Below are 71,511 nucleotides of genomic sequence, written 5' to 3'. Positions count from 1 at the left end.
GGAGTTTGTCGTCCTCAAGAACTTTTTTCATTCATTGAATTGTTAGAGTTTTAAGCGATTCACTAAATCATTGCTGCACCAACAACAATACAGAGAACAACAGAAAAATAAATCCTTTATATACGTATATTCCTGAGCTGGGACAGAGTGACTATATTCCATGACATAGTTACACAAATACAACTAAATGAACAGAAATAGAGTGAGCCATGCAAGACTTCCTGTCCAATATTGGTTAAATGCAAAGCAATAAAAAATAAAAGGATGTTGAAACAAATATCAGAATAAATAATAAGCACTTTATGTCTCCTCACGTCTTCATATGTAATACAATGTTTCTGTTTTTCTACTTACAATCACGGCTCTAACTTTCTTTCAATTCATAAGTTACTGAGACCATTTTAAAATGGTGACAATGTCAAGCCATTCTTTTTTGTGGACACATTGTGTTGCTCTTAATTGTACTTGGCAGTACTCATAACCTCTGATTGTCAGACATGAGTCCTCCACCCACTGATGTCTTTATTGTCTCTAAAGCGCTCTGCATTTAGTCGAATGTGGAAACAGAATGAAACATGTCTCCTCGTCTTTCATGTACTTTGAATAAAGTTGCCTGCAGGTGAGTGTGAACATTCTGTCTGTTTGCATTCGGCCTGTCAGAGCTTCAGATAACATGAACTTTCTCTCCTCCTTCAGGGCAAAACCACATGACACATTTTTGGCTTCAAGCCCGCTGGTTTGAGTCAGGTGAAGTTTCGCTGCCTCGAGTCTTTTTTGAAGCTGGAACAGAACATTTCTTCCAACTGAGAAGAGAAAACATGTGTGAGATGTCACTATATCTGGTTTATTTTTCAATAACATGACACATCCTGAAGCGAAACAAGCTGCAGAACAAACCGGCCGGGTGACTTCAAACTAAAAAGATGACGAAGGAAGTACATGAAATATAGTGAACAGCAGCTGGTTATGGACTCTGTTCTAGTGAGATTACACAAACATGATGAGGACACGCAAATCTAATGGGATTAATAAAACAGAAACGCGTTGCTTGTTTCAAATAATTTGTTGAACAATACTTTTAAGAATATTATTTTAATGGCTCCTAATTGTCAAAGATGATTAAAAAAAAACAGTAACAGAAAATAACCACATTTCCTCTGGATTTTACAATCCTTTCCAAAAATATGTGTAAATGCAACAAAGAATATTGTACTTATTTAAAGCACTTTGACGCCTTTCAACTGCCACCTTGACCTTGTGTCTCCCTCTTGATGGCGAGACAGCCGCCTACCGCCTCCACATGCTGCTGGAGGGACGCGTCCATTCACCGTTTACTGCCCTGCGCGAGTGAGTGGGGGTCTGCTGGCCCACCCAGGAGACACGGAGAGGAGGTTGGTGGTGTCTGGAGAGCGTCGGTTCACTTCTCTGATATATTGAGATGTTGTTTCTCAAGGTGTATACCTTTGTTTTAAACCCTGTGAGTGTTGTAGTCTGAGATACACATTAGATAAAGAAGACAGAGCATCAATGTTATTCATATGGAGTTGTGTTAGTCCAACTTGTAATAATATTCACTCTCTTTTAGCTCTGTTTTTGGTCTCCACCAGCTCTTCAGGGAAATATCTGGCTCTAAACGCTCTGCTGTGTTCATCAGCTACTTCTACCAATGACAGACAGTTATAGTCAAGAGATTTTTAATAAAAGCTATAATCGCAGAGTTGACATTGAAGTGTACATTAATCAAGTGCTGAAACTTAATATAAAGCTGTGTTAAGCTAAAGGGGGGCGGCCTCTGAAGAGCTATGCATCAATGAAGAGTTACTTTCAGGAGTTAATAAAGTTTCTCATAAGTCGTCTGAAGAGGGATTTCATCAAGTAATCACACGTGAATATTTACTCTTAACATGTGTTTTACAACCCTAATTATGAATCAGTAAAATCTCTAACAACAAGCCAAATAACAAGCGTGTAAGATTTAATATATTGATGTTATAACAGTCACCTAATGAGACCGTGATAACAGTCTCTTCGCCACTTGAAGTGTTGGCATCAGTATTTCTCTGAAGACCACATTTCCTAGACAAGCGTTCATTTCTGTCAAGAACACTTTGCTGTTTGATGAAACAAATCCATCAAAAACATGTATGTTGCCCCTCCGGTAATCTTTGTTTTTCTTCACCTGAACAGTGCATGGTGCCTGATAAAAACAACATATTATGAGTCATAGACATTGCTTTAAGTGGGTCAAAATGTTCAACATGTTGGTAACAAATTGTATTTATTACGGTAATAGGCCTGAACTAATATGTAAAGTATTTAGCCTCTCTTTAGAAAGTGAAATAGTGACATGTAAGTTTTAAAAGGGCTTGATTATAACAGTTTTTTACCATAATAACACAAACAACCCATGATATTACAAGGTTTTCTTCCGCTGTGAGTAGGTGAACCCAATTCTGACTCAGATGTTGACCCACTCACGACAGCTGTCCTTTTGCTGCCCAGGACACTGATGTGAGAAGGCGGCGAGCCACTTGTGAAAGAGAGAAAGAATTAAAAGAGAGAAGAGAAGAAGCAAGCAGAAACTGGAGAGAAGAGACAGTAAGCGAGAAAGAGTGTGAGAGGACAAGAGATAAAAAAAAGAAGAAGAAGAAAAAGCTACGAACAGAGGAATAAAAGGAAAGCGAGGAGCTTACGCGGTGAAAAGAGCACATTAGGGGCAACCTGCTGTGACAGTAGTGAGGAGAACGGTGAATAACTGCTTCCACTTAGACCAGTGTCCTGGTGGTGTGGAGCCGGGGGCCTCAGATGGACTCCCACACTCAAAACAAGCCACGCCAGAAATACATAAATAAAGAAAATGCAGTCAAAGGCATGCGCTGCTGCACAAACTGATACCTGACTCACACACACACACACACACACACACACACACACACATGCTCACATACCTCCTGTGTGAGCTCTCCTCTGTCCCCTCTCTCTCTCTCATTCACACATTTCTCCACATTGGCCGGATTAGGAACACTTTCTCTTGGGTGTGCGAGGCTGCCCCGCGCACAAAGAAACACTTGGGGACGGGATTAGTAGGCTTACAGCGGATTCACATATGTCCAGTTCAAGCAATTGGTATTCAAAGCTTTACACGTTCAAATGCCACCAAGAGAGAGCAAAGCCGACCAAGCGCTTTTCTTTGCATTGGCAGCACCTTTATGAGAAGGGCTCTTTTGCCGGGCCAACAATGAGGCCGTGAATACACATTTTTACTGTTCTACCAGGGGGATCTTATTGGCGAAGGATAGAGCAGCGAGCAGAGTTTCAGACAGACTTTATTATCCAAGTTTGAAGTGCTGTGTGTGTGTGTTGGAGGGGGGGCGGGGGGTGAGAGTGTGTGTGTGTGCAGGCGGATGGATGGAAGGACAGACAGATGGATGGATGGAGGGATGCTAAGGTGCTGGTCAGACGAAGAGTACTTCAGTTACTTCCACATGTGATTGTTTAGCGGCACTCCACCTCCACAAAACGGATCTGGAGGAGACTCTTCAGAGTGAGAGCGCTCTCTCCCAGCAGCTCAATACACACAATACTGACTCAATTTAATGAATTCTCACAATCTGTTGACACAAAAACACACCTTCTGAGATCTGCCTGTTCACGTGATGAATCAATCAGATATGATGTATGATAGATGTATGTTTCTAATTGGTTTAGTGCATTGTGAATACGCAGTATGGCTCATTTCAATATATTCTGTGACAGTTTATCATGTTTAAATACTTAAAATGTGTTTTTTTGTATTTTGTATTTTTAGACTGTTTTTTTTTAATGTTTTTACGGTTTTTATTTGTGGTAAACCCTGAATAATCAAATCCCCCCTTGAGGGACAAGTAATAGCTTTAAATTCTTTAAATTCTATACTGCCTGCATTTCTTTTTGGATTTAATATTTTCACTGTCATCTGTTTATCTGCGTGCCATCAATCAGAATATTGTTTAAGCCAGCTGATATTTCATCTTAAAGGATCGTATCTAAGCTGACATATCAAAAATGAATAATAATGAAGAAATGAAATGAAGGATGGCCCTTTCTGTAGGACAGGGACGCGATGAGAAGTTGCATGAAGGAGCAGACGAGAGGCCGCATGCCGCCATATGGACAGCAGAGCGCGGCGTGTCGGAGCGGGCGCGTCACCTCCGTCCCAGCGGAGGCCGCGCACCCCTGTGGCCGCAGGAGCCGCTGAATGGGAAAACAATTTCCCTTCCCATTCCTCCCCATTCCCTCAGGCAACCAGCGGCCGGACCGAGACGTTTGGTTTAGGAGTCACATTTATGTTTAAAACATGTGAAATACATTTTTAAAAATAAACTCACTGCGCGAGGTTATAACAATGATTTTGTGCGTAAAAGTCACAGCAAAGCAGGACACAACCAATATAGTGTGTCACTTTTTAAATATGAAATGTACAGGAGGCTCTCCAAACAACTTGACATATAGGTTTAACTAAAAAAAAAAAAAAAAGTATAAAATAATCAATTTTTCAAACTGACCAGTTTGTTCCAGGAACTTTCTGATCCGCGAGAGGAGAGGAGAAAAGAAAGAGAAGAAGAGGAGAAAAATAAGAAGAGAAGAAGAAGAGGCTCACTGTGCCCCCCAACGGTGTCCTGACAATGGCAGTGAATGGTTGCGCACCGCGGTCACTGGGACAGTCAAACACACACCGCCCCCTTTCCAACCGGCACGTCATCCTCCTAACTAGCGTTATGAATAGGAAAGCCGCTTTTGTTTCCCCGCATGTATAAATAGCTTCTATCAGTGTCCTCCTCACCGCAGAGACACGGAGACACGGCGGAGAAACGACAGAGAGAAAGAAAGGAGAGAGAAAGAAAGAGAAAAGAGAGAGAAAGTCGAAGTGATAAAAAAAAAAGAGACAGACGCGTGGGACAGGAGGGATACGGAGACCATCAGGAGACCAGAGCGAACTGAAGGCTCCAGGAAGAGAGAGAGAGTAAAAAGAGAGAGAGTGTGTATGTGTGTGTGTGTGTGTGTGTGAGAGAGAGAGAGAGAGAGAGAGAGAGAGAGAGAGAGAGAGAGAGAGAGAGAGAGAGAGAGAGAGAGAGAGAGAGAGAGAGAGAGACAGCAGCGACCTCCTACATCAACCTCGGAAGCGAACCCATAAAATGAATTCAGACTCCAGCGCGAGCAGCAGAGCCTCTTCCCCGGACATGGACGTCATGTCTCTCCGAGAGCACCACCCACATCATCATCACCGCCTCGTAGGCTCTTCCGTCTCCTCATCCACGCAGAGCGCAGAGCTGCGCCAGAAGCTGAGCGCCAGTGATCTCCTGAGGTCTGGAGACCCCAAGTCAGTCGGAAGCAGCAGCAGCAGCAGTAGCAGCAGCAGCAGCAGCAGCAGCAGCAACAACTTCAAACTGAAGAAGCCGGTCACCGAGGAGGACATGTACCATCTCCGTCTCAAGATCAACGGCCGGGAGCGCAAGCGCATGCACGACCTCAACCTGGCCATGGACGGCCTGCGCGAGGTGATGCCCTACGCGCACGGGCCCTCGGTGCGGAAGTTGTCCAAGATCGCCACGCTGCTTCTCGCCAGGAACTACATCCTGATGCTCAACAGCTCCTTGGACGAGATGAAGCGGCTGGTGGGGGACATTTACGGGGGGCACAACTCGGCCTTCCACTGCGGCACCGTCGGCGCAAGCGGACACCCCGGAGGCCCCGTCGCCGCGGCCGCGGCCGCCGCCGCCGCCGCGGCCGCGGCCGCCGCGCACCAGGTGCACCCTCTCCTCGGGAGCGCGCTGACCACCTCCACGTCGTCCACGCTGTCGAGCTCGCTGCCGGGGATCACGTCCATCCGGGCACCCCACCCGCTGATGAAGAGCTCCCCGGCCGTGCCCCTGCAGCTGGGCCCCGGCTTCCAGCATTGGGCCGGACTGCCGTGTCCCTGCACCATCTGCCAGGTGCCCCCTCCACCGCACATCCCCATCACCTCTGCCGGCCTCACGAGACTCGCAGTGGAGGGCAAGGACCTGATGAAATGATGTCTGCCAGGCACGCGGAGGCTTGAGAGACGAGGCGGTGTTTGTAAATAGAGGATTCAGGGCATGAGGGTGGAGTTGGCATCACTTGTGCATGTTGTTGTTTAGTCTGTTTTCTTGTTGGGCGTATGAGAAGAAAAAAAACACGTTATTTTCCTCCTTGTAACAAGGACTTATAAAGACTGATGCATTTGCCAATTGAAGGTAAAAAAATAAATAAAAAAAAGAACAAGATGTGTGTCGTGCAACACGACGCCACGATGCTCTCGTGTTTGACTGAGTTGTAGTTCCACGTCACGGTGGGAGAGGTGGAGGAGGCTGCATGGACATGTTGCTTTCATTTGACCTTTTTGTTTTCGTTTTGTGTCAGGCGTCATTTTGTGAAAACGAAGAATGCTCTCTGTGCCTTGTACCAAGGACTTTAAACTCGAGTTGTAAATGAATATAATGACATTCATGTGTTTGGCTAAAATGACTCCGCGGAAATTTGTTTTAAAATTCTTTAGATTTATTTTTCATTTCGTGGCTCACTGTGTGTCCAATTGTTTTGTTTTTATTTCTTCTCTCTCTCTCTTTGTTTTGCATGATGATATAATTATCACAGCATGATTGTTTTTTGCTGAACTGACTTTGTTATGCCCAGAGACCCCGTGTCTTTATTTTTGTACATTGTTGATTGATGAAATATTTATTATCGCCCAGCGTCCCTGGATGACATTTCAATAAAACTGAAATTATGGATCATATCTCTCTGTCTTCTCCTCTTTTCTTTTCTTTTTATGTCACTCTTAAACACTCACTATTAACATGTGTCAATAATTTATATTTCTTGACGTGTAGCATAGAAACATTTTAACTATGAATTGACTTTTATTTTAAAATGTGCACATTGACAGCATTGACATACAAACGTGGGTTTATTTTCAGATCAAAGTAAATGTTTAAACTCCAAAAATAGATTCCTTTATTTCAGCTAAAACATATCAAATTCTCTCAGATTTCCAGGAACAAAAACAATTAGAAATAAGTTTGTGTGACATCTCGAACTAAATAAAGCCATCAGATTATAATAACGTAACGACGTGCCAACTTTCACATTTCCACTGAACGCTAACTAAAATAATAAGAGAATTACATTCCGCAGAGATCGTCACTTTACAAAAAATCGAACAAATGTGTATTAATTCTGGACAAAATATGTAAAAATGGATCAACAAGCGGACGAATTAAACTTTTTTTCCCCCTTTAAATTATTCGAACCCCAATAAAACGTTTTCTATGAATGAGAATAGCAGAACTTTAATGCTATTTGTCCGTATATTAGAATAAATATGTTGGACACAGCCAATTAAGTGGGGGAAGCCCAACAACACATATCCAGGTGATCCCCCTGCAACCCACAAACCACTTCAAAACAATCGGCCGATATGTCAACTCGTCGTTTTGTTTCTCCTCTGCGCACTTACACGTCGCGCCACAACACCAGCAGACACGGCCCGGCTGCGTTTATTTAAACGCAACAACGTTAAAGAGGGCGGACATGAGGGTGAAACGAGGGACTCGGCTGCAGCCTGATGGAGCCTGCAGTTGAATGGCTCCATGTCGCAGTGGAAAGTGATCCGCCTCGGGGAGCGCGGAGCAGTTTGTCCGCCGGGTCCCATGGGTGTTTCTGCGTCTCATCTCTGCAGCGACAGAATGTATGTTTGTGGAGATTACAAGTTAATTGTTCATGGGGGACCACGAGGAGAGAAGAAGAAGAAAAAAAAAAATCACATCACAGAACGGCGTCGGGATTACAGGCTACTAAATGCAGGAAGATTATACATCCAGACCCCCCTCCTCGGCCTCGGCGCATGCAAATGAGTGTGGATTAAAAAAAAATATATAAAGAATGAGCGAGAAAAGAGAGAAAAAGGGGGGAGACGAAGAAGCCCTTTTGTAACTTATTTTGGAGGGAAGAAAACACAAGTTGTGCAGCTAAATTGAGAACGAGTGAAAGAGTTCATTTTACACTTCTTGGTTTTTGTCTTTAGGAATGAGTCGGCCTGTCTGTCCCGCGCAGGCCGCCAGATGGGATGTAAATAGCTGGTAGCTGCAATGGCCTTTTAACCACACAACACTGAGGAGGATGTTGTCAAGGGAAGCTGGCAGTTTGTGAGTTAATAGTCATGAGTTGGGGTAATTACTTAAGGTTTATTATGCTCCGGTTTCAAAGGAAATGGACTCTTCAATGGGCCGAGAAATACTTCTTAATTCTGGCTAATTAGGAGCCGAGCAAAGCAGAGACAACTGCTGCTGCTGCTGCTGCTGCTGCTGCTGCTGCTGCTGCTGCTGCTGCTGCTGCTGCTGCTGCTGCTGCTGCTGCTGCTGCTGCTGCTGCCACACAGCACCGTTACATTCATGGAGGGATCATTTGTTAGTGAAGCACAACATCATGTACAAAACACTCATGCACATGCAAATAACATGCACAAGGCAAATGCAGGCCATGGCAGGAGAATGTTAAAGAGACGTGTAAATCACTGCTGTTTCTGTTTTGATTCTCTGGGTGTACATCTTGCAGTTTGGTCCATGACCATATGGCAACAGGGGGATTTATTGCTAGTGGCGAGCACTCTGAAATTTCGGATTTTTCTACTGTAATTAAGTTTACAGCCAATATTAACAAGTCATCAAACTCTTGCAAACACTGATTGAATGATGGCTTTATTTTCTTCTTCTGCCACTGTGTTTAGTATAATGATGGGGATTATCTTGCAGGCAGGGTTCACAAAATGATACTCATTAGTCTCTTGTTTACCGCTACCTAATCCCTCTGAGAATCAGATTATTCTTTTTCAAAAGGGACAGAAAGTTGATCGTAAAAACGCAACATAACAAATGAAGCCGAATGCAAACCAGCCTCTATTTCTTTTTTTAATATATTCCGTGAAAAATAGCTAATAAATGCAGGGATATGTTGTTGTTTCACAGGTATTTGAGAAACCCTTTATTACCTGTGGCAGTTAAACAGAAGAAGCATTTTAGCACGTATTTGGCACTTCAAGATTTTTCTCTGTCTTTTTCTTTCCGCTTATTCTGTTTCGTAAAAGTCTGCAGCGAGCATCAAAACCCCAAAGATGGATCACGAGCGAATACATGAATAAATAAGGCCAAATAAATGAGTTGAGTTAACTTTTTTTTGCTATTAAAACATCTGCCTGAGTGAGTTCACAACATCACAGACAGACACACTCAAATACATGCAGTAGCATATTGAACACAACATACATACACAAGAGGGTGAAGGAGTTGCAATACAGAAGTAAAACACGCAAAACACCAACAATTATTGAAAAAGAGAGAACCTTAAACAAAAAATGTAATACTTTAAAGTGTCAGTTGTTTGACAGTCAAGAGTTAATAACCTCAGGAAACTGTTCAGATTTAAAACAAAGCTATCTATAATCCATTTACAAATAATACTGACAGACAGATTTCATTTCTCTGGAGATTCAGTGTGTTTTGGTTTTCATGCTCGTCAGTGGTGACTGAACGCATCACTCATGGACATCAGCTCCTCTTTTCATGAGGCGAAGACAGAGCACACACCTGTTACTAGGAGCCACTCAGGTGCATCACTTAGACACACACACACACACACACACACAGGCCTTTGCACACAGATGCTGTCCCCTTCGCGATAAGTGTCCTTGTGTCCTTGTGGTCGAGCTGCCCTTTTCCCCACAAAATCCCACTTCAAAACCCAAAATCTGAGAAGTTGTTTTAATTCAAACACACTGACGTGTCTGCCAGCTCCATCGCACATCACAAAGCGGCAAACACGAGACTCGTCGTCAGACATGTCCAAACAGTAGGGGCACGTAATGCTTTTATAACGACGACTTTGTGCAAACATCTCATTTGGCAATCGCCGACTGTTGCTGCTTTCAATGTGAAGAGTCCTGCCTGAAGTGCGTATAGCGGTGAACTGCTGGTTTGTTTATTTGCTCGGTCAATGTGCTTCAGCGGGGCCGGACCCTGAGGGCAGCAATTGAAAATAAATTCCAGTTGAATAAGGGGCAGCGGCCGCGTCACGACGAGCTGCTGCTAGAACAAAAGCAGTTGAGGGGATAAGTTATTGACCGGGCTGACAGCCTGAACGAGGCTGATTATAACTGCCTGGTCGTGCTCTCTCTCTCTCTGTGTGCGTGTGTGTGTGTGTGGGTGTGTGTGTGTGTGTGTGTGTGTGTGTGTGTGTGTGTGTGTGTGCTGTGGCTTCACAGTCATTGAAGCAGGTGCAGAGGCCATTCCCTCTCTGTGTGTGTAGCTCTCTCTCTCCCTCTTCCTCACTCTCTCTCTCTCTCTACCCCCCCCCCCCCCTCTCTCTCTCTATACCACAGGGAAGCCCCGGGGCCCTCTGCCCTCCTGTCCTCAGCTGATTCCACAGACTAATGTTGAACCCATACTGCCAAAACAGAAAGCATATTTCCATCATAAGAGCGCTTTGCCATCGCCATTAGCGACTGAGCTCATTTGCATGTTAATTGTGCGTTTAGAGAGGTGGTGTTGACACTTCCCTTTGTCCACGCAGGGTCGCGGGAAGTGAGAGGATGGGGCTGCAGAATGACGTCCATGTGCGTTATTGTTTGGGGATGGTTGTATCATCTGTCATGATGGGACTCCCTAACACAATGGAACAAAATTAAGTTGATTTAATAAGGTGTTATTCTTACTGTGAAATTTAAATAAAGCCCCCATCTGTGAAAGTGAAACATTAAGTCATTTCAGACTTAACAAAATCTGGTACATTTACTGTATTTAAGTACCATTTTGAGGTATACTTCATATTTTATTTTATGCTACGATTATGCTACATTTCAGAGAAAAATTGTGGACTTTTTATTATTCCACAAATGCCTCCGTTTATGAAATCAGATGGACTGACCTCCTTGATTAACCAACATATTGCATGTATCAACAATAATATTAATAATAACAATAATAATCACGTATAAAACCTTATATGAATTGGACAGTTAGCAGAATGGTTATCGACAACACTTTTCACAACAATGTTTTTGTGATTTATTTTGGTGCTTTTTTAATGTGCTCAAACATGGAATTCATACTTTTGGTTAAAAAAAAAATGACAGAAAATTCATCAGAAAAGATCATATGAATGAGGTGGATCTCTAAATGTCATATTTCTAATAAATTATAATTGTGAAAACTATTGTATTTTGCCGATAACACTTTTTTGAATACAATACTTTCACTAAAAGTAACTTTCACTGGTAAAAGTGAGAGTTCTTCCTCCAGCAAATGACCACGTGAGGACCATCACTGTCAATATTATTAATTATGGGCCTGTAAAGTGAAGAAAACACAACACACACACAACCTCCCTGACAAAACGGACATGTTGTGTTTACACAGCAGGCAAAACGTGCAGAAGAAGACAAACTATAGTGCACACAGAAACACACACGCTCACACTTTCATTTTGTCAACACACACGAGCCAGTTTCGGTGTGAAATTTGTGTAATGAACACAGATTCAGCCAGACAGAAATTGCTTGCAAGTGTGTGTGTGTGTGTGTGTGTGTGTGTGTGTGTGTGTGTGTGTGTGTGTGTAATATTCTCCTACAGTGACTGACAGATGGCGTTCAGTGTTTGGCCCGTAAATGTGCAGTCTGAGTGTTTGTCTGCGTGCCAGTCGCCTGTAGTTTGGAGACTCCCCGTGAGAGTCTAACTGTCCTGACACTGCTCAAAACCAACTGTCCTTGATTGTCCACCACGGATGAACCACAGCGTGTGTGTCCCTGTGTGCGTTTGTGCATGTACACATGTATGTGTGTGGGTGTGCGTGTGTATGCGCTGGCCTTCTGGAAGGAGGGGAGCAGGCCAGGGGAGCAGATGTTAATGGGAGAGATATATCTATCTAACTCTCTGGCCACCGCATGCTTCAAATCTGCCCGGAGGAACGAGTCTCTCAGCAATGTGACATGGGAAAAACTGAGCAGGAGAACTTTTCCCCCACTTAAGACAGAGAGAAAATTGTGTGTGTGTGTGTGTGTCTGTGCGTGTGTGTGTGCGTATGTGTGTCAGCTCAGGGCCTGGCACAGCGCTGGGTGACAGTCCCCCCTCAGCAGGGGGGAGTCGGGCGACAAAGTGAAACATGGTCGTGAGGAGAGAGAGCCGCGACTGAAGCCAAGAACAGACAACACAGATAGAGAGATCAGACCACCTCTTTGTACGGCCCGGTCCAAAATGAAATCATAAAACCTGTTTGATTATGTTCCTTCACTGACGACGAAATGAAAAGCAGGGGACAAGAAAAGTTGTGAAAATGAAGGGAGTTTGAATGTGGACCAAGTTGTTTCGGCTTTGAAGGCGACGGGACGTCGTTCTGTGGTCGATACACTGAATGTTTTTGGAGGTTGATGATCGTTGAACAGACGGATCTCACTTTGCATTTGCCTGCCGCGAACATACTTTCATTGTTGACCCTTCCAAACAACTTGAGAATGAATTCAACCATCTGGGTTTTACATTAGTGATAATATGTGATGACGTGCGAGAGGTAAGGAGGAGGAGAGTTCAGCGTATTCTGTGTTAGGACTTTTCAGAGTGTGTTATCAGGATTATATCACAAGCAAAGGCAAAAAGGAAGGCTGTGATTAATTCATTATCATTATCTTTAAAGTTGTAAACTTATTTTCAAAGCAGGTGCTTCTTTTCGTCATAGTTTTTGTCATCATCTCTTTCTGTTTTAACGCTGTCCAGTAAATATTTTCAGAACACAAAATAGTTTTCAACAAAAAGAGGGAATAAGTCCAAGAGCTTTTATTTTGAAACAGAAAGAGCACGTTAAACGTCTGTGACTTGTTCTGCAGAAATAGACATTAACATTGTAGTAATGTTGCTGGTAGGTCAACATACAGCAAAAACATTTTCTTTGTCTACTTTTGCAGTGACAGCAGACGGCGTCGAAATACAAATCAAACACACACACACACACACACACACACACACGCACACACACGCACACACACGCACACACACATGCTCAAGCAGGCATTTAGTGAGGGGGTTAGCTGTAAAGCAGTGGAGGCACTACAGTTGCCTTGACATTCAATATTTACCTGCAACACAATCAGGAGATAAAAATAATTCCGTGACCATAAACTTGCGCATAAAAAGCATCCACGCATTACCTCTTTGACTTCAAATGAACTCGCACTCGCAGCAAAAACACTGTCTTCAAAGTGAATGACCGGCTAACGCGCCCCTTCTTTTTTTAGCTTTTCTTTCTTTTGTCACCGAACTGAAAAGATGAAGCACTCAAACCGGCCTTTGGGAGTTGCACTAACATCTCTGTTGGCAGCAGTGTCAAACCAGACATTACACCCCTCCAACTGGAGGTACGTGGCTTGGCACCGGCCCACGTTTACACCCTACAGCCGGCCTAACCTTCTTGTCTATGGAGCATCCGTTGGCAGCAGAACTAGAAGGTATAGATCACTCCCTCTGTCCAGATGTCTCACTTCCACCTGCCAGCTGACCTGATCAAATTATAACCGCAAAGGTCTCCAACAAAGAAACTCAATCACCTTTAAGGTTTCTCGGAGGATTTCAAACCAGTTTCATTACACTTCCTCAGGTCTGTCTCTGAGCATGTCATGTGAGAGCGCCGCTAACCCAGGCGTTAGCCCGCTACCTAACCCTCTCTGTGAGCTGGCGCTGGTGTTAAAGCAGACATTAGCCTCCTCCCTCTGGCCTGGATTCAGCTGGCACGTCCGGACCTCATTGATGGCGCTGCCAGGCGGACTCCATCGCAGTTGGTGATTTTGATCAATATCAATGTTAACAACACCCAGACAGCTTGTCGGAGAACAAACAAACATGTAAATAATGCGTCAACACGTTCTTACGTTCTGGACGTTCACCTCAGTGTGTGTGTGTGTGTGTGTGTGTGTGTGTGTGTGTGTGTGTGCGCCGCCATACTCTCGTGATAAAAGTAGTGTCTCTTCACTTCATGTTATGTTCTCTCTCAGAGAAACTCACCTTTTAGTAGCCCATAAAAAAACACTAAGACACTTGTAATAATGTATATGAATGCAAAAAAATACAAATAAACGAATAGGCGATGAAAAACAATGAAGCCTGAACTATCGAGACACAAACAGCTGGTAACATTTATGATTTGATTATCCATTTTTTCCCAGTATTTTTTAGCTCAGACAGGGATCTCTCCTTCTAATTTCAGCCTGTTTTCCTGTGTTTTTTAATGTATTTAAAGTGCTTGTTTTTGACACTTACCAGTTCAGAGTGTTATAATAAGTATACAATTCTTATCATGTGTTTTTTGTTTGATATTGTGTCATGGGAAGACAACGGCGGCCTCATGAGTGACAGTTTGATGGTGGCGCCTGTCTTGTTGCTTTGTTTGAGTTAAAAGATTTTACTTCAAAGGAAACACATCCTTATCCATACTGTCCATCTTTATCAGGCTGGACAGTATTATCAATGTATCTCCGTACATTTATTGTTTAAAATTTGAACCTGCAGCAAGTTCATAAGTGCTCAAAGTTGGGTTTTTGTGGCCCAGTTGATCAAGGAAAACCAGAAAGTGGCACAGCAAAATGAATCCATTCATCTTCGTGAAACACTGAAAAGGTGAGGCAGGAAGTACTAATATGACAATTTGTAAAACTAGTTTAGCTGGTGAGTTATCCGAAAACATGATGGCCTTCCAGGAACATGCTAAATCTGTAATTACAGCTCTCTGAGCTTCTTTCTGTTTTCTTGGCATTGAGCCATTGCGACTCAAAATCAGCTCTGAGTCATAGTTATGAAACATCATTCTGGTTTCTTTCAATCTGGAAACTGCCCTTGGGTGTAAAGCTGACTTTCTCTCGCTGCATAGTGTCTAATAATACCATTAAATATTTACACATTATAATAGTAACTGCCAGAAAGTCAGCGAGCAGGATCAGAGCAGAAGCCCTGCAGCTGGAAAGACATCTGTGCAACGCCAAGCAAAAGCAGAAATTTTAAAGTTCAACAAAAAGCATCTCGGCACAAAGATCATTTCGAAAAAAGAAACGTTCTCGCCATGTCGCCGTGAAGACGGCCGGCCTCGGCCGACCTCGGCCGCTGGGCAAGGCTGCGTGGTGTGAACGCTGCCGCGGCGCGGAGACGGAAAACACACCAGCAAAGCACAGCTCTAATTATAAACAGGCATTACCATGGGTGTGAAACCAGAAGTGACAGCAGCAGTGGGCACACACGAACACACACACACACACACACACACACACACACACACACACACACATACACAGACACGCACACACACGCGTAGGTCTGTATGGGCCAGAGTCATCATATGGACAAATCAAAACTGCTCTGGCTCAGTAATGTCTGGCAGATGTTAACGCTTTGTACTTAATGACTCCCACGAGACCTCACCCAATCAGACAGGACACAGCCATCGGCCTGGGGATGTGTGTGAGCGTGTGTGTGTGAGCGTGTGTGTGTGCGTGTGCGTGTGTGTGCGTGTGTGTGTGTGTGTGTGTGAGTATGGGTTGCAGAAGGTAGTTCTTTGCTAGAAACAATGATCTTCAAATTCATACATGTCATTACACCTTGTTGAACATCTGCAATAGTTGAATCTTTTGTGTCTCACTTTAATCGAAGGTTTTAGATAAACCATTTAGTGTGTGTGTGTATGTGTGTGTGTTTGTGTGCGTGTGTGCGTGCGCGAGAGAAGAGGAACCCTTCTGTTACCAGAGAGTAATTTCATGCTTGACTACGGCCTGTTTCAAGGAATAACTAGATTTTTACTGCACATCACAGCAAAGTTCTGGAAAATCAAACCAAACAAGGCGGGACACAAACACATTTAAAAATCTACTCACAGATGATTAAAGCGACAACAAGCTTGATTATTTTATAGGAGGACAAAAAAAACAGAGGTTTTCTGTTGTTTCTTGGTGATCATTTTGGAGTTAGCTCTCCCTGAACTCATCTGAAGTTTTTCATTCAGTGTTTCGTTTGCTTCTTCATGATGATGAGCAGAGAGTCACTTTACAGTAGAGTGGGTGTGGTCCTTCCTCCTTTTCATGGGGTTGTTGTTTTTTCCTTATAAATTATGATAATAGTGACAACAATAACGATTGTTTTTATTATGTTGCTGTACCAATTGTTGTTGCTGCCTGAATGAAGCAAATCCTGACGGTCATTGTACTTCTTTATTTTCAGGAATGCCCGTTCATGGTTTTAATAATAGAATATTATGGCAATGGAAATCAAGAGGGATTCAATACATTGACATTTAACACTTGATGTTGAAATGAATTTGAACACACCCCGTTTACCCTAAAACCATCCCCCACACACACGGAGAGAGAGAGTCGAGTGTCTTACATCTGAACTACGTGCCTTCAGATTGTGCTGCGATCTGAAATTTGATATTGTGGCTCCAGTTCATGAGATCAAGAAAAAACTCCTTTTTAGTATATAAAATTTTATTGCACCTGTCTTTGCATATAAATCTCTGTGTCTTCTTGTTTTTTAAGAGCTTCTGGCGAAGGTGGTTGAGGATGACGAAGGTGGTTGAGGATGACGATGCCTTCACACAAAGTAAGCAGTTGGACGAGGTTGTAAACTCAAACGTTTCTGGACTTGTTTTCCTTCACTGGGAGGTGAGCGAGCAGCTGATAGCAGATTCATTATCGTTGAGCAAGGCAGCTGCTTTTAAAACAGTTAGCAAACTAAACCTAAATATGAAATACTGCACTTCCTCACACTGCGTCTCAGATGCTGCGGAGTCACTTCTATTTATTAGCTTAGTTTATTGATAAGCCCCAAAAAAAAATGCAATAGGTCCAACGCATACTATGAATTACAATAAATATTTCTTCAAAGTTTTAATGGAAGTTTAAAAGTGACAGCCGTCGCACATGTACATTTAAAATTCCTTGATAAAAAAAAAGTAGCAATAAAACCCATTCTTAGTGAAATGTGTGTGGTTCAGTGTAAATAATGAAGTTGAAGCCATATTGTTGTTCTAAATTATGAAGAATACAGTCAGTATGAATATATGGTAACCCCCCCCCCCCCCCACACACACACACACACAGTCGAGCTCTGTAAAAAAATAAGTGACAATAGCTTTTTTTGCAGATATCTTTCTCTCTAGTACACAGTGTCATAAAGCAGCACTGCTCTGATTTGCTATATTGAAAATGTCAGCAGCAACAGATGCTGCGCTAATAGCCACTGGATGCTGAGCTGGAATCTAGCAGCTGGTAACCATGACACTAACTACCACCAGGGAGGACGACCAAGCTATCCACAACCCTGTTGCAGTCGAGCAGCAGTACACAACACTCCGTCACTGTTTTTTTGGGGAAATGCAATACACAGGCGACGCCTTAGTTATGCTTGCTGAGCAAAATGGTTTCATGGAAATCAGAAGAACAGGGTTTGTTATAGGCCTGCCAACAAATATCAAACCAATACATCATGGACGACCGCAATGATGGCAAAGAACTCAGCCTGCTTGTCTCGTTGGACATGAAATACACAAACATTGGTGTTTTAAGCTCATACCTATGTGTGTATCAAGAATATTCCACCATCATTTTTGTTACCATTTAGAATCAGATTTGCAGCTTCAATCATCAGAACCTTAAATATCTTAAGTTTCTGATTCAACACATTTTCCATCCTTGTTAAAACTACACCAACAGTTTCACTATGAAAAGTTAAGATTCAAGGGTGTTATGCCAACGTAGCCCTGAGCTGCTCGCTTCAAGCGGAGATGAGGAGCCGGCTACAGAGGCCTGGTCAGCTCCCTTCTCTCTAACTTACAAACACCTACATTTCCATTCAGCCTGAACCATCGCTGAACCGAAGGGACGTCTTTCGAGGCATTCACCAGACTTTGCATAGCTCCCTCTGGAGCTACAAACGGCTTTTTACAACTTTTTCTCAAAAGCAGTGTACCGTAACCCACTCCTGGTAAGTACTCCTCGCTCTATGTTTTAAGTGCAATAACCATAAACACAACACAAGAGAATCACTGCAACTTTAGTCCACCTTTAAATAGCAAAACAGATGCAACATTTAGATGTGAAAATCACAAAACTTGGCCGTTTAAACCAAAGAACGTTGTCATCATGAGTAACGGAGCTTAAGTGAGATTTCTCCACAGTTTCAAATAAATCAGTGTCTGATGACCACAAGGAACATGTAGTCAACTTTGTTTGAGTTCAGATCAGATGGAGGTCGGCTCTGTCAGGGTCTGATGAGCCCGATGCTCTTCAGTATGTTGTATGTTCGAGCTGGTGACCGGCAGGATCCACGAAGCCGACGGTTTATCCGGCTGTTTCAGTGGTAATGTCGATCCAGGTTCCTGGAAATCAAGTTTGGAGGCTCGCCATCTTCTGGGATAGTCAAATCAAAGCAGTAAAACATGTAGCTTTCACATTAATGCTACTAAGTTTACCACGGGAGTAATCACAATACTTTTAACAGATATTCTTACTTAGCAATGAACACATTTTGTTTTGCTCATCAAAACAGTGCTTGACAAAATCACTTTAACAAAGTTATCACAACTGTGTTATAACAGAAATAGGTTTTTTGAATAATCAATAGTTCAATGGTTATTAACTTTAATTCAAATTTCAATATCATAATTGCCACATGAGGGAAAAACTCTCCAAAACGACATTATTTTTTCTTTCTTCTTTAAACCTGTTTGTTAAATTGCGTTACATAAGCAAGAACTGCAAACACACTTTCAAAAGTTCTGCTTTAACTCGGTCTTGATCAAGTTGGGAAAAGGCACATTTTAAAACAAAGGGGCCTAAAAGAGATCAAAGGAAAACACAAGGCGATAACTGTAAAACACTGGCATAAAGGCCAAACCTCTCAAAAGTCTGAATTTAAATACATCTACTATGAATTTAAACTATTGGTGCCACAGAAAGGGAAAAGTTTCCTTCAACAAACACACCGACACATCATGAGCACTGTCGCTTTCTGGTGCCCCACCAAGACCTGTCACTCACTCCCGTTTCATCACCACCTTTCTCCGTCTGTCCGTCAAACAGGACACAGAGACTCCGCCCCCTCCTCCATCTGTTATCATCTCCCCTTCTCCACAAGTAGCTGGGGGGTCGGTGTGGGCCGTCCTCGGGCTGGTCATCCCGTTAGAGGCCTATTAACAGTCCCTGGCCCTCTGCTGGGGGCCTACTGGAGAGAAATCCATATCAATACCTATCTGTTATGCCTCCCACCACTAGACACAGCCGGGCGGCCCGCCTGGCACAGGCAGCACTGCATGGGCCTCCTGTCGAGGCAGAGAGGGGATGGGGTTTGAATGCAAGCCTGGCACTTTAGTACGGACCTCCTGTCAGTCCTCCTGTTGCACCGATGGACCTAAGTAGACAATGCAGAGTTTGAAAAGGCACACTTCCTAGTGCTGTTGGTGTCTTTAATACCATCAGTTGTCTCTTTGCATCACATCTGGCCTGCAGAGTTTACAGCATGCCACTTCCTGCAACACGTGGAGAGAAAGGAGGCTAAACAGAGGTGAAGAGAAAGTGAAGGAGGTTGAAGACACATGAGACAACTGTGTCACTATTAGTCACGTACCAATTTTCTCTCTCTATATGTGTATATATAGTCACCCTTTTCCTTCATTGTATTTAGTTATATAGTTTCATATCTTGTTTCAAAGTCAGACTGCTGCTTACATTCACCATAACGTGTAAAAGGTGCTCACGAACACGTTCTTCCAGTTTCTCCTGTAGCACTGGTTCTAAATTGTGCTGCTAGGAAAATGAGAAAACATTTAGAAAAAAACACAATTATATTGCTTTTTTCCTTTTTTTATAAAAATAAAGTGACTTTCATTATTGATAAAGGAACAATCTAAAGCCTCCAGATCCAGCGACAGGGACCAATCAGGGCCTTCCTGTCGTCTAATCCGTCATATCACTAGGAAGTTTAAAACCAACATGTCGCGTGTGTCCATCTGTCTTGATGTTAGCAAAGAATGGAGGTCTGTTTCCTCATTAGCAGCTTATTAACAGCCCCAGCTCAGCGGAGAGCCCTCTCCCTGGAGGACAGGGGCCCGGGGGGAGGCCATTCGAATGGCAGAGAGGGCTTTGTTTCAGGGTCTGGCCTCCCAGACCGGCCCCCTGTCCGGGATCTGCCCAGGGGACGCTGTGTTATGCATGGAGAGGGTAAGGAGAGCCAGAGGAGAGGGACGGCGAGAGGAGGAGAAGGAAGGATGGAGAGCGGAGGAGATGGAGAAGGAGAGTAAGCTGGAGGTCATCCATCAAACCTGCTGTCAATGTTCTGCCTTCCTGCAGAGACACAGAGGAAATGACAGAGGGATTAAATACCCCCCGAATTCAAAACAATTTAGCGTAAAACTGAAATGTTTAATCATTTTTCATTTAGAGGTAGAAATATGCACACACACACACATATATGTATTTGTTTTAACTTCTTTTTTTTCCAAAAAAAGAAGAAATTCAACTTTTATTTCCTAGCGCTCCTTGCATTTGTTGTCGAATGGTATTTTGGGGGGCACTACCTCATGGATTCATTTACCCATTGAAATTCATTTTTTAAAAAAAGAAACGGCAGAAGAAAAAAAAAACAGAACACCACATTATGAATGGGGAATTATTTTTGGCCCATTTCTATAGAAAATAACTCGAACCAGAAGTAACTGTATCTGGTAATTGGCGCGATCATTATTCACAAAAGCAGCATGCTATTTATTTTCCTTAGTCTAAAAAAGAGGAGAAGTAAAACTCCAGTTTGCCTTAAAGGAATTAATACTTACCCCAATAGCCACTTTTCAACAGAAAACCAGACATTTCTTTGAGCTTCTATTCGTCCCCAGATTTGCGCCACACATCTGTTCACTGTGAGTTTGTGCCAGCACAGACATGTGTTGACCTCAGACCAAAGCTGGACCCTGCAAGTCTCATGGCATTTGTTGGGTTTGTACTGGAGATCAGGACAACAGGGTTCAGGTCTCCGTTGATCACACCCACGCAGCGCCCATCTGTCCAGCGTGCGATACGAGCTGTACATGCACAAACACTGATGAATGCATAAAGTATGACGATAGACACGCAGACAAAAGCAAATTAGCATATTCTTGCACGAGTTCATGAACACAAAACATGGCAAGCTTCCCAAGACGCACACACTATAACAAGGAAAACACCATATTCTGCAATTAACCGTCTAATTATACAGTCGCCCGCATATTTACAGTATTGTAGAAGTGAAAGGCAGATGACACAAGCTGGCAGTTCCTCACAATGCTTTACCGGGCTCTGCAAGGCAGCTGGTTAGCAGAGGGCCTGAGTAGGAGGAGGGAACGGGCAACAGATGCTGGAACGAATGCGAGTAGTTAAACACAAGTCCTCCAGAGGCTTGACGTTCAGAGCGATCACCTGAAACTTTATATTCCGGCACGATTCAGAAACTGACACGGAAATGAGAGCCGCGGGAGGAAAAGATGGCGCCCAAGTAGTTTCGAAAACAAATCCTTCCAAATTGAAATACAAATTCATAATTTGTGTGAAGTTACTATAACAAAACCTATGTTCAGTCCCGTACAAAGACTGTATCGACTATGTCATCTGACTTAAACGTCAGCTGGTGCTCTTGTGAAATAGTTTGTGTATATCGAGAAGATACAAGTTCATAAGGATCAGACTCAGTTTCTTTGTGTTCCCGCTCTCCTGATTCTTGCGACATTGGCTGCTTCTATCCCGGCCCTATCTCTAACCGCTCTCCTCCTCCTCCTCCTCCCCCACTTTTCCCGCAAGCCACCCTTCCCTTCCCAGCCTGCTTTGCAGTCCCGGAGGCGCCAGCCGCACCCTGTCCCGCGCAGTCTCCTGCAGTCCCGCTGAAGACCGTGAAATCGGCATGATTAATAATTATAATTATTGGCAAACGTGCCAGCTGCTCTGTGGCAATGGGCACCTCTGATTTATGGTTCTGTAAACGCAAACAGTCATTGTCCATATTCAGAGAAGAAAAGGAGGGCAGGCGGAGGCAGACGGGGGAGTTTTGGACGCCTGCCCTCGAAATATGATTTTATCTTCGGAAGTCGGCGGCCCTGTCCTGCAGGCATTGTCCTCCGTCCCTCCCTCCTTTCGTCCAGCCATTCGTCTCTTGTTCTGCCCATACGCCTCACCTAGTCTGTGCTCCATGGAGCATTGCTTTTTGATCTCAGTGGGCTTCAAAGGAGTCTGAGGCCACAGGGTTTCAAGCATTGTGCACGGACCGCCGGCTTCATGGACAGCCTATCGTTAGCATTGTGTTGCCGCGGTCGTAGCTGTTAGCGTTGAGGTGTATGTCCACAAAGCTGCGTGAATGGGTGAGAGGCAATTAATGCTTCGGAAGAAATGTAGAACTGGCTGTCTGTTTAAGATAAATCATCAATTATCTGAGCATAATATGATTTTTCTGATCCAATAATAAACTGGAGGACAACCAGGAGTCTGTCACAAACACTGACGTGGAGTGTGCGCTTCATATTTTGTGTTACCTGTGTGTGTGTGTGCGTGTGTGTGTGTGTGTGTGTGTGTGTGTGTGTGTGTGTGTGTGCTCTGACTGATGGAGCTGCACAGTCTGTTCATCGGGCTCTGGGGGTCTGCTGATGTGTCTATCACTGACAGAACGAGACTATGGATTACCTCGCTCATTAATCACCATCAACGTGGCAGCCTGCGTGCACTCCCTCACATAGACTTGTGTATCGCATACATGCACTAATGTGAGCTCACACAAGTATGCCTTCATGCAAACACACACACACACACACACACACGCACAGATTAATCTCTTCACACACAGACAGAGCAGTTGTGACAGCTACTGGCCACCAACCTGTCCGCGGACTAATCTCATTAGGGTCCTTCTGGCATCTGGGCCGGTTCTGCTGAGGGATGGTGTATGATGGAGTGAAGAAGACAAGGCGTTCAAGCGTATAATAGATGTCTAAATCATCTGGCCTCAGCCAGCGGGTCCTCTTGCTCTTTCACGTGATGCTCTGGAAGTATGCAGGGGAAACTATCTGAAGCAGGGGAGGGGAGAAAGGAATGAGAACAGATCTTGAATTGGTGTAATTCTGCAATGTTTATATTGTAGCTGGTTAAATAAAGCAGCAGCCACTTGGCAATGGGCAATCAAATGTAACAGTGGTTGGTGGTGGCACCGTGACACTCCTCACACCTGTCTGCCACTCTCCAGTCTGCTGCAGGCCTTACCTGTCCTGTCTGGTCCTGGAGTGCAGTGTTGTACCTGTCAGTGTTGTGCAGATGGGCTCCAGCTCCCCCAGGTACCCGGGCTAAATACCCGTCATTAATCACCACATAAAGCCTCCCCAGCGGGAGATGCCCCAGGTTAGACCACATCAAGAAATAAATTGGCTGAAAAATGGCTCTGGACGAAAGCTGGTCCCTGGAGAGGAGAGGGGAATCTGAAAGCAGCCTTCCGAAGCTCACTAAGTGATCTGTCAGCGAGCTAAGCGACATCATCATTCACTTGGCCCCTATCAAGTTCCCGCGGTGCTGACAATCTCAGCTGTTTGCTTTCAGATTTGTACAAATTCATCTTCTTTATTTGCCAAAGTGGCTATGTTTAGAAGGAAGGCCGAGCTTTGAGTGCGCGAGCCTTTAGGTCCATCACGCTTTGAATAAACACTCGTGAAAGATAGGGAGATGAAGATGAAAGCATCAGGAGAGGAAGACAGATGACAGCATCGGTCCCATCATTATCTCAGCTAAAAACTATTTGGTCTGTATTGGTTTCTTTGCTTATTAAACTTTTTGACCTTTTTTCTGACATGGGTTTAAAAAAACCTGTTCTGTTGCAGCTTCAGATAGCAACCCTTCTAAAATAATCTATATTAATCTTCCTGTGACCCACCTTGAGGTGACCCAATCTCAAAACAACTTTGCTTTAGGGGTCACACTGATTTAAGGGCCAATGACGTCAGAAAAGCTAAAGTGGGACACTGCCCCCTGTCATACTCGGTCCTATCAACAGAAGAAAGACCTGTCTTCTTTGAGCAGTTAATCAAACAATCCAAATGTATCCACACAACATGTTTTATTCATGCAACATGCAAGAAATTGAGCAAGAAAATGCTACAATCATGTGTAAAGTACCAAATAAAGTTGTGAAAAAATCTACAAATCAAAGAGGATAGACGTATAGATAAGGTCAAGGACGTGTTGTAGTCCAGTGGCCCAGACCTGTCCACCTGTGTCTGATGCTGTCCAGTCCTATGATTAATGACCACTGAACCTCTGGTCCACTTTACATTAGTGATATTCTGCAGCACCTCGGGGCCTCACTGAGACTTCAATAGTGTCCAGATCTCCTCGGACATACAGATTAAACATGTTATGATAGGCACCAGAGCTGAAGTGTGTATTGAACTTATGGTTGGTGTTTTATTATGTGCTTAGATGTATGTTTTTACTTTGTAACAACAGGAAAAATTGTACTTCCTTTAGCATTATATTTATCTGACAACTCTATTGGTAAATTTGCAGATTGTACAGATTCTGTTTCATACGGCATATACATGCAAAAAAACTGAACATTATTTTATAAATAAAAGCGCCACTCTCAGAAATTGCTGTCGTGATTGAACAATATGTTTCAAACTCTGCCGACAGAGATCACAGTAACTGGCACCATCGCTGAGACCGTTACCTCTCCATCTCTGCACATCACCCTTTAACACAACACTCTCTCAAAGGCGTGGCAGAGGACCACAGGCCATTATGTATCTTAAAAAGAGGGCCATGGTGAGCGGCCAGGTTATGCTCCTCTATTCTTCTTATTCTTCCCTCACCAGAGCGGTCGCTGTCACCGGGAGATGGCAGGACAATGGAGGTGATCTCTCTGATCTCAGTGCTTCTATTGTGGCCCGTCATATTATTAATGTTCATCTCTGAGAAAAGCCACGGCCTCTGCCTCGCTGCTTCAGCATCGCTCTGTCATTTTCTCTCTGCTGGACTTTCTCTCTTCTCTCGGTCGTACTTTCATCTCCACGCAGCTCTCACCGTCTCCGTGCGGTATTCCCTCTGTCAAACACACACACACACACACACACACACACACACACACAAATCACGAAAGGAAATTAAAGCCTTTAACCGGGTCAGTTGCTGCAGAAAAATATCCCTTTTTCCAAGCCACATTCATCAGTTGTTATAAGGCAAACGTGTCCTCTCTATACACGTGTCAGAGGGACACTGATACCAACAACAATTTGTAGAACTGTGACGCTGCAGAGAAGTACAGTTTTCTTTGAATCCCTTCCCGAGCCGCCCTTTGCTTACAAACCACTCATTCAGACATGCCCACTCATTCCCACAACGTCTTTTGTACTCGGACAATTGTGCACAAAAAAAAACCGGGAACACTGTGAAGGTATGTTGCCCACTCCCCTTTCAAGACACACAAACGAGAGAAGCCGCGGTGGCTGTCGTTCATTCATCACCGGTGCCGTGGGGCTGCCCATGCCTCGCTGTGCCGTGCTTTGGGGTCAGGCTTCCTTCACTGTGGACTGGGAGTAATTATTAACCTACTGGGATTGTCCCGCAGTCCTCTGGTCATCTGGGACTGCTGAGTGTCAATCCGCAAAGGTCATGACAAGGCAACACGGTGGCGGAGAAGGAGCCGGAGAGGGAGAAATAGACACATGGGGAGAGACTGACTGATGAATTAAAATCCAACTGGAAAATTGGACCACTTTCATGACAAGAGGCGTGGATCATTGATTACACACTTCTTTTCTCTGTGCAAACATTTAAAGTATAATCTGGTTATATTTTTCTTTTTCTCGAGGATATAAACAGATTGGTACAGACTTGGTGGATGTTGACGTTTTGGAGTTGTTAAACTGTATTTATGAAGAACTTGTAGAGAGAGAGAGTAACAAGCGTAAAGCAACCAGTTATCTACTTGTTTATTTAGCTGTTGGGATATTAGTGAAGTATCTTTATTACTTTTTCACTTTTTCTGTAATATAGAGCTGCCCCCTTTCCGTCGATTACTCCACTAATTAGTCCGCTTCTGTGTGATTCTTTGTGGAGAAACTCATATCATTGAACACATGCGTGCACACACTGTAGTTTGTCAAACCTACACACACACACACCCTGCAGTTGTAAATACTCACTCGTGACTTATTAATTTCACTTTCTGATTTTGTAATGCATCTCCTCGCGACCCTGTCCTCAAACCCAAACAGCGGCTGCTTCTTTGTCGCTTGCATATGATGCTTTGCTCCGATGTAATGTTGCATGATTCATTACTTTTCCTTCCACTCAGGATGCTCCTATGTACCTGTTCTCTATCGGCAGGGGTATTTTAACAGGGTTATTGCAGAGGAGAGATTTGAGAGCAGATGTTTCTCAAGCACACAGAAGCAGCCTGCTGGAGGAGAAGGGCTGAAACTGTATGGCAGGAAATATGTGCAAGCTAATATATCAGAGTCTGTTTGTAACTCAGTGTTTAAAGCTGCTATATGAATAAAGTTATCAGTATTATTTTTAAACATATAGTTTGAGCAAAAGTGGAACAATTCCGTGCAAGCAGGCACTGTTTGAATGAGGACAGGATCTTGATGTCATCAATGAGATATGGGTTAGGGAAGTCTGAAAGTATTGAGAGAACGAGGAATGACAAAAATCAAATATTGAATATTCTTTGAGCATTAAAACAAGTAGAGGCAGCTGTCTTTCCTTGGACCCAATTTAACTTGTCATTGTAATTAGAATGTGTCATCCATCTAAAAATGACTTTAAATAAGTTGATCGATAGAAAATGCATCTGCAATTATTTTTTTAAACTAATCAGTCAAAGGTCATCAATTGTGATAGTTTGGGATAACAAGAAATTTAAAGATGTCAACGTGGACTTTTTGTAAATTATGACACGTTTTAAAAATATATATATCACCTAATCATTTAAAGATGATTTAAATATAATATATGATTTAAATATTGACAATTAAATGAACAAGTATTGAGAATACAGATGAATTGAGTATGACTATCATCTTTAGTTGTTCCAAACACAAACGTAATGAATTAACCATCTCAAAACGTTGCTCCTGGGCGACATTTGTATATTTAAGTGTACTTCAAATATGTTTAATACAATGTTTAGGTTTGTGTAAGCTTAAGCTTTCTCTACAATAAATTTAGATAATCTCTCAGCTATACCCTCTGTGTGTGACATAACCTGGGAAAAGAAGTACTTTGTTTTTAAATCATGGGAACTAAAGCAGGGTGTGGATGTTCTCTACATAAAACCCACCACCTCAAACTGAAGGTCATTTATGCTGCTGTGGCATTGTTGCCTACAGAGCCATTGTGAGGCAGTGCACAACACATCTTCTAAAGATGTTTTTTGCGTTTCGCGGGGAATAAATAGTGCTGCTGGTCCGCGGTCCAGCTCTATATCATATTCGGCTGGCTTGTCGGTGCCATTGGGGTGGTGAATGGGCCGCCAGAGGCCCGGCCACTAGCGGGTGGTCTGACACAGAAAGGTTGAATATGGTTCAGCCACGGACGCTCTCAAAGAGCCTTGCTGTTAAAAAAAATAAGTTATGTGGGTTGTATGTCTTCATGCAGTCAGGAAATTGACAATACTGGCGCAGTGAGGCACAAGGCTGTCCCAGGACTGAACTTCATGCTTGACCGTCCAATTGAAAAAAAGAGTCACAACATCACTTGTTTCTGGTGAATTTATTGACGGGTCATCAAAGCCCTGGCTAGACGAGAGGTGTAAAATTAACACAATGACCATGCGTATATAATTCCTATATTCATCTTCAAGTTCTTTGAACTCAAAACTCTTTAGAGACAAGAAAGTAGAGGGAAACAAAGATGCTGCAGTTCCAGAAAATAAATGGTTAAAACATTGACCGAGTACAAGCATTACATTACATGCTTTAAATAGTTTTAGGTTCATGGCCCTGCACACATACTACTATATTGATTCATTGTACTGCTTGTATGGTTAATTGATGATTTATTTTGGCTTTGTGTTGAAGGGTAAGTTTAGTAAAATGTCACAAACACCCATCTTCGCATGAGCAAATTTCATAGAGATGGTTTCTTTAGGTTTAACAACTAATCACACTGATCAACACTCAGATCATTTTTGAATGGAGGGATGGAGGCCAGTTTCCTCCAGTTTCCTCCAGTCTCTGCACAGAAAGGTTCAAGTGTGTAGAAAGAACCACAGGACTGATTTTAAGAGGAGCTATTCTTTAATCTCCCAGATGCAAGACAGCGGCAAGTTGCTCATCTTCTCCTCGAACACATTGTCAAATCGTTCATTCTGGGCCACCGTGAAGACATTCTTCCAGTCACCTGCTTTACCTGTTTGGACACAGAAATCAATCTGAGATGTACCTTTCTGTACTGGTCTGCTGCCGAGTCATCGCCCACCCTTGAAAGTGATTTTCTTCTCTAAAAAATGTGGAGGAAACAAACCTTTTCGCATGGTTTCCTTCTTGTAGCGGTCGGTTTCAACCAAGTCCTTGTAGTTTGCTTTGGGGTTGGTCTTCATGCTTTTGAAGGTGGACGTCTCCACAACATGATCAATGGCTTCGTCAGTCAAATCTTTTCCCAGGAAAGCACAAAGCTTCACAACTTCCCCTCTGAGGTCCTGCCAATCACAGATATGGACACAAGATGTGTATAATATTTAACATTGTGTCCAAAACTAATTCATATTTCTTATCAAGGTCAAATGTTCTATAAAAAACTACAATAGAAAAAAGATTTCCAACCTTCAACATGTTCTCATATTGCACAAAATGGATGTTCAGTTGGTCTCGCTCTTTGTGATAATCTTGGATGTGATCAAACCAGGATCCCATGTACACTGTTGGAGAAAATATGTGTGTCAGTTTCTGTTACGTCTTACTCTGATATACTCAACGTAACTCCATAACACTGAACCTACCATTACCATCCAGGAACTGCTGAAAGAAATCCTCAAAGCTTGAAGGTATTTCCAGCAGCACCCAGCTCTGGGCAAAGTGATAGAACGACACCAGGATATCTTTGGGGTTCCTCCAAACATACACAACCTAAAGCAAACAAACACATATGCACTTTGGGAATTTGGCTCCAGACGAATGTTTGAATCAATAGTTGAATATTGCTTATTGTAAATTACCTTAATTTGTTTGTCTTTTACTCCCAGAGGTAACATGTTTGGGGGGAGATGCGAGCCAAAGATTCGAGGATCCGGCCTGCCTCTGGAAGGGTTGTCCACCAATCTCTCCTCCAGCCAGGGAACTCTCTTCCTGTTGGTAGCATCTTCTGTCCAGTCACTGTCTGCAGCGCCCATGATCTGGACCAGGATCTGCTGCATCCACACTGTTCCTGCAGAGTCAAAGAAAATACAAGATGTTTCAAATACAAGAGTGGAAGGATATAATAACAGACCAGCTGTTTCTCTTATTGAATTATTGGAAATAATAAATAACAGAAACAGCCGTCAGTGAAACGCAACAGCCCAAATCCAACAATATCTTGCAAAATGACGAAGTTCAATCAGCAGCTCTTCTCAATAGTTCCCTCATGATAGTTTGTTACAGAAATTTATTGAACTGCACTAGCTTTAACCATTTTGAACCCAAAAAAGAGATGTTATTGATTAATTTAATTGGGGCAAGTGGAATACGTACATTTTTATCGAATTTTAACATTTTTATAAAAGTTTATTTCTCTATATTTCTATATCAATAAACTCTTGGATGTGAACGTATATAACAAGCCTTACGAGCAGCAGCAAATGCTCAATGTGTTTTTGCCTCGAGCTGGCGGAGCAGGAAAGACCAGAAGTACTCAGGGCTGAAAAAAGTACTAATGTACAGTACTGCTGCCTATTATTGACTATTTACTGAAGCTCCTAAAAAGACAAAAGAGCAGAGTAAACAAAAAAAGACCTGTCATTGAAACTTATGTATGTGGAGTACAGACAATTTTATGGAATTTTAATGTATTCATAAAAGTTTATTTCTCTATATCAAATTGTTAGATTTGAACATATATATTTTATTTGACTGATGCCCACGTTTCAAAGCATGCACGTTATACAGCATTTTTATTCACTTCATTCACCAATAATTGATATACAAAAAAGTTGGAAAAGTGTCAATATTAGTTAAAATGTATAAACCTCTGACCTGACTTGGGGTACGTGACGAGGAAGATATCAGTAGGACGGGTCTCAAAATGCTGCAAAGCATCAAGGTCCGCGGGTCGCAGTTTGTCCTTGACCAGAAAGTTCCTCCTTTTATACCTGAACAGGTAAGGGCTCAAGGGGTCCAGAGAATCCATGGATGCTAAAATTAAATGTAAATGAGAGTAAATTCATTAATGTAGTCTGATGTAAAATGTTGTATTAAGTTGTATATATTTTCATACCAACGCTTGTACAGCAGGTGAACAAGTCAAGAGAAGCTCTGCCGTCTTTCCTCCACTGCAGAGTGAAGAGATGAACCTGACATCCAACTGTTTACATACGATGTTGACGTCACAGCGTCGTGTACATTTCAGAACTCGTTCAGTCTTGATTTACAAAACAAGACTCAAGCTGAACACATTCTATGCATCAGGTAAAGGTGATTGAAAACTATGAGTCAGCAAACATTTCACATTCACGCAGGTGTTTCACATTCTCGCTGCAAAACTAATTTTTCAGATTTAAGGTAATTGCATATGCAAATAATAGGTCTAGTAGGTGTGTGCTTGTGTCAGCTGATGAAAGTGTTTGAAATTGGGTAAATTATGTTTGTTGGCCTTTTTGAAATGGAAAAGTAGCCTTTGGAAATCTTCCACGGTAGACTGGTGGTGGGACTGGAGTGGGAAGAGGGTTTGTGTGTGTGTGTGTGTGTGTGTGTGTGTGTGTGTGTGTGTGTGTGTGCATGTGTGTCCGGTTGTGTGTGTCCACAGGATGTGAAGGAGCTTCAAAGCCCGGGGAAGAGGTCCCTGACCCCCCACTGCAGCCTTGTTCACATGAGAATCAATCTGGTGCCAGTGTTTGATGTGAACCGCAGATAAAAGAAAAGAAACAAAGGACAGCGGGAAGATATGAAAAGATGGGGCATGAACAGACAGGGAGATTAATGGGTAAAGCCAATAAAACATTTTGAGGTCTTAAGAGCTGCGAGAGGGCTACTTTTAGAGGACGCTATCTAAATAAGACCAGGCAAGCCAAATTACAGACCTGGAGAGAGGAGACAAGAAGACGACGTGAAAACACACGAGGGGAGGAGAGCAACTGGAAGACAGACAAACCAAATCAAACGGAATGATTGACAGAAACATGCAAGTAGGAGGACAAAGTGAAAGACACGTCAGACACGATCCATCAGTCGGTCAGACGTCGAAGGTTCAAAGCCAGCGTGGTGGATGCCAGTGCAGCGTCCCCTCGCACATTCTCCCCGTGAGGCCAGGAACTTACATTAGCATCACAATGCAAACTGCATTATCATCATCGCCGTCACCGTTGTCGAGAAAAAATGAAAATCATATTGTGTTCGGCGGTAAAACCCTCAGACGGACAGCTTGCGACGAAGGTTTCACCCCTCTGGAATGTGGAGGTTATCTCTCCACTTCTCATAGAGTTGCATATTCACTGAAAACACACTCAACGCTAACACAGTGTGTCAAATTCAATCAGAAACATCCTTCTTTTTTTTAAATCGTATCATCAGAGCCGAGAACTCCCCCCTTTTGCTGGTCCATCAGTCGGTCGTCATGCTCCTCATGGAACAGTGTAGGAATGCTGTTTTATTTGTACTAAGTTGAACAGAAAAGTCAGAGCTACGTTATCACGGGCCGCACGGGGACAATGAGAGGCGGAGAGAGCGGCTTTTGGATCTTTTCTTGTTTTTATTTCAGTCGAAACAGGCTCCGACATTGTCGTTCTTTCTGCTAATTAAGCTGTTAGAGAGAGGGGCTGGTCTGACAGGGCCCTGCTTGGCGGGGAGGCGAAGAGTCAATGGGCCGAAGCCGAACAGGAGACATTTATGGGCTGCCTTAAGCCATTGTTTCCCCCCACCGAGGATCTTTTCAGGCTGACCGCCTCTGTCTCGGTGACCTGTACAATGAGAAGAATGCCACTCCGAGAACCAAGAGCCGGCCACAAAGAACAGCCCCGCCAAATGAGGATTTCACGGCACTGGGCCGAATCCGGACGCTGCCAAGAATCCACGGAGAGTTTTCGCTTCTTCTGATCATCAGACGATCTGAGAAAACTGTGCGTGTGTGTGTGTGTGTGTGTGTGTGTGTGTGTGTGTGTGTGTGTGTGTGTGTCCTTATTTTACAAAAGTGGACAAATGCTTTGGATGCTTCGGTTTTGCATAGATTCCACGACACAGTTCAACAAATGGAAAGTGAAAAGCTCACTTAATGCCCAGTTCGTGAACGTATAGTCCATAATAATAAAACAGAGATAAACTTTACTGAGAAGCGCGAAAAAGTTTCTTTTCCTTCAAAGTAATTTCCCCTCGACATTATAAAAGCATAAATTTCCAATTAATACGCTGAAAAAAAATCTGATTGGAGCTTTAATCAATGTTTCCAGAACGGCGTGTCTAAGTTGTTGGAGCCACCTGTTCCTGTTACAGAAGCTGCCACCCAACCTTGCAGATTAAACAGGTGAGATTAAGGCAAAGCTCTGGGCAGCTTGCAGAACATCCCCAAACACAGGCTACAAACACCCCTTCTGTGACTGTGTACGTGTGTCTGTACGTCTGTGTGTCTGTGTGTGTGTGTGTGCACGCGAGTTTCTCTATATGTGTGTGTGTGTGTGTGTGTGTGTGTATGTGTGTGTGGTGTGTGTGTGCACTCTGGTCCATTTGATGGTCATCCAAGCGTCTCCGTGTGTTTACTTGGACAGCGGATCCTTCCTCTCTTGCAGAGTCACACAGCTCTGTCGCTGGCCTGGACATGAATTTGTGATCTGCTTAGTTGTCGCAGAGAACTCTTCTTTTTTTTTCAAATTGTGGTTTTCTAGTGACTTAAAACAAAACCATTTCTGTGTCAACACCACCTGCTTATGTCTTATCAGTGTGCCAGTTTCTGCTCCTTTAGCAACTGCCATGTGTTGTCGTAATGTAACTCCATTTACCACAAAGTGTTGAACGGCACTTTCAGACGAGCCAGCACCTCGCACAACAAAGCGGCCCAATTATAGAGCCATTTATGTATTTGTCAGGGGCTTCAAATGGGCACTGGTTTCTCGGGGTAGCCATATTGGCGAGGTCAGGCGCAGCATCTGAAAAGGCAGCTTTATTACAGAGCGAGCCGTTCCCTCTCTCTCAGATGAACACCCAAGAAGAAGAAGGGAAAAAAAACGACCAAAAGAAGGAAGAAATAAAAAATGACAACTTTGTTCTTTATAACAGTTTGGCTGAGCCTGCCTGTCTGGCTGCTCTGCGGAGCGCAGCAGCATGTGTTTCAGGGATTGTTCTGGAAGCGGGAGTGCAGAAACAGCAGGGAGCAGAAGACAAACAGGCAATTCGTGACTCATTAAACACGGCGACGGTGGCCAGCACAGTGGAGGGGTGTGAGGACCCGCGTTCCAACCGGGCGATAAACCCCCCCTGTACCAGCTGGAGCAGGCATCTGTCAGCCGCACGCCGCACCACGCCACGCCGCCGATTATCAGCAACAAGCCGTATACGACTGGCCGGCCACGGCCATTTTCAAACACCCTGCACTTACATAACAGCCCTGATTGGCTCACACGGGACCCGTAGGTCCACTGACAGGCCTCACGTTGGAAAGTTGCTGCAGGCCGAACCATGGAGCGAGGCAAAGCATGGCTCTCTCGCTCTCTCTCTCTCTCTCTCTCTCTCTCTCTCTCTCTCTCTCTCTCTCTCTCTCTCTCTCTCTCTCTCTCTCTGTCTCTCTCTCTCTCTCTCTCTCTGCTATACCAGAGGTCGGCACATGTCATTTTTGTCATTTTGTTATGAGCAGCAGGTTGGCAGTTTGGTTTGGAAGTCCATCTGCTAACAGTGGGCCATAACAACAAAGCAAAGAAAGGACACCAAGCAGCCCAGAATAACTACCTGCTCCCAGGACAAGAGTTGGAGTCCAGGTAATTTGAACTTCAGAATTATGGCACATTCAACTGAGAGCTACTTGACCATTTGCTTGTATCTGACCTTGACAAACTACACACAATTCATATCCATGTATTTGTATGTCAGTGTACAACATATCTTTAAAGCAGCTGTAATCAATAATTTCACACAACCTACAGCTAACGCTACAGCTAAAGCTGTTCCTTGTCTGGCGAATGGGAAAAGAGACGACACCTGTTTGCTAACAATTATTTATTAATCTTAAAAGATGATAATATGTCAGTGTTGTGTTCACAGCATAGTTCCGCTGCCCCCAAGTGGCAAAACAATCCTTTTATAGCTGATTTGATGATTGCTAAATTCTTGCTTGTTGTACTTGAGACTCCAGTTTAATGCATATTTATTCCTCCGTCTGTCTCAATAAGAAGCGAAAAACGTCAGAGGAGAATATTCCCCTTCAAAAAAAAATGAGGTGATAAAACAACAAAGATGGCATAACTCAATAATAACTTATGACACTGTGGATGCAAGGTAATCAAAACCCTGCATCGCCCTGGAAAAGCTCAACATCAGCACAACTTTGCAACGAGGTAAAAGTTTGCTCTCAATAGAATTTAACGAGCCGCTAACTGCCTAATTAAACGCCGAGAGCAGATAAAAGCATGAAATATAGATAAGCTTGAAACGCTGCCTATAGCTCTACGGCCCGTGCTGAGGAAGACACTGATGTCTCCTGAAGCCACAATCAGCAGAGTAGCCAAACCACCCAGTTGTGAATGTTTAATAAGAACGAGAAGCTAAACATGCTGCCTCACAAGCCATGAATTAGACTGAATCATCTCTCAATGGAGCGACGTAAAAAGATGTCTAACTTTCAGTGAACAGACAGTGTTAATGTGGTACTTCAGGAGCCCGTGGCACTTTCTAGGACTGAGGGATTGGGGCTTTAACAGTGCTCGAGGTGTGACAGAAGGGGCCTCTCCCTCTCCTCACCAGTGGTAGCCAGGGTTGTAATTCTGACTTAAGCAGCCTTTACGACTCCCTCTCCTCCTTTCTCTGGAATATGAAAACATCAGCATATGGCCGCCAACGGCATCGAGGCTAAAGAGTCAATTTCCCCTAAGTAACATTGGGACAGGGGTGACATTCGTTTCGATACCGCCCCCCTGGCTCAAAAAGAGGACAGAGGCGAGACAAAAAGAGAGACCGAGCTGCAGAGCGAGAGGAGACAGATGGCGAGACGCACAAGGACGGAGAAATTCAAAGGGAAAGAAAGAGATACACAATGATGGTTTGACTCTCATTTTCATCTACCAGCAGGTCTTCATCGCCTCCCTGTCTCAGTGTGTTCAGTGTGCAGTTCACAGAGTTTCATGTGGCTACCAGGAACAGAAAATCTGTCCGTCAGCTGCCAAAGGTTCCAGCTCCGCTCCGTTCCTCTGAGCGCTCTTAAAAACCCGCTGTTTCACACCCATGAATTACACTATTTATGGCCCCGGTTAAAATGGGCAGTTTCTGGGCACGCTGCATGTGTGTCCCTCTGTTTCTGTCTGTCTGTGTGTGTGTGTGTGTGTATGTGCATGGGTGTGTGTGCGCATGGGTGTACCATGTGGCAGATGGGTAGCAATATGGCACACCTCTGCCCGGACAGATGTGGCACAGCACATCACAGTGAGCTGGGCGAAGGATCGGAAACCTCAGGAACATCTGGACCTGTGGCAACCTTCACCCCTTAGCCAACAAGCTAACGTTACCTAGCTGCCCAGAAGGAGAGGAACAGGAGGAACCACTGTCTCATAACGTGTCGCCAGTCCCCACGATCCTTTACATCGCATCTTCATCTCCAGCGTCAGTCTGACGGACAGATGAGGAATCCCACCTCCCTCAGTGAGGGCTGTCAATCAATTGCTCTGTGGAGTGGAGCGCTGAGGCCTGTCCCAACATGGGCCTGTCATGGCCTGCTGCACAGGAGCACATTCCCACCACTCAGGGGGCAGCGTGGCGGGGACAGACTGGGGCGTCTACAAGGGGCGCGGTAGTGAGCCAGTAGACTCGGTCGCATTGGGAACTTCTTGGGAAGATACTGGAAGACGAGTGAATTCATGCTGATGCTTGTGTCTAGGGGTATAAAGAATGCAATCTTTCATTTCCTAATCATTTGAATTGTGGGATTTTTAGGAGAAAAAAGAAACTATGGATGACATTAATCAAGGAAAAAAGGATAACATGTAGATCTTTTGATGGTCGACACTGACTACCGTTCCATGGTAGCGGACCCAGCCTTTAAGTTACGTCTCTTTTTGAAATAAAAAGTTTGTTTTGTAAGTTTTCCCTCACATCGGGGTGAAGTAACATCAGTTTTCGCCAAACCTGCTTTCTGAAACTGAGTCCATGAATATGAGCAGCAATCTGCGCGGTAGAACTTCTGGTTTTGATTCCCAGCGTACTTGTGAGTGTGAACAGTAATCAGTGCTGGGGCTGAAGAGGGAACTCACTGACAGCCAATACAATTGCAGCATTATTAATGCTGTCCAAGGTGCTGAAAATCCACTCTGTTTTCAGCACCCTCGACTTCAATATACTCCTGTTGTATTCTCGAGTCTCAGTTTGAGAAAAGCCACACATCTATGATGAAGAGCTCTTTATGAATCAAGTGTATCCCACTGTTTACTGATTACCATTATATTGTAGTGGCAGACAGATTATCAAGTACTTGACTTATTTATAATAACCTATTCTATTACAGTTTTCCTACTTATGAACATTTAAATTGCTGTTACTGAATTACTTCAATTAAATATATCTTTACGGTTCACTAAAAGGATTCCCATGTAGACATTAGTCCATGAAATATAAAACCGCTGCGTTTAATTGAAATGCAACAGGCCCATAGTGCAAGGTCATACAAACACAAAACAAATATGTAAAACAAATATCATAATTTATATAATAAAACTAATGTAAATATTCAAATGAGAAAAGACATACCACTCCCCTTTTCTTGTATTTTCCCTTTTCAACCCCTCATAAAAGGCAGACACCTGGAACTCTTTCCATGCCATCTCCTTCCCCATGCCTTAGTCTTTGTACAGTGGAAATACTTTAGCAGGGCAGTAAATGTACTTCCCTGTTACTCCAGGGATTCCAGTGTGACTGTGAGGACTGTTTGCCGTCCATCATCTGCATGCACGCTGCTCAGAGTAATCGCAGTGACCAGGTCTTCATCCCTCTCGAGCACAGTCCTGCTTATAACGGAGCTATACAGCCTAGAGTTCAAGCTCAATATATACATACACATTATTATGATGTGATCAAATGTTGTACAGCAGCTGTAAACTTGCAAGTGCATTTCATAATTCTGACAATTAACATACAGACAACCATCCCGGCAGCTTTTGATGTAAGGATGGCAACAAAGCCAAGACAGAAAACCATATTGAATGCATTGTTCAGTCCCGTACAATAGTGTACAATATGTAATTAACAACAATATATAGTATTTTTACACTGCAGTTTGATTACCCTAAACTGTAGAAATGCAAAGTGTATAAAAGCTACTGGATCTGAAACAATTTCTAAGATTTGAATACAAGAATAAGTGGTTATGCCATTTTGAAAACAAGTTCCCCTCCCGCTAAGGATGTGATGAAAAAGTATTTAGAACAGTGTGTTTCATAGATTATATTGAACATAGGTAGATCATAATAACACACTGAAGCTCAATTAAACAATCAGAGAACAATTTCACACTAGAGCAGATAACGGGTAATTATAATAAACTGAGTTTGGAAAAAGCAAACAATTGTATTTTATCTATTGTAAGCTGCGACATAACAGGGCTGAGGACCGCAGTGTGAGAAGGGGTCAGAACAAGTCCTTATGTTACATTACATCATTATAATTATTGAAAGAACTGGTGCTATACTGTGTTGGTTATTGTACTATTTTGCACCCTATCTGGGTGGTTACTGGCATTTCGTTGTACAGACTTCTTGATTGTTGGTGATGCAGTTGGGGAGCTTTTCGTTGTAATGTCTTTGGTTGTGTTGACAGTCAACTCATAGATTAACTAAGTAACTAACGACGGTAAAACCTAAAAGGCACAAACTGTGGTTGGGTCATTTGTTGTCTAAATGTCTCCAGGCTAGTTTGTTCAATGTGTGTCTGTTTGAGTTGGTGACGCCTGAAAGTGTTTATTTATCCCGGCAGGAGTCGAAGCAAACACAGAATATTCAAATGTTCTGCTGACCTTTCTGTCTGCTCTTGCGCTCTTTCTCTCTGTGACTTCTACTTCGTGGCAGCGGTCACAGATCACGTCATTCGTATTATTTGCTGCTCCATTAGGGCGCTCCGGTGGGAATAAGAACAGGCATATGCTGGACAGAGGTGTGCTGGATGCCTCTCGACTGTAGCCAGATGTCCTCCTGTTCACACAAAGCAGTCAATATGGATCACTTCCTGTCCTCCTTTCAAAACAAAAGCATCTCAAACTTCAAGGGCTGTTCCTTTGTGCTACTCAAAAGCAGACAAATAAGCAGTGTGGCAGTTTTTAGACAAGATATATTTTCATAAACAATATAAAATAACAAATATTCGTGAGACATGATATCAGTTTATCACCCTCTGTGCTTCATTGGTGAAAAGACTGAGCATGTTTTATTTACAGAATCATAACTTTATTAATACATCAGGGAGAGACAATTATGTAATATTTCTTATATTTTCAGGGATTTACTGGGATATTTTGTCTCTTTCAATAAAAAAGACACAACAATGAGTTGGAATAAAATCACTTAGCTTGTAAATGGACTGTATTATAGCTTGATTTGTGTGTATGAATGGTGAAACAATATTGTTTACGAGCCATGAGTGAATTTGATTGACTTGTAAAGCCTGCATAATATTTTTTTAATGTATTTCGGGGTATCCTGGCAGCTTCATACTTTGCTAAGTTGACAAAATGAGAAATCAGACTGATAGCTGAGTTTGTGCTGAAAGAAAGGGTCCCACATATGTCGGCTAAGGACAGTTTAACATGTGCTGAACAGAGGGACAAAAGAATGAAGCGAAATCCGCCTGGACGAGCCCCCGTTCCTCTTGGTCTCGCATCCCATCACAGAGGGAGAAAAAAACAACCGGCAGACTCTTTCCTCAGCTCCCTCTCCCTCTCAGCTCTTTGAATAATTAGTGATGTGTGTCAATATTGTGGCCCATAGTAACCATATGGTGGGTGCAGGCAGACAGGCCATTGTTTGGAGCTGTGAAATATTGTGTATCCCTGCGAGGGCTGGAGCCAGCGGAGGCAGGAAGTGTTGTCGGGACTGACAGGGACATTGTGAGCTTGAATGGGCGAGTCCTCGGTGGCAGGGAGCACCGCGGACCCAGACAGAAAGTCTTGACCCTGGCGAGAAAGGCTGATTAGACATGGTGCTGCAGGCCTCTCCTTCATCCACCCCCACCACCACCACCACTCTCATCCACACCCACCACTGGAAGCCGTTAGAGCCCGAGCAGAATACAACAAGGCCACTTAACTCAGCGGCGCCTTTTCACTGCACACATAAAAACACTCATATATTCATGTCAGGGGTGGAGAGGAGAGGGGCGGGGCCGGGGGGGGGGGGGGGGGGGGGCTCGGGGCTGCACCGTCAGTGTGTGAACCCCCGGGATGATTAGGGTGTGTGTGTGTGATTTGTGGGAATGACAGTGTAACGTAAGAGAGCGTGAACCCAACAACTGATCGAATGCCTCTCCGGTGGAGCGGACGGAACAGGAACGAATGAAGTCGCTTTTTGAGCAATTTCTTTCAGCACTTTTTTCAACATGCATCAAAACTAAATGATGTCGTTAGCGTGTTGTGCAGAGGACAGATTGGAAATGAGGCTCAGCTTTTGTTTTACAGTCCTCGTATTGCCACAGTATAATCAGACAAACACATTAGTTCAGATGTAATCGAAGGAGGCCAACATTATCCTGCCACATTAACAAGCTGTGGCGCGCAGGAAAAGTGAGCAGCCAGTGCATCCTGACACTACACACAGCCTTAAAATACACATATAACACCCCGGCAAGTATCCGACTCTTAACTCTGCAAACATTTAAATTCAGGAAATCCTTCAAAATGTCGAGGAGAGACATTTAATTGCGACGCTTCTTCGGTAGACATCCGAGCTTCATGGCAAACATTTTATCTGCTAATGAAGCGTGTAACAAATGGAATATCAAAACTTTATGCTGCTCAGAAGAAAAAAAAACCTCCACATCACTCACATGACTGAATTATAATTCTAGAACTACGTGAAACACTTTGAAGGATCCAGCGATTTGTAAAAGTGAGCAATGAACTTTTTTTTCTCCACAAAAGTCATAATATATCATTTCTGCCAAACAATCTGGGCAGCTTCAACCGGAGGAGCTGGTTCATCTGGTTCATCTGGTTCAGTTTCATTTCACCGTCCTCTGAGTCTTCTGCTCCTCTCTGCTCCATAACGGCCTGATCAAATACGTCTCCATCCACATCCCTTCTCTTCCTCGTCTCTCCATCCTTCCCCTCTTTCATCCCGTCCTCCTTTCCCCTCTCTGCCAATTATCTCTCCGTCAGTCTGTCACACTTTGTAGTCTAATAAAGGCGTCCTAAATTGATGCCCATCCCGCCTTTATCCCCCTGATAAAGCACAACAATTAAGGCTCATGTCTCTTTGCTCAGGGCCTTTTGATGGCACACAAAGCTGCACCCAGAGAGAGGGAGAGGTGCTGGAGCTGCAGCTCTCACTCTCTCTCTCTCTCTCTCTCTCTCTCTCTCTCTCTCTCTCTCTCTCTCTCACCAACTGCACACCACATACTGCAGGTATGAAACCAGAACAATCTGTGCACAACAATGCATCTCAGAGGACTTGTGAATACTGATGACTTTAAACAGGACAATATTACAGAACGCTGCTTGACTTTAACACCAGTGACTCTGGACTTGAACTTTAGCCCTTTGATTTAGAACAATTTGCCAATCTTAAGTGGGCCACTTTCTGTCTGCATTCCCAGGGACCAGATTAGTGCAGGACTGAATCATGATGATATTGTTTGAGGGGTTTCTGGTCTCGAGCACTGGAACAAATAAATACCTGTAATGAGAAAAGCACCACAGGTGTGACAAAAGCCACGAGCAAGAAGCCAGATAAACTAAACAAAAAAAAAACTAAATTAAAATGAATTGTGTTTACATGTAAGCGCAAGACAGAGAATAGAGACTTAATATATGAATAATAAATAAAATAGAGATAAAGTTGTTTCTGCTTCCTCAATCAGCAAAACCTACAAATCTCAAATCTCCCTTTGTTATTTTTTTACTTTTCTTACAAATGCTGAAGGCTGAAAACAAAAAGATTCAGTAAAGGATTTTAAATGAGATTCAGATTTCATAAAATGCTGTTGAACCTCAACCTTTGTCACAAGAATAACGCCAAAACATTGTTGTTTTAATTTGTAAAAAAAAAAAAAAAAAAACTCTTTGTCTGATGGCAGAACAAAAGTTTCTGTTTCTGAAGAAAAGAGAAAATTGTTTGGAAATGATTGATAAAAATCTTGAAACAGCAAAATGTGGTAAACAATCATCAGGGCATGAGAATTAAAGCATAATTACTGAGTAAATGACAAAACATTTAGAACCAAAACGAGAACATTTAAAAAACACAGCGTGATTCCCGCAAGAATGTTCAACATGTTACCTCTTTGTTTATTGAGTTGTTGTTTTTTGCTACATGCCACGACACCAGGGGGGGGGAGGCGGAAAATGTGAATCGTCAGTGGAAGTAAACGGAAAGGTGTGAAAGAGAGCAGAAGACACAACATCGTTAAAATCCATCTTCGTTCTGCGAAGGATTCAGATACGCCAGAGTTCTACGCTGTGATGGTGCACAATCTGCACCCTGTTATTATACCAGAGACACGTCTGAAAGAAACTCTATTATTTGACACTAGTTTGAGTCATTATTGTGCTCGTCTCTGTTTATGCACTGCCAGTATTGAATGTCTCATTGCTTTGTGATGTTAAGTGTAAAATACATACCGATACTCGTCGTACTGAATCTCACGTGTCTCTTGATTTGATGGCTTTCACGACAGTAAAATCAAAGTTATTGCAACATGGCACATGACATTTCCTTGTTTAGGAAACGGCACAATTTACTTCTTTTTTTCTTTTTTTTTTGCAATCAGTATGTTTCTTTTAAACGTGTCTGAATATTTAGCTTCAAACTGAATCAATTTAAATTATTGGGAGTCAAAAACGTTTTGAGTTCTGGCTCCATCCAGCCGTCACAATGCAAATACAAGATGAAGGAAAATAACGATGAGCAGAATTAAATTTATTGGCCGAGTGTGTTCACGCATGCGGTTGGCTCTAACTGCAACTCACACGCAGTTACGATGTTCATGGGGACACACAGACTTGAGGTTCAGCAAGTCGCTCGAGGACACTTCGACATGCAGGCCGGAGGAGACGGGGATCGAACCGCCGACCTTGGAATTAAAAGACAACAAGCTGTGGGGAATAAGTCACTTGATATGAATAGAATCGGCGGTTTATGGACAATATGTATACGCGTATATCAGTGTTAAATAAATACCAAATCTTGACGGATTACATCTTCATTAAGTGATAGCATGTGGGAGGAAAAAAAACTGTTGTTGTTTTAATGAGGAGAGGAGAGGAGAGGAGAGAAAAGGAGAGGGGAGGAGTGGAGAGCAGAGGAGAGGAGAAGAGAGGAGAGGAGAGGAGAGGAGAGGAGAAGAGAGGAGAGGAGAGCAGGGGAGAGGAGAAGAGAGAAGAGGAGAGGAGAGGAGAGGAGAGGAGAGGAGAGGAGAGGAGAGGAGAGGAGAGGAGAGGAGAGGAGAGGAGAAGGATGTGATAGGTCTGTTTTTGGACTCTGGGGGTGTTCAGTCCTAAAAGGTTGGCTGGTTGTTTTATTGTGAAAAGGATTTGAATATTCAGTATCCAAGTAAAGAACTTGCGGTCTTCCTCAGCTTCCTCAAGCAGTTAATTCCTTCTTCTTTTTTTATTCTCTGGCCATCGTTTGGTCGATCTGCATTTTGTGCAGACTGTGCTGAGGCTGAGGGTGTACTGTCCCTCCCACCGGCAGCACCATCTCAGCAGTGTAGTTACCTGGGAGGCCGGGCCTCCAGAGTAAGTAATGCCGCTGAAACAAAAGCCCTGACAGCAGAAGTGTGGAGAGAGTGATGAGACCCCCTGCTGGCGTGTTAGCGAGTCTGGCCTCGGAGCCTCCTCACTGGCTTTCCCTTTCAGGCTCCTGCCCCCGAGGACTCGGAGCCCTGGAGACATCCTGGAGAGGCCCGAGTCCTGGTTTTCCATTGGTCACCTCTTATCCACATGTTGTAGCCTTCTTGTGCTCAAATGCAAAATATCAACTCATATAAGTACAGTATGGAGGCAGTGTGAGGAGTTTGAAAGCTGCTGCAGAGACATGCCAACAACACGTGCTCAAACACTCAAAGAGTGGTTTACTCTGAAAGTATCAAAAAGTACACATTCTATTAAGTACAGCAATGAGGTACTTTGAGGTGTTTTAATTTTCTGCTATTTTTTACTTCTACTCCGCCACATTTAAAAGGGAATTACTGGACATTTTACATCTTTATTTACTAGTTGTTTACTTCAGATTAAGATTTTAAATACAAAACAATAATGATTGTCTTATACAATAATGCAGTATAGATTTAAATACTCAAATTTATGTAAAATAGTAATAATCTCAACTTTAACATGAACATTTGAATGCATAATTCGAACACTTGAAAAAGGGGCATCCCTCAAGCTAGTACTTATAAAATGTCTTATACATTATGAACATTTACTCAAGCAATATTTGAATGGAGGACTTCACTTGTAACAAGGTATTTTCAGTGGGATACTGCTACTTTTACCTTAAATACTTATTCCCCCACTGAGTAGTATGAAATAAGAAGGCACCTGATTTGGGAGGGGAAATTAAGATTACAAATAAATTAGCTATATATATATATATATATATATATATATATATATATATATATATAGACACACACTCACACACACACACACACACACACACACACACACACACACACACACACACACGTGATATGTTTCTCTAGACTCATGAAGAAACTAAGATGTCTTAAAAAGTAACTTTAAGTGTGAGTGTGTGGAGACTTCACATGAGAGACTTATGACACAACACCACCACCCCCCCCCCCTCCCTCTACCAACCTCTTGTGGTTGCCACGGTAAACGTCATGGCGACCATGGGATCTGCTGCAGGCTCTGAGGGACGTCTGGCTGTGATGGGGTGCGTGACATGATACTCCACAATCAGACACCATGACAACCCGGCAGCAATGCTGTTTATTCAGCAACCCAACTGTATGAAGAGTTGACGAGCAACGGCAACACGCATGTTGCAGAGTGGAGGAAACACCGTGAGGTGTTCAAAGGCTGCAGGGGAATGTCAGGAGCTTGTTGTCTGTCTCTCGCTCATGCGCAAATAGGCTTTTATATTCAGAAAGTAAAGTAAAGTAAAGTAAAAATTTGTCTTTGCAGCATTTTCACCAACAGCAGTAATAAAGTCCCATCCTTCAGGTGGAAATAAAATGAGAACTCTCAGCTTGTTTTTCTTGTTGTTGACTCCTTTCCACATTTAATTTATTTAGCAAATGATTGTATCCCAAGTGACTTCAAATATCTGCATTCAATCACAAGGGTACAACCCCAAAAAGTGCAAGAACTCATGCAAGTAGGCCAACATCACTCCCTTTAGAGATAATTGTTGCTTTATTTTATGGGCCCGGGTACAGTCTGAACAGGTGAGTTTTCAATATGACTGAGTTTCTTGCAACAATCTCATAGAGGAACAAAAGATGGAAAAATCAATTATTTGCCCAGGTTCTCACACTGCGCTTGGAAACTGGAACCCTATACTCACATGCACATGGAACAGGTGAACTTTAACCCTGGAAGACTTTCTGCCAATAACATGAGGAGATCTGTGTGTTGGACAGCTAAACATCTTTTGATAGGGTGAAGCGGTTTTATGTTTTATTTGTATGTGACATGATGAAATGTCTCTTTTGCATTGACTCGTGCAATGAGAGTCAATAAGGAGAAAGGAGAAAGTGGTGCATGATTTCAAAATGATCGTTTATGCTGATGATATGTCGATAACATCGTTTGACCCATGTCTTTTAAAATCATGTGCTCTCAATGTCATGGAAGAATTTGGAACGTTCTCTGGGAATAAAGTAAACTATGAAGCAATTACTTTGGGAAAAGATGAAGTATGAGGTTACACAGGAATTAATATTAAATCACCAATACATAGGACGTTTCACAATAACACTGCAGGCTTTTAAAAAACAATAAGGAAAGAGCCCCTTTCATAATTGTGGAGATGTTTTGTGCATTGAATGTAAGATCATGTCACTTATTGTCTGTAAAAATCAGAGAATATAATTAGAAAATACAGTAGTAATTCTTCATATCTTTACATCAAATGCATCACATCCAATTGAAAGTAAATCTTTTGAAAACTGAACAGCTATATGTTTCCACAAGTTCTCTCTAGTCATTCAAATGCAAATGCTATCAATCTATTTAACAAAAGGATCTTGCATATTGTGAAATGACTCATTAAGGTTGATTTCTGAGGCAACTTCAGTTAAATCACAAACTCAGAGGCAATTTAAATTGCTTTACATCCGATAAAACAAAGAAAATAAAAGGAAAGGAAAATTAAAAAGAAATAGACAAAAAATGGTGTAGATAAGTTACAGTGCAGCAAAACATTGTAAGTTGCTCCAAATTTAATAAAGTAACAAAGTGCAGTGGAGAAATAAATAAACTGATGACATACATAAAGGCAGAGCAGTTTTTAATTTAGATGTTAAAGGTTTGCAGCATCGTACCTAAAATCAGCTTCACCAGATCAAAGGTGTATTCATGGCCCAGGTTATTAAGTTGTTTAATAAACGAGCAACACTACACTAAATGATAATATTTAACAAACTGGAAGTTAGTCATGATAAAAAATATGATGATGAAATGCTGATTTAGTTAAAAGTCTAAAAGTGTGGTCGAACCTATAAATATTAACATAAATAATAACAATCTTTACCCTCCACTAGCTATGAGTGACTCTGCTCTGCCTCTCGATTCAAACTGACACAAAACTCAACCCGGCCTACACTGCCACCGTGTGGCAGCAGTGGAAACCAGAAATGTCCCGGCTATTTTCTGTTTAATGATGCATATTACCAAATTATCCACACACCCAGACACGTCCGATGGAGGAGCGTAGAGAGGAATGCGCAACCGACAGTGTCATAGCTTTGATACACACCGGGGTCAAAGCAGAAGGACCTGAGAGTGTCCGGATGCAGATTCCTCAAGATTCAGCGGCTTTCTTTGACCTCAGTGCAGGAACATGCCTCAGCGTCACTCCTCAGACCGCATGAGGCCTTCACCAGGGGAAAAAAGTCTTTATTTGGGGGAGGAAAGTCGTTGTACATGCTGACTGGCTCCAACATGTGGAGGACATACAGGAAAGCTGACAACACAGTGATTAACTGTTTAAATTGAACATTTCCTGATTTTGTTAATGTTCTTCATTTTTACACCAAAAAAAATGAATTTATTGTATTTAAAATAAATAATGCAATATCGCAAGTAAAATATTTCTGTAGTTTAATCAAGCTCGTCTTTTGTGTCAAATCTGTATTTGCAAAGTTCAATATTTGCCACTAAAAATATTGGAGAAGATGATTGTGAATTACATGGCAGCACTAGAGGGAGCCCTCTTCTCAGTCTCCACCAGCTCCTGAGCTCAAATAAATGAAGACGCAAAGCCCATCATAACTGACTGACAGCAACTTGAGGCCAAGGGACAGGTATTCAAACAAGACATGAGTTGTGTTACGAGGGGGGGAAAAAAGGTAAATTTAGATAAATCCCTCAGAAAGTGTCCCTGGTAGAGTAAAGCTCCTCCATACCATGCAAACACATACTGTACAGTCCACACATCTGGAGTTCAGCACTGCTCTAGGGGTTCAGTCACTGTTCTCTGACCCTCTCTCTAAATTTATCAAGACTTATGTCATCACATGTCTCTCTCATATTTCTGCTGCCGATGGGACCGACTAAGAATAGAAGAGCGCTGACACAGATTAACACGGCTGGTTCCTTCCTCTCCCTCTTTCTAAAAACTAATTATTTTCCATCTGTCGCTCTTTTGACCATAAACCTCCTCCTTCCCTGCATGCGTGTGTGTTGACCTCTTCATACGTCAGATGAGTGACCTCATTCATTGTCGCGCGTTGTAGACGAGAGAACCTGAAGTAAAGGCCAGAAAGCAGGCCAAGGTTTGATCTGAATCAGTAAGATGTTTGGAGAGCAGTAAGGGGGTTGTCGGCCTCTACATTTTGACTATTTGACCCTATTTGAATTTCCAAATACTGTTTACAAACTGCCTGCAAAAGGCCATTAGTGCAATATCTTGTATCTATGACTTTCATCGTTGACAGGAGAGGCAAGAGAGACCTTCAGTGGCACCTAAATGTCACAGCTAATCCCGGGATGGAGCAGGATCTCCAGGAAATGTGGGGTTGTCCCTCAGAGAGAGAGAGAGAGAGAGAGAGAGAGAGAGAGAGAGAGAGAGAGAGAGAGAGAAAGAGAGAGAGAATCACAGCCAGCCAACTAAAGCCTGATTGGCTGATGTGCAGGGGTACTTAAGGCGGGCTTCGAATGTAAATCTAAATTCACCCTGTTGATGGGAGTGTGTGTGTGTGTGTGTGTGTGTGTGTGTGTGTGTGTGTGTGTGTGTGCGTGTGTGTGTGTGTGTCCAGGTCAGACGAGTCAGAGTTTAGAGTTGGAAACCTACAACAGTTCCTTTTGATTGCTTTCTCTAAACAGCAGCTTTGTTAGTTTAGGTAGCATTGAGATTATCTAAATCCCAATGCTAACACACCTCACTGCTGCAGCAAATGCAAACAGACCAAACCGAGGCTGCTGACTAAAACACACCTGTTGAAGACAAATAACCTAAGGAACTATGTAACATGACACGGTGCATTTAGTTGTTGTTGTGACATTTCCAGTCGTATCGATTGACCGTCATGAGCAGAAAAATGGACTATACACAGATATGGATTTGTAGATGATTCAATATAAAAATGTCTGCACACTAAATTACTTGTTCAGGGTGCTGGTAGGTAAAAGAATACATGATAATTGTTTCATATGTTAGTCAGACTGGACTTGTCTTTTGTGAAATTCAAAACAATTCATGGTTCCCATATGTTAAAGTCTAATCTAACTTTGATGATCCCTGACTTTTCCTGTAGCGCCGCGATGAGGTAGACATTTTGTGTTTTTTTATTTATCAGCTATTTATTGAATGGATTGCAGATAAATTTGGTACAGAAACAAAAAGTACAGCTGAGGCTGATGGGAATGACATCAGTTCTGCTAGTATTTCATTATAAACCAATGTAATGGACAACTGCGATTGCATTGTGGACCTGACGATAGTTACAATACATCCAATATTTGTTGAAATATCTCACTCAAAATTATAAATGTCAACTTCAACCTGAAAGTAGTTGAAAAGTCAACGCCATCCTCAGGAGACCTGTATGAAATGTCCTGATTTGAAACGCATGCTCATGTGTCTTATGCCAGAAACAAAACAAAACAGAACAATGTGAGTGTGCTGGCAGTCCAGAGACATGTGAGATAGGAATCTTGGGAGGAAATGGATCCAATTTCCTCCCAAGATTTCTATATCCCATTCTTTGGTTGGAAACCAATAATGTTGATAATGATGCCGTTAGTGGATTTTGCCAAATAAACAAAAAAAATGGTCAACTGGCAACTAGCTTACACACAAGTAAGGGGGAAAAACATAACATAATAGGCCAATATGAAAAGTATATGGGCAACAATGAATAACAACACCATAAGTAATATTTATTTACAGTGTAAACATGAATAAAATAGTGCAAAGAGCTGAAATATTGACTGAATAGTGTAACAGGTTGTTTCATATACATGAAACATGAAACAAAAAACTGTGTGTATAGTTGTTCCTAACTATAAAATACCAACTTTACATGTAATAATAATATTTTGTCGCAGACTATATTGTTAAATAAATGAAGGATATAAAACTGCTGTACAGTATACTTAAAATAATATGTACTCGTGATACGTTCAAAGAACTCGAAAAGAAATGGAGTTTGCTTGTTAACTATAAAATACTAACTTTACATATAATAATACTATTTTTAGCAGACTTATAGTGTTAAAGAAATGGAGGATATGAAACTGCTGTATACTTCAAGTAATATGTACTCGTGATACGTTCAAAGAACTCGAAAATAAATGGAGTTTTGCTTCTGTGAAAAGAAATGAATAGTTTGCATACTAACTAGTGCGGAGTTCGCTCTTGACCCAGCCGCCGCAGCCTCGGGGCGGCAGACAGCGTGAGAAGAGAAAAAAAGCTCCTTTGACGTCAGCCACGTTAGGTTTCAGTAGTCCAAGATGGCGGAGGTGCGCGGGTTGGAGAGCAGAAATCACTTCGAGCCCAACTGCAAAAGCCGAGTCACCGACGAAGGTAAACCGTAGTTGGACTTGTCGAGTAGATGTGTGACAGTGAGCCGGGTTGAGGAGCAAGAAGCTGAGAAACGTGGGGACTAAAAATGTATTTGTTTTTGCTTCGTCCGCCTTTGTCTTTCTAAGGGGGGAACTCTCTCTGTTTTCCGTTAGCTTCTGTTGTCAGTCGGAGACTCGCGGTGTCCCGGAAAATGTGGTACCCCGCGCCAGAATGTGCCTCTTCCAACGGCACTTCTTAAACATAACGTTAAACACGGTAGAAACATGTTGTATTTGAGTGTTTTCGCTTTTGTTGAGCGTGTTCTTTTTTTCTTCCCCCTTTTGTAACTTGAGCTAAGAAAAAACTGTCTTGTGTGAAACCGATTCTGGCTCGGTTACAGAATTCACCCGCGACACCTGTCGGCTCATTCGTCCCGGGCCGTCACTTTCACCTGGTCTGCCCGCAGAGAGCCAGCCTGGCCCGGCCTGGAGCTGCGCGGTCACCCCGGCACAGGCGTCAAAGTGCGGCGAGGTTTTCTGGAGTTTGAAGCAGCCCGCCGCTTTGTGCTGCCCACAGCTTTCTGTTCAGTCCAACTAAACACAGCACGTTAATCTTCTTCATGCCACTAATGGCTCGGATGTATTTAAAATGACTATTATTAGTCTGCTCAGAGACTTATCGACGTAAATGTGAGGCTAATGTTGTCCTCCGAACATGACTCGATACAGTGTTGTAGCATTTTACTAGATTTATGATAGTTGATATGAATTACAAATGTAGAGATTATTCATATTCCCAGGCATTTTAAAGTGAATGGGTTAACTATTTCTTTGATGACTGTTCTTAAACTGAACTGTTACTTATGCCAGCACCCTGTTTTATAATGGCTGACTGAAGGTAATAATAATAATAATAATAATAATAATAATCAATGAGTTGTTTAAACAATCAAACATGGCATAATGCTTCACGTAATTTCAAACTGTTTTTTTGAGTGTTCCAATAAAATATCATTGTGGGCTCTCAGAACTTGTGTTTTAAAACAAATAATTTAACCGAAATTGTTTTACCATCCTAAAAGAAAGAAACAATATAATATCCTGTTCCTCCGCTAATATAATGGTGAAATCCAGCAGATTCCAAGCCCACCCACCTGTTAATGTGACCTTTCTCCCAACCATGTCCAGACTCGAATGCAGGTCTACCCAAAGTTCATCACTGAGATATGGCGCGAACTCTTATCACGATAACCTTTATGTCTACTTTCATACAGACCAGCTATGTGGCAACTACGTTCACTAACTGCAGCGGCTCTTAATCTGCACTTTGTCCTCACAGGCTCCAAAATTGGTCTGCTTGTTGCAATTCAACATTTGTCCTCCTTGATCCTTGTCCAGGGGACCGTGTCAGGTCGTCTATTGGTGCCGGTGTGCATGGAGATCCGTGCACACCAGTGAATTTCTCAACACTTAAACTCAGTCTTCTCTCTTGCATGAAATATTGTACTAAAAGAAACGGCATCAGCAAATATTCAACATTGCTTCGATTTCACTCCCAAAGGTTTGTCACAGTCTTCATTCCTCCACCAAATCTCTTTTCAGGAGCCAGGTAGCTTTCCCCTCTTATGAAAGTGTGATGGCTCCTATTTTTAAAAAGCTGGATAAGTTAAGTGGTCCATGGACTTATTAAAGTCGGCCTCAGATATAGTGCAGGAGTCCAGGGAAGGCAGCGCTGATTGGGACGCAGGGCTTAGATGTAGGACGCGTCCGCTCTCTATTCCTGCCGTGCAAAGTTAAAGATAGACCCACACTTGTGCGTTTGTGTGTGATGCTTTGTGTTGCGGGATGCACTATACACACTCCTCTTATTCCATGACAACTTTGAGCATGAGTATACGCTCCGCTGTGCATAACCATATATATATATATCCATCCATTATCTTAACCGCTTATCCACATTAGGGTCGCGGGGCGCTGGAGCGAATCCCAGCTGTCAAGGGGCAAGGGCAGGGTACACCCTGGACAAGTCGCCAGTCCATCACAGGGCAGACATATAGACAGACAACATTCACACCTACGGGCAATTTAGAGTCCAATTAACCTAGGCAGCATGTCTTTGGACTGTGGGAGGAAGCCGGAGAACCCACACTGCCACGGGAAGAACGTGCAAACTCCACACAGAAGGACCTGCCAGACCAGTATCCGAACCCCATATATATATATATATATATATATATATATATATATATATATATATATATATATATATATATATATATATATATATATATATATATATATATATATATATATAGGCCAGTTAACATTTGCTCAGTGCCTCCATAAGATAAGGGGTAATAGAGCTAATTTTAGTTCCGCCCTCATTTGCAGCAAACTGAGGCCAGGGACAGTGCCACTTTACCCTAGTGTAGCTGTGGAGGCATATAACAGCAAAGATAATGAGTTTTTTTACATACTGTTGTGCTTCCTTGCATGTTTATTGTGTTTTGTTTCTCTCTCACACACACACACTCATGCACGATCTGCTGCAGGAAAGACTCCTCCCGGCCCCAGCAGAATAGTGTCTTTGTGCGGGTCCCCTCAGTGGCTGCAGGCTGTGCCACTTCATCTTGCTGAGAAGTGCTCTGGAGACTCTATGATCCTGCACTGCCTCAGACCGATGAAATCTGTGTGCGGAGCAGATTACTATAACTGCTCCGTGTTTACGGCAAAGCAGAGCATGGCCGCTTTCCTTTGGGGACTTGTGGCGCCATAAAGTTGATCTTGTGGATGCCCCATTTTCAGTTGTCCTGTTGAGGAACTCATAACGGCCCTCCTACTTCCTTGACATGGCCCAGTGCCTTCATTGGCCATTATTACCATCACTAAAACAAAATATTTAATATGTATAATCTACTAGGAAGTGTGGAAGAAAATAACACAAAATGTGTCAAAAAATTATCGAGGTCATGGCCTGGATCTTGAACATCACCTAAATCATGATATTGGTTTGATAGTTGAACCAGCCGATAGTAAGTAAAAGTAAAATGGTATGTAATTGATCTGGTTTGTTGTTGACCTGGTATGTAATTGATCTGGTTTGTTGTTGACCTGGTATGTTATTGATCCAGCTTGTTGTTTTGTACTCTCCTTTCACTAGTTCCTTAGCTTAGACCAGCAGATACAGTGTCCATTTGAAATGGTTTATAATGACCATTTATAATAGTTGTAAATGCTCTTTTGAAATGTATTATCTATGTTTGTACTTGTGGATAAAGGTTAGCTGTGTCATCTGTTTTGTGTGTTTACTGCTGCTGTAACTGTCTACCTGGAGCCAGGGTTGTAATAAACAGGTTAGAGCAGCATTAACTCTCTTGGTGCCCTCAACACTGTTGTTGCTTTCTGTCACAATGGAGACATTTGGTTTGGATGTTTAAACCAGTCGAGTAAAAGAAGAACCTGTGAATCTCATATGTAGCGCTTCCTTTAGATAATTACCAACATTAGCGCTGAAACGATTTGTTGATTTATTTTAAATTGTGAGGTAAGCTGCTGTTCTTTCACGTGTGTGAAGTTAAACTTGAAAATGTCCCTTTGGGCTTTAAGAAATAAATAAATTGATTAACCTGGACAACAATCAGCAGTTTAATCCATCATAATTATCAAGTTATTGTTCGTCGCAGCTCTATTCTGCATTTTTGTGGCCAATTGGTGAAGGTTAAATGATTGTGCACTTAGGAGTCTGAAAGTGTGGCGTTAAGGTTTGTGTTCACTGAAGGCCGTCTTGAAATTGGTTTTACTTGCTTGGCATCCACGACTTCGCAGAGTTTATTCTCTGTTTATTCTCTTTGTTAGTTTTCTCATTGTTGGAAACAGGTTAAGTGTCCAGGGTGTGTCTTTTTGTCTCTGCGCTCTTTCTTCAGATGAGTAATTGAATGGTGTGGACGTCAGTGACTTGCATGCAGGTCCTGTGTGATCATCAAGGCCGGCAATCAAATTGGAAGGGTTTGGTCTTGTGGATTTGAATGTGGTGGGAGACACTGATGCTACAACAACTTGGTACAGTCGAATGGCTATTCATTCATATTTGAATGAGCAATGATTAATGCTATTTGCCCAACCTGTTCAGTGACTGGTTTCTGGCCAATGTATTTCCACTTTTAGTTTGTGCTTCAGGGAGTGTCATCTTAATCCTGCACCAGGGATTCCTTCTTTACCTTGTGAGGAGCGGGGAAAAACATGTACTTCTGCTACAATTGTAGGAAACTGGATAACAGTCATAATGTAAATGTTTAAAGCTTAATTTTGTAATAGTGCTTCAAAGAAGTCTGAAAACTACAAAATTGAGAACTGGTTAGCCTATTAAAGGTGAACAACACTTAGTTATTTACATTTTTTTAATCACTTAAAATAATTGGAGCAGCAATGAGGGGTTGATGATCCATTGAGAAAACTATTCAGTTTTCAATACCAAATAATCCTTTTGTGTGAGTTTACTTTAAAGAATAAGGTTCTCAAATATAGTGTAGTTTCCTCAAAAAGGTCTTGTATAACCTGAATATATTTTGAGTATTGGACAAAACAGGACTATTGAAGACGTCGCCATGGACTTTTAAGTAATTCATCAATGATGAAACAAAACAAAGGTCTCTGAAACACAAGCTACTCACCTATGTGCATCAGTTTGTGGTTCAGCACTCTTGCTTATACTGCAGTTGTGTTACTGTGTAGGGAAGGAAGGTATTGTGCAGTATTAGTGGCAACATGGATGTAAAGGAAAGACTTTCATAGAAACTGTTCCCCCTCCCCACCACCTCTCTCCAACTTATTTTTCTTCTCTCCTTTTTTTTTCCTGGCCCTTTTGTGATTATCAGCACGAGGCTATTTTTGTGTTTGACCTAGATGTGCAGACAAGAATGGATGACAGTATTTAGCCCAGCACAGAAAACTGGAAAGATCCAAAATATGACCGCAGCAAGAGGCATTTCTCCTTCTCTTAAACTTCTTGAAACAAACTTATAACAATGAAACCACATAAACCTGCCTTCTCATCCTGCTCCCCCTCCTCACTTCACGCCCGTTGTCTGCACATTAACATGCAGCATGATGTTATCTAACCAGTGTCATTTAATCTGTTTCTCTCTACTTTGTCCGGTAATCTAAAGGCTTGAGTGGTGTGGAAGATGTCCCCATTTTTCCGCACAAGAAGAAGTCTCCTTTAGCCAGACCCAAATCCCTGGAGGATGAATTGTCCCCAAGGACCTTCCCCTCAAACCTCACCCCCTCACCAGACGGGTTTTCGGACAGAGAGGTAAAGTGCTGCTGTATGTCTACTGACCAGCTTGTTTACCACATCAAATCATGAGAAAAACTGTTTATTTTTTTTTATTTGTGTACAATAATTCTGCCATTTTCTTTGGAAATATTTGAATTCTTGCTGCGTCTTTGCTGAGCGTCAGGCTTCTGAATGTAGTGTATCTTATTTTCTCCCCAGACGCTTTGATTGCTGATCTCAACGTTGTAATTTTCAGTTCCCCGTTTCCTCTGTGAAACCTGCCTCATCATCATTGTAACATTGTAAATGCTTCCTCGGTGCAAGAAGGAAAGCTGATTGATTGTGAACTCATGTTTTTAGGCTGTGGTGGAGGAGGAAGAGGAGAAGAAGGAGACGGCCAAGCCCATCCAGATCGTGCTGGCCAATCAGGAGGAGCACAGCTTTGAGCTGGACACCGCGGCGCTGGAGAGGATCCTGCTGCAGGATCACGTCAAGGACCTGAATGTGGTGGTGGTGTCTGTGGCTGGGGCTTTCCGCAAGGGCAAGTCCTTCCTGCTGGACTTCATGCTGCGCTACATGAACACTCAGGTGAGATTTCATTATGTGTCCATTACGTTCCAACGCACACACATGCCTGTGGAGATTAAAAGAGAAAGAGTCTCGGTCAAGTATTTAATACATGATTTATGTGACTCTGCATATATTATTATTAGGTTTATAATCTGGACAAAACAATCTTTAACATCACACGTGCACTGATAGCAACTTACCTGAAGTATAAATAGTGATATTTTTCTTTACAAAGGCTGCTGGAGTGTGTTATCTTTTTTTCCCAGTTCACATTGTTGTTGACTTAGGTTAGATTGGTTCATTGAAGAAATTTCAATATTGAGATATTCATCATGTAAAATATGGTTAATTATCTGGTGTTATTGGATCGCAAAGATAGTTAAATATGAACTTTGATCAGTTTTAAAAGAAGCCCGGGATGCTCTCATTTACATAGAAATAGACAATAATTAGCAAGATGCAGTTGCTCTTAAATGAATCACCCTCAAGTCAAACTGGTGCTATACGTCAGTCATCACCTGGGGCATAGTTTCAGTGAGAATAAGAAAAGGAATTGTTCACACTTGTCCTGATCGTGAAAGGCCTCGTGCAGATGGTACCTTTCACAACAGCTAAGTAAACATACAACATAATATTCCGCCGGCACTTTAAATGTTGTGCAAGATTCACAGGCAGTAGAATTTCTGAAAACGGATGGGCTGGATAAAAACAGATGGAATTACAACCGGCACTGGCATGTGTGTCTCAATGTGACGACACAAAGACGAACGCGTCCTGTTTGGTCTGATCCAGAGAAACTTACTCAACCAGTTGATTGTGGTGGTTTAACTGGTCTCCACCTTCTGGGAAGGTGATCTCCACCATATTTGCGTTTCATAATAACATTTGGGAAACTTTTAATATAATAATAATAATAATATACGAGTTTCTGTACAACAAACCTAATTTTCACCAAGTCGTACATTATACACACTCACAAGCTTGTTCATCCAACAACTGTGTTACTCAACAACTAGTGATTCAGAAGCAGCCAGGATCACCTTACACTCACACACTGTAACACGCACGACCGTAAAGACGGAGGAATGTCTCGCTCACAGCTGTTATGAACGTGGGCATTCATGCAAGTCGGACCAGATCGACACATGCTCACATTTTCCCATGAATACTGATAGTGTTTCTTCAGATGGTGGTTCTTCATATTCAGTTACGTCCAGAAGTAAATGTTCTCAACTGTCAGTCGTGTTATTATTGGACTGTAGCTCTATGTTCTCACCAAATGACAAACTACATTCCTGCTGTGTCATAAGACAGGGATGAGGCCTTCAGCACAGACGTATTGTAGACGCACAAGAACCAGAGTTCATGCTTTGCAAATCAGGTATTTGTTTGTCAGGTGAGGCTCGGTTACGCATTTCCTATCTGTGGTTTGTGCATCTCCTCACATGGAAATATAAACAAGGTCAGAATGTGCTGCTTTAATTTCACCTTTTTGTGTTTTAAAATCATGACTGACACAACAACTTTTTGGGATGATCAACTCTTTAATGAGTGTTTCCCAAAGTGATTTATTAACACTTTGCACACTGTGAAAACAAGAGGACCATGGTATAACTTGTGATGAGTGTGATGCTGCAGTGTCCTGTGGTGGATTAGATCAGCTCTCAAGTAAGAACAGAAGAGTTCAGACCTTTACTGGAGTATTCTACATCCCAGTTAGCTGTTATTTTCTCAGTCAACATTGTACTGTTTAGTTATTAAGGCTGGCCAAAATGTGGCCTGTGGGTTGGTGTTCCATTTGAAGTAAACCAGAATCAATGTTTTTTGCCTATTTGGTGTGGAAATAATACTTCTAAAATGCAATATTTTATTTCACTGCCACTCTGCTTGAAAAATGAAAAGGTGGTAAACTGAGCCAATTTCAGTCCATTAACGTGTACTTCTCTCACACCACATTTCCCCCCGTTTTTTTGTTCCAACCCATTTTCATCTTTCCTTGTCTTCCTCTTTCCTCTCACCTTGTCCTACCCTTGTATCCTCCTCCTTACCTTTCGGCAACAGGGTAAGTCATGGATGGGCGGTGACGATGAGCCGCTGACCGGGTTCACCTGGAGAGGAGGCTGCGAGAGGGAAACCACAGGAATTCAGATCTGGAGCAAAGTCTTTGTGGTCGACAAGCCTGATGGCAGCAAGGTAGACGGTTATTAAACACACAGTACGATAAATCCTGATGAGCTTCATGTGGAAATGAAGCTCATGAGTGACTTGTTCCATATCAGAATTTTGAGTTTTATTAGTATAGACATTTATAGCAAAAACACAAATGCTCTACTTGGCCTCCAGGCTGCAGTACTTTACATCTGTTGCATCTCTTCTCGACAGGTTGCTGTGCTCCTCGTTGACACTCAGGGGGCATTTGACAGCCAGTCCACCATAAAGGACTGTGCCACCGTGTTTGCCCTCAGCACAATGACCAGCTCTGTGCAGGTGAGACTTAAAAACATGTGTAGTCTGGTGGAAAGCATGCTGTTGCTTGTCTTTCTCTTTAAAGTGTCTCACAATTATGTCTCTTGTGGTGTTTCTTTTTGTTTTCAGGTGTACAACCTCTCCCAGAACATACAGGAGGACGACCTGCAGCATCTGCAGGTTGGTGTCACTTCTTTTCCTCTTGGGGAGGAAAAAAAAACAACAAAGTTTCAGTAACTTCTGTTCCCAGATCATAATTTGTTTTTCTCTCTCATTTAGCTCTTCACAGAATACGGCCGTCTGGCAATGGAAGAGATCTACCGAAAACCTTTCCAGGTACCGGCTGCTTCTGTTGACCGGGAGCATGCATGTAGTCTGAGTGCTATGTAGTCTGAACATGCATCATGTTCATATAATTATTTTGTATTAAGAAAGTAGCTGATTTTGTCTTCACAATAATAGTAATATTAAGAGAGTATTAACACATATCTGTAGAATTGCGAAAACAGGAAACATATGGACACATTTTTTTTAAACCCAACCATAAAGTGATCAATAGCCATTATTGTTTTCTCCTAGGTCACTTTCCTCACTGTGTGACTGTGGTTGTGTGTTTCAGTCCCTGATGTTTCTGATTCGGGACTGGTGTTATCCATATGAACACAACTACGGACTGGAAGGCGGCAACAACTTTCTGAACAAAAGACTACAAGTGAGAATTTTTTTTAAATTTTTTTTATGAATTTGAAAATGCAGATTAAAAAAAATATATATATTTTACGACACATTGTTATTTTTTTCAGCCAGTCTCGCACTCACTTATGCTGTCAGACATGCGTCACACCTTTTTTTCCTAACCACTTATCTAATTGTCTGTTCAGGTGTGCTCACATTTGCTTAGCGCGATGTGTGTGTGTGTGTACACATTCCACACATCAGTCATTGACGAGAAGAAAAAGCACACACTTTCACTGTGAGTCTATTGTTGTCTGCTGACTCAGGTGAAACAGAACCAACACGAAGAGCTGCAGAATGTGAGGAAGCACATCCACTCCTGTTTCTCCAACATCGGCTGCTTCCTGCTGCCACATCCGGGCCTCAAGGTGGCCACCAACCGGTCCTTTGATGGCAAGCTGAAAGGTGAGGAAACAGGAACATGGACTAATCATAAAGACTAGCGATAGTTGAAGCATGCTGGACGGTAATGTCACGTTTCAGAGGACAAACAAGGTGTGTTTTGTGTGTTTCAGACATCGATGGTGATTTTAAGACGGCGCTGGCTGAGCTGGTGCCTCTCCTCCTGGCGCCAGAACGACTGGTGGAAAAGGAGATCGGAGGCAACAAAGTCACATGTAGAGATCTTCTGGAGTACTTCAAGGTCCTGCAAGATTTTATTTAAGTTCCAACACTGATAAAACCTCCCAAAAACTGACAAACTAAAGCCTAACGGTACATAAATGGCAAGAAAAATCCAAGTGAAGACACATTGCAAAACCAGTGACACTTGTTAAAAAGAGTTTTTTTCTGCCATTGGATTTTGGCTTGCCAAGCTTTAAACTTTCAATTTATCCCATCACTGCATGGTCATATACGCAATTATTTATCTTTCGATGTTTAGCAGTTTTAAGTAAACTTTTCTTCTTAATTTTTTAAACCCCACACTTGTACAATATGTCCCCCAAAATGAGTAGTAAAAGTACTTATTGGGCTATAGCTGCCATTGTACAGGAAACACTGGTGTAACAAACTGAATTATTTTACTTTCCTGCAGGCTTACATAAAGATTTACCAGGGGGAGGAACTGCCTCACCCAAAGTCCATGCTGCAGGTTTGTTAGCGTCTGAGGGATCATATTAATTATGGGTCGCACTTTTTGATTTAATCTTAAATCTCATCATCTGTTTGTCAGGCGACAGCAGAAGCTAATAACTTGACAGCTGTGGCTGGAGCCAAAGACATATACGGCAAGAACATGGAGCTGGTGAGGACGCATTTATCTCTCCGTGATCATAAGTTATGATCCGTTCGTTGTCATGTTTATAAGAAGCTAGCAGCACATTGACAGAATTAATGAAATTATTTATTCTCTCCATAAAAAAACCTTGCAAAAATTGTCATGCATGCAGCTGGAGTTGCCTTCAGTCTTCATCTCTTCTGTCAGTCACACGGTCTTCCTGTCATTCTCAGGTCTGCGGTGGGGACAAGCCGTACATCGCCCCGGCCGACCTGGAGCGCTTCCACGAGGACTTTCACGAGCACTCGGTGCGTTTCTTTCGCTCGGTGAAGAAAATGGGCGGCGACGACTTCTGCCAGCGCTACCAGAACCAGCTGGAGTCCGAGCTGAACGAGGCCTACGGCAACTTCTCGAAGCACAACGACGGCAAGAACATCTTCAACACGGCGCGCACGCCCGCCACGCTTTTCGCAGTCATGTTCGTCACCTACGTGGTGTCCGGGCTGACGGGCTTCATCGGTCTGAGCGACTTGGCGTCGCTGGCTAACCTGGTCATGGGCGTGGCGTTGCTGTCGCTCTGCACCTGGGCCTACGTGAAGTACTCTGGAGAGTTTCGGGAGGTGGGGACGACCATAGATCTGGTCGCCGACGCGCTCTGGGAACAGGTGGGTGTGTGTGTGTGTGAGAGTGTCTGTGTGTCCACCAAGAACCAATATTGGGTGGCAGGAAATAAAGATTTGACTTGAATGGTAATTTGAAATTTAGGTATTTGTTTTTGGTTATATTTGGTACTTTAAGCTATAACTCGAACACTTAAGGTTAAAAGGTTTTTAATGTCTGAATAAAGGAAATGTCAGATATCAAGACGGGTATAACTGTATCATGTCAGCCAAGAAAGAAGAGTAACAAGATATTACAATTCAGAAAAGCTAAAGATGTGCAAGTTCAAGATATAGAGACAATGTCTATGATATTAGGTATGAAAACTAAGCTCATTATTGATTAATCTGTACATTGCTTTGAGTCTAAGAATATGAAATGACAAATTGGGATTCGCCATTTTTCAAAGCCCAATGTGTTCAATTGAATAATTCTCAATATTTTCGTGAGCAACAAATCCTCACATTTTAGAAGTTGGAAGCAAATGATTGTCATTTGTGCTAGATAGATAATTAAAATGATCAGTTATTTAAAAAAAATAGTGAGACCTAATTGTCAGGGCACTTTATTACTTCATGTCAGACAGAAGAGAAACACAATTTCAAGTCTTCTGCATGTTTGCACAAATGGAAGAAGTGACAAAAATAAACTTTGACTTTGACTGACATTGCAGAGTCTGTCCACCAGAGAGCACTAAGAGCACTTTCTCCAGGTGGAAGATGTCTAATTCAATACTTATACTTCCTAGTTAACAGCCATATATATATATATCTTAAATGTTATTAAACTTCAGACCAGAATCAAAAAAACATTTATTGCCAAGTATGTTTATACATACAAGAAATTTGTCCTGGTGGAAGGTGCATGAAATTTAACATTTAAACATTTAACGATAAACATAAAACAGAGTGCAATAAGACAAGAGTCAAATTACTTTTTGAAGTGATTGACATTAAAATTATTCATGACAATATAGTGTTTTATTCACGATTTTGTTTCTACTGTAGTTTATTTTTTTTGTCTATTTCTAGATGTTTAAAAAATTCCCAAAGAAGCAATAATCCTTCCATCAGTTTTTATTTCCTTCTGTTCACTGCATGTTTACGATTGTCTTCACGCCCCATCATCCGTCTCTCAAACTCTTAAATCACCTTTCGGCGCTCCGTCCACACTGAAACTCCTTCAGGGGCCACTTTTATTTGCTCCATCAGCCTTTGTCTGCAGACTTAGCCCTCAGGAGCACAATTATAGCGTCAGGGTGTTTCTGTGTTTTCTATTTGCAGTTTAATGAGTCTTTGCGAGTCAACACAAACGCAGCCCTCGTGTCTCCTCTCACTTCTCCCTCCCTCCTCTGCTTTTGTCTCTTCCTCCCTCTCTGCTTGACAGAAGACGGTGAGAAAGGTGAGGTGTTGGTTCCCATTTCTCTGATCTTCTGCCTGCTGTTCTCAACATCATTTCCTTTTCCTTTTCTCTACCTCCTGCTGCCGGTCTCCTTGTTGTTTTTACCTTTTTTGTATAATTCAACACAGTTTTCTTTCATCTTTCCTTTTCTAACATTTTTTATTTCTCCTGAATTTTTTTCCCCGACTGTGTCCGGATCCCCTCCCTCCCCTCTTCCTGCTCCAGTGTCAGTCCTGTTCCTCGTTTTTAACTCTCCCGTTCCTCCCTGCTGTCCTCTCAGGTGTTTTCCACGCTTTTGGAGCCGGTCAGGAGCCGCCTGGCTTGGCCCATCTCTCTCCTCCCTTCATTCCCATCAGCAGCGGCGCTGGGACTCGGAGCTCTGACTCCCCTCAACAACAACTACAAGAAGATAAACTAGCTGCTGGCCGGATTGGCAGCCTGTTGAACTTCCTTTTCATATCCAAACTTCTGCAGTTTTGCTGGCTTCTTGATTGTTACTTTTCAGTCCAACGGCAGTGGATTCTTATACTTTATCCCCTGGACACTGATTTTCACTGAATGTACCTGAAGACTGACAGGCCGGACCCATCTCAGGATTTCAGAGACATGACGCCTGAACGGTTGTTAATAATCTTGGATGACTGATTATTTTATTTTTTCAGTTGAAGAGGTTTTGTTCAGCTGTGTTGTAAAACTGTGTTTTAGTTTTCTTTATTTTACCTTAATTGTTTTTTTTCCCTAACTTTCTTCTCGTTTCTTTTTCCCTTTTTATAGATACTTCTTTTTTAATTTTTTTTTGACAAGTCAACTCTTTGTTCTCACACAAAATCCTCTTTTTGTCTCTCCTGCAGGTTTTGAAGCCACTAAGTGAACATTATATGGAAGACAACGTCAGACAGACGGTGGTTAACTCCATCAAAGCCAGCTTGACAGAACAAGTCTCGCAGCACACCAAGTTAAAGACTCACTGACACTCTTCCTCCTCATCTTCCTCGTCATGTTCATCGCCCCCCTGCCGACCCGCTCAATGTGTTCAAACCTAGAACTGTGTAACTAGTTCAACGCCAAAGCTGATCCTCTTGTATCCCTCCCCCACCCCCCCCCCCCCCCCCACCCCCAAAAAAAAACGTCCATCTTCATTTGCTGTTTTGCTGGTGTGGAGCTGCCCTGCTCTTCATCGCCCCCCAGTGCCTCAGAGCAGAAACTGCACGTTCACAGGAAGACGGAGGAGAGAAGCCGGTGGCATTGCCAAAACCGGACCTGAAGGACCACCACCTTCTCCAGTGTGCCATGCTGTGATAGATGTGTCTTTTGTTGTAGGCTGACACACACACACACACACACACACACTCCTCACATATATGCTGGTAGCGGACTGCGCTCGCTTCAGGATTGAGCTGCAATTCAGGGAAAACTGACGCCGCTGTAGGCAGCTGTTATCAACAATGGATGCAAACTGAAACACTTTTTTGTGCATTTAATCGTTTTGTCTTACAAGTCAGAGCTCAGTTTACTTTCTTTTCAGCCTGTTTATTAACCTACAAGCACAAGTGACCAGTCGACTAATAGTGAGGTGGTTGTCGGGTCTGTTATTTTTTGTTTTTTGTTATATCCGTATAATCAGCAAATGGATTTTGAATTCTGAATTGAAAGTAAATTGATAATCCTGTCATGGACGAGCTGGACAGGATTTTTCTAAACTGTTCTGGTAAATCGTCGTCGTCTACAAATCTGAGCTGTGTATATAACTTTTCTTCTCCAGTCTTGCTACTAGATCACCTGCCTGTCTCCATTCACTCACTCGGTTTCTCTCATTATGTTTGGACGCTGCGTTAACCAGGTAACACCATCCCACCCTGGGCTCAGGTTGCTTCTGCGTCTTCCCCTTTAATATTGTGTGATTGTGATCCTGAAGAGAACGGTAGGAAGCCTCGAGCCTCTCAGATGATTTTTGAAGTGTTTTTAACTTAGGACTAATGTTTTACCTGGCCTTCGGTGTCTCGTTAGACCCTCCGCATGGTGTTAAGAGCTACTGTGTCGTAGCATTAAACTAGACGACTGCTTTCACAGCCACGGTCTCTCGTGAGGTAGCCGGAGAGGACTGTCACTTTGAACCGGTTTATCTTCCACTGCCTTGTTTTTAAAGCTGCCGTAGCCCTGGAGGTTCCCTTTAGTTTTAAGACCTTGATTCTTGTTTTTGGGAGCCTTAATTAGTTGAAGAGCGATGACTGTTTTTAGCTCATACTCCTGTGACATCTCTGAAAGGATTAGTTAAAAATTTTGCTAAATACGCTTTTTTCTTTCTTGAGTGAGTTAAATTTATGCCGCTCATATCTGTAGGATGAATACACAGCGGGCCGAGTGAAACTTAAAAAAAAAGCAGAGATCAGCAACTTTAAAAATAAAAATAAAAAAATCTTAATTATCATGGCTTATCTTGTTTATTAAATTTGTACACAAACAAAAGTGCAAAAAAAATAAAATTATAAGAACAAACGTACTACTTAGTGAGCTTTAAAGGTAGTGTATTCTTAGGACACAGCCAGGCTGTTTGCCCTCATATTTAACGTCAGATACAGTCAGCAAGATAAATCTAATTCTTCCAATCAGTGAAAAGTCGTATCTCACAAAAATGTTCAACTATTTCACTCAAGTTTGTTCCCGGACTCCTTTTTTTTCTCACTTTGTTCAACAGCTTCTCCTCTGTTTGAGCTTTTCTCCGTTGATTCCATCCACGTTATTTCTCACCTTAAGCGCCAGTCTCAAACTGTACAGTCTCTTTCTGTGATCACGTTAAATAAAATCGGGCATGTTGTTGGATTAAATATTTAAATAAACTTTGTATACATTTTATAGTGAATCAGTTGACAATGGCGGTTTTCTTGATCAACTTAACGGTCTTGCTTGTTTAAGAATAAGTTGCTGCTGTAGATTACACTAGTTTATATCCTTTTCATGAGGATGGATGTTCATAGAAACATACGGTGTGAATATTTTGATTCTGATAGGAAAATCTTTTGAATGTGACGAGTGGGTCGGAGAGCGTCTTGTCTGCCTTTTTAAAGATATCTCCTGTAATTTATTTTTGAATAAAATGTTTACCTTAAGAATAAATTCTCAATTCAAGTCGTTTGGCTCTATTTGTCTTATTTTAGGATTATTTCTGGGGAAAAGACACATTAACAAATAGCCAAAAAAGCAATTTGAACATTTGTTTGTTTCTTTTCATGTCTAAACCAGTTCTTCACAATACTAAAATAAACTATTTCACATCTTAGTTACTTGTAACAATATTGCCCCAATAAGTAATTTGTGCTATTTTCTTGGGTAGGAGCAATGGAGAAAACTGTCGTGGGAAATCTACGTCTAATATTTAGTCTGTTTCACAAATTTTGAATTCTTGTTTTAGAACTGCATAACTGGAAAGCTGCCCTGGTGCTCTGAGCAGAGTTACTGAATCAGTGGCCTTGTTTTGTAAAAAGGTCAACGAGAAGTTGCCAAGAGAAGCTGGATTTTTCTGGGCGAACGCTGAGGCGTTTATGGACAGTTAACTTCATTATTCACTCACATGCAGAATTTGTCTAATCAGCTGTTATCAGCAGGGAAACACAGAGCGTTTATACAGCGTGCATGAATTACCAAGAGAGCCGTTTGTGTCCAGATGTTTCATAAATAATTGCATTTCTTCAGCTGCTGAGATGTCAAGCAGTTCATTTCCATTAAAGACCAACAGGAGGAGCAAGATTCTTAAAAATACAGTTTTATTTTATAATGGAAATCTTTTAAGCTGCAAAATAAAGAACATTTTAAATGGTCCGTGACTCCCAAACCGACCAAAACACAGTACGGAAGAACAGACCAACGTTGTGCTTTTAAACAAACGGGCATTTAGGATGTACACAGCTGGTATTATGACTAATAGTGTACAACTAGAGCAGACTTTACAAGAAGAGCATCAAAAAAAGGCCACAAATATAACACTGACAGGCTCCAGGGCCTTTTCTTTCCTCTGCATTTAGAACAAAAACTATCTTGGTTAGAGCCAAGTGGTAAAGTTTAAAAAAACATTACTAAAATCTACTTCTGATACAAAACTTATCTTCCATGAAAATGTGTTTCAATGAGAAATGTCCCAGGCTTGAGAAAACACAAGAATGAGACTCCTAATCATTGACAAACAACACATTTCACGTCACAGACGACAGCATATTCTTGTTTCTTGCTGCGTTCAATAAAACATCGTTTCAAAATTGATCAGGAAGACACAGTAACGGTAAAAAACTTCAACAAGTAGGCTGACAATAGAGACAAAAAATGTGACTTCAGTGTTGTTTTTTAGATAAACCAAATAGACCCACGCTGGTGCGACTTTAGTGGCGCAGATTATTCATTAAAACCTCGTCTTTAGGATTCAGTCCTTACATTCTTTGAGAATTTAGATTCATTATGAGTGAGTTTACAAGACAAAGTGGTTTACACATGGCATATAAGCAGTTTAAAGGGCTGTGACCTCCCTTCAAAGTTCATCATTTTCCCATGTTGTCTTCATGTATTTGGCTTGATCAGAGTTAAAAAGCTGCAACAGTCCAGAGCAAAGTCATTAAAAACATTTGTTTTTTTGGAGGATCAGTTTACATGATGTAGACAAGTCGAACACCGGAATCTAAGAGCCTCATTTAAAAAAGTTCACAAGAATATTTAATCAATGAGGCCCTCTGATACTACTACGCGTTCAGTCCGTCTGCGTTCACTCTGTCTGAGCTCAAGATTCGTGGCGTGTGGGTTGAATCTCTGCCGTCGTCCACCGCAACTGATGTCTCTACACATTTGGTGTTTGCTCGTCTGGTTGAGCTCTGAACTCTTCAAATCATTTTAGAGAAACAACCCCTTTTGATGGATGGCATTGCGTTTGAACACTGCTGCAGAGTTTGGAGGAGGAACTAAATATTCAGTAACACGTTTTCCGCTTATATTGTTGACGGCTGGATACGACGAGTCTCTACTGTACACTTGAGAAGACCGAGGTCCTCTAGTCTTCTGTGCCGTCTCCACTCAGCTGGAGCGCGTCGACGGGTAAAGACAGGCAGAGTGTTTGATCGTGGCGAGGTCTAATCTACATCTACTGAAAAAAGGTCTACTGGAGGTTTTAGATCATGGCCCGGAAAGCAAAGGAGACCGCTGCGCCCAGCGCCAAGCCCAGGGACAAGAAGAAGGCCATAATGGCCCCCGCCGTCTCCGCCTCATGCGGTGGGACCTTCCTGTACGGAGACAACAGAGGGACAAAACTCATTAGTGGGTCACCATTAAACACAATGGGGTTCTTGGGGATTTAGAACTTGGTCAGTATGCACACAAAGTGGTTAGCTTAGCCTAGCATGCCTAATTCTTTACGAACATACAAAGAACATAGACAAGCTCTTACGCTTATCTTTACATATATGCCTTATAACTCACTCTGTACAAGAGAGCGATCTCAATCTTTTCAACCAATACTCAGACTGACTGGAGGTGGTGTTGCATGTGCACATGTGCCTGGATGTTTGTATTTCTTACTTGGGTCCGAAGCACATGCAGAGACTGGCCAGGTATCCGTTGGACAAGGCGAAGAGGATCATGAAGACGATGTACAAGGCGTCGTGGCCAAACAGCACGGGGAGGTAGTGACGAGGCTGGACGTTACACAGCATGAAGAGGGGGATGAAGATCACCCGCAGGCCCACCATGACCGGAAGCCACATGCTGTCTTTACCCGGCTGAAGAGAGAGAGAAACACGGCAACATCAACCACAGGGACAGCAACACTTTTCCCCATAATTTACATACATATGTTCAGATTGCTATGGGTGCTAAAGGTGGAGAAACGTGGGAAAAAGTAGTATAAAGACACAAGCGAGCAAAAGACTGAGTCACACGGCATCTCAGAGGAAACGGTCAGGCTTCTGATCAGCGTTAAATAAACACACATCGTCCACGGGCAGCTGACTGCTGTTGTCGTCCCTCATGAGCTGCACTCCAGTGCCGGTCAGACTGAGTTAACTAACCAACCGTACTCAACAGAATTAACAGATTCAATTGGATCACTACCTCTGGATCGCAGGAAATGAAACTCGTTTGCAAGTGTGACATTTCCTGGACAAAGTTTTAAGAGATCTGTGCTGGAAAAGGAAGCTCCCTCTCCTCCCCGGAACAAAACTCCTTTATTTTCATCCCAAAACCCTGAGTGCCTGATGTTTTTCTTCTCATGGCTCGGTGATTTATTCATGTGTAAATACTTCATGCAGCGAAAAGCTCCCAATAAAGTATCAACAAGTGCGTCTGTTGTCCGTAGCGCCATTCAACCCAACAGCAAACAGCAGATCACACTAAATATTTTGATGTGGTCATCGTGAACGGCAAAACCTGTTTATAAACTGGAGCGCTATTTCCCAATTCATTTGTTGATGGGGCTGCGTGAGGTCATAAAGTTGATGTATTAGTCGCTGGCATCACTACAAATTGGTGCAATTGTACATATGCTTCAGCAGTATTTCAAAGTCGTCGTAGTTTTTAGCTGTCGGTCCACATGACACCAACAAGGCTTGGAACTAGTTGAGCTCTGAACTCAAAGAGGAAGCCCGAACCTCCAGAGAAGATGAGAAAAGACGGTGAACCGCGCTACTTGTGATTGAGTGTCGTTACTGACCCACATGCAGACGGCCGTCAGACTCCTGCCAGCCCAGTCCATCAAGTTGAAGAGGAGGAAACAAGACACGGGGATGAAGTACGTTTCTGAGAAAAGGGAGAAAGACAAACAAAACGGTTATAAACAACAAAGATGCTGCAGACAGACGTCTTTGCTTGAAGGAAAACCTCAACTTCTGTGGAGACGATAAGCTTGAAATCGCAGAGCCCAGAAAGTATCAAATCACTTAGAAACGCCTCAAACTACTTTGGTGGTTCCTTTTTTTTTCCCCACTGTGACTCCGGGTCGTGTGAATCCAGCTTTCTGTGGACAATTTAGTATTTTCACAGGCTCTTGTAAATAAAGGCTGTATTTACAACATAAACTACACATATCTGCATAGGCAGCAACGGTTGAGTGTAATGCAGTGCATGTACGCGGTAAGAAGGTATTTCATTCCCGTACCATGAGTACCATACTTGATCTTATTGTAGCAAAGCATAGTGCACTTTACACACTCAGTGAAACCAATTGTGCAATACTGTTGTCATTTTTTGTGCATTATTTTATACATGTTCTTATACTGTTAGCATGTATAGCAATGTTATTTAGTATTCTTAATTAAAAAAAAAATGTTTTACCTCAAGTTTATTGTAATTTTGTGTTAGGAGGACCTAGCAGAATAAGCTTTTCCCTGTACTTATTATGCATATATCAATGAAAATATCTTGAATGTAATATTAAAGACATGCCAGTCTCATAGGTTGCATCGTGCCGCACTAAACACCCGCACTGTCTGAGGTCTCCCCAGCTTCTTGGATGGAAACATTAAAGGTTTAGTCCTCCCTCTCAAATGTCAGATGGTGCAGACGACATGCTCTCTGGCTGCTGCAGCAGTGTCGCTCTGTGTGGATCGCTCCAAACCGAGAGACTCACCCCAGCTGCCCCCGTTCGCTACTGTCGACTGGACCTCCACCGTGATGGCCGGGAATGTTCCGATGGTGACGGTGAAGATGAAGCACACGGACAGAGCCATCACCCAGATCTGAAGAGCACAAGACGAACAGAATCAGGATCAAGTAACTCCGTCGTACGGGAGGAGGTCATCAGATTGAAGCTGGTTCTATCCAACTGGTGACGCCAAGTGACAGCCGCACTTGTTACTGTCCAGTCAAAGAGCCAGAGGGGATAATAACGTGTCACAGCAGACAAACAGTATCTATGATGCTTTTTGGCATTTATTAAATCTGCTTTGTTAAAAGGTCCTTTCACCTGTTTGAAGATGTTTAACACGGACACGGTGGGTTTGGCCTCGTCCTCCACCAGACTCACCACGGGTCGCTTCTCTGCTGGGCTTTCTGAGACACAAACAAACCCGTCTCCATCACTGCACTGGTCAAGTGACACATTTAAATGGTTGTACACAAAATACGTCTATTGTTTTGCAGCGTAGGGTTCCCATTACATTCTCTCACACACACACACTTGTGATTAACAGCAGACTCACGCTGGTCGAGTTGCCGTCAAAACACAAACTGAAACAAACACTTTCAGTGGGTTTTGGCTTCCTTTTTCAGTGTGTGGTAAAGAGAGCAAACCTTTGGGTGTAAAGGAGACACTAAGGCTACAAATCGATCAAAAAAGATTCAAATAGTACGTCTGGAACAAAGTGACTTGTTATATTAGGATTTATTTTTCACCCCCGTGAATAAAACTCCTGCTTATTTTCTGCAGAGACATTGTAATCTGACTCTGTTGGAGCTTCCTATGGATATCAAACTCTCCAGCTAAAGATAACTATCGATCGAAAACCTGATAACATTCAGTAGATTATAATCTTATCGGCTGAGAGAAAAAACTATATTTGTTCAGAAATGGCCATAACATAAACATGGCGTTATTAAATTAACCTGCGTTTCATAATATAATGTATTCCTGGACATACTATGCACCTTTTTTGAGTAAATCCATATTGTTCTCCTCGTCAGCAGAGGGGCTGGCTCCATTACTTTCCATGTAGTACTGGAAAAACTCCTGTTAGGAAAAATCAACAACCACAGTGAGGCGGTTCCACTGAACCAATAGAGCAAAGATAAAAGGGCGCAAGCGAGCTCATTGTGGTCAAATCCTCACAGACAGATGTTAGCCATCACCTCCACACGGATTGGAGTTTCGACATTTAGTGTTTTTAAAGATGCAATTTAATGCATCTTTAATCTAAACAGATGCCAAGTAGTTACTTTCCAAAACGGTACAAGGTCAATCAGAGCAAAATGGGCACAACAACTTAATTAAAGCGGTTTAAAACAAAAACCTCATGATAAGAAAAAGAACTAGAAAGAATTTAACACTGTAAATGAAACCCGGTTTCACAGAGGAGGAGGTCTTACCATCCGGGGCAGCACGATGTAGGCCATTATGGCCAGCAGAATGACAACACAGGCGGTGATGAAGTAACCAAAAGCGCTGTCCTGCAGGGCCGATCCAGCTGCAGACAAACACAACAATCATTCGTGCTTTTCTTCATGCCAGTACTGATTTAGCGCAAATATTTTCCGTAGTCGACGTATTCCTCTTTTCATATTCCATCTATTGGATTATACAACGGCTGAAACTAATTATTGTCATTAAACGCAACAATGAAGAAAAAACACCCAGTGACGTCA

At 42.5% G+C, this 71,511-nt stretch overlaps 4 protein-coding genes across 8 annotated transcripts in view; 2 read left to right on the top strand and 2 right to left on the bottom strand.

The window, feature by feature from the left end:
* The first annotated feature begins 5,174 nt into the window (after positions 1-5,174).
* olig3 (oligodendrocyte transcription factor 3) lies at positions 5,175-6,053 on the top strand. Of its 2 annotated transcripts, XM_068568511.1 has the most exons (2): positions 5,175-5,359; positions 5,402-6,053. In XM_068568511.1, the coding sequence occupies exons 1-2, from the start codon at positions 5,175-5,177 to the stop codon at positions 6,051-6,053; spliced, it is 837 nt and encodes a 278-aa protein (XP_068424612.1). The 2 variants fall into 2 exon arrangements, with proteins under 2 accessions (XP_068424612.1, XP_068424610.1); XM_068568509.1 differs by having other exon boundaries at positions 5,175-6,053.
* Positions 6,054-28,376: 22,323 nt separating this feature from the next.
* LOC137780134 (amine sulfotransferase-like) lies at positions 28,377-30,469 on the bottom strand. The gene is made up of 6 exons (XM_068568493.1): positions 30,316-30,469; positions 29,301-29,509; positions 29,085-29,211; positions 28,909-29,003; positions 28,610-28,784; positions 28,377-28,495 (listed from the first exon to the last, which is right to left on the bottom strand). The coding sequence occupies exons 1-6, from the start codon at positions 30,467-30,469 to the stop codon at positions 28,377-28,379; spliced, it is 879 nt and encodes a 292-aa protein (XP_068424594.1).
* A 19,337-nt stretch (positions 30,470-49,806) lies between these two features.
* On the top strand, positions 49,807-63,294 carry atl2 (atlastin GTPase 2). 2 transcript variants are annotated; one of them, XM_068567692.1, is made up of 16 exons: positions 49,807-49,880; positions 55,024-55,169; positions 55,494-55,721; positions 57,765-57,896; positions 58,086-58,190; positions 58,299-58,349; positions 58,449-58,505; positions 58,789-58,881; positions 59,171-59,309; positions 59,420-59,547; positions 59,941-59,997; positions 60,079-60,150; positions 60,357-60,788; positions 62,170-62,184; positions 62,465-62,804; positions 63,036-63,113. In XM_068567692.1, the coding sequence occupies exons 1-15, from the start codon at positions 49,808-49,810 to the stop codon at positions 62,600-62,602; spliced, it is 1,866 nt and encodes a 621-aa protein (XP_068423793.1). In that variant the 5' UTR covers position 49,807; the 3' UTR covers positions 62,603-62,804; positions 63,036-63,113. The 2 variants fall into 2 exon arrangements, with proteins under 2 accessions (XP_068423793.1, XP_068423794.1); XM_068567693.1 differs by lacking the exons at positions 62,170-62,184; positions 62,465-62,804 and having other exon boundaries at positions 63,036-63,294.
* Positions 63,295-65,928: 2,634 nt separating this feature from the next.
* LOC137780130 (equilibrative nucleoside transporter 1-like) overlaps positions 65,929-71,511 on the bottom strand; it is a 30,088-nt gene continuing 24,505 nt past the window's right edge. For all 3 annotated transcript variants that reach the window (XM_068568488.1, XM_068568489.1, XM_068568487.1), the window contains exons 7-13: positions 71,236-71,333; positions 70,798-70,879; positions 70,118-70,203; positions 69,782-69,890; positions 68,867-68,952; positions 67,738-67,937; positions 65,929-67,442 (exon numbers count right to left, since the gene is read on the bottom strand). In XM_068568488.1, the coding sequence (XP_068424589.1) occupies positions 67,331-67,442; positions 67,738-67,937; positions 68,867-68,952; positions 69,782-69,890; positions 70,118-70,203; positions 70,798-70,879; positions 71,236-71,333 (773 nt within the window). In that variant the 3' untranslated portion in view covers positions 65,929-67,330. The remainder of the gene's footprint in view (positions 67,443-67,737; positions 67,938-68,866; positions 68,953-69,781; positions 69,891-70,117; positions 70,204-70,797; positions 70,880-71,235; positions 71,334-71,511) is intronic.

This window comes from Clinocottus analis, unplaced genomic scaffold (assembly GCF_023055335.1).
Source record: "Clinocottus analis isolate CAN_PGR_092001 unplaced genomic scaffold, fCliAna1.0.p SCAF_8, whole genome shotgun sequence".
Lineage (NCBI taxonomy): Eukaryota > Metazoa > Chordata > Actinopteri > Perciformes > Cottidae > Clinocottus > Clinocottus analis.
This window is presented reverse-complemented; position numbering and strand designations above follow the sequence as displayed.

Coding starts and splice junctions, on each gene's coding strand:
- atl2 (XM_068567692.1), top strand. CDS start 49,808: ATGGCGGAGGTGCGCGGGTTGGAGAGCAGAAATCACTTCGAGCCCAAC. Junction 55,170..55,493: donor ACGGGTTTTCGGACAGAGAG/GTAAAGTGCTGC, acceptor TCATGTTTTTAG/GCTGTGGTGGAGGAGGAAGA. Junction 59,310..59,419: donor CTTTGATGGCAAGCTGAAAG/GTGAGGAAACAG, acceptor TGTGTGTTTCAG/ACATCGATGGTGATTTTAAG.
- olig3 (XM_068568509.1), top strand. CDS start 5,175: ATGAATTCAGACTCCAGCGCGAGCAGCAGAGCCTCTTCCCCGGACATG.
- LOC137780134 (XM_068568493.1), bottom strand. CDS start 30,469: ATGGATTCTCTGGACCCCTTGAGCCCTTACCTGTTCAGGTATAAAAGG. Junction 29,510..30,315: donor CGTCACGTACCCCAAGTCAG/GTCAGAGGTTTA, acceptor TTGACTCTGCAG/GAACAGTGTGGATGCAGCAG. Junction 29,212..29,300: donor TAAAAGACAAACAAATTAAG/GTAATTTACAAT, acceptor TGTTTGCTTTAG/GTTGTGTATGTTTGGAGGAA.